The sequence below is a fragment of the Anastrepha ludens genome, chromosome 3, assembly GCF_028408465.1.
Source record: "Anastrepha ludens isolate Willacy chromosome 3, idAnaLude1.1, whole genome shotgun sequence".
NCBI lineage: Eukaryota > Metazoa > Arthropoda > Insecta > Diptera > Tephritidae > Anastrepha > Anastrepha ludens.
The window spans coordinates 17,158,784-17,230,872 of record NC_071499.1 but is presented as its reverse complement, the minus strand read 5'-3'; the positions used below and the strand labels follow the sequence as shown (position 1 = coordinate 17,230,872).

General features: G+C 38.1%; 3 protein-coding genes and 1 non-coding gene across 4 annotated transcripts; all 4 read right to left on the bottom strand.

Moving 5' to 3' along the window:
- Positions 1–6,727: 6,727 nt before the first annotated feature.
- Positions 6,728–7,885, bottom strand: LOC128856283 (kallikrein-4-like). Its single transcript, XM_054091581.1, has 3 exons — positions 7,518–7,885; positions 7,200–7,455; positions 6,728–7,116 (listed from the first exon to the last, which is right to left on the bottom strand). The coding sequence occupies exons 1-3, from the start codon at positions 7,838–7,840 to the stop codon at positions 6,766–6,768; spliced, it is 930 nt and encodes a 309-aa protein (XP_053947556.1). The 5' UTR covers positions 7,841–7,885; the 3' UTR covers positions 6,728–6,765.
- An 8,834-nt stretch (positions 7,886–16,719) lies between these two features.
- LOC128856282 (achaete-scute complex protein T5) lies at positions 16,720–18,567 on the bottom strand. Its single transcript, XM_054091579.1, has one exon. The coding sequence runs from the start codon at positions 17,885–17,887 to the stop codon at positions 16,997–16,999; it is 891 nt and encodes a 296-aa protein (XP_053947554.1). The 5' UTR covers positions 17,888–18,567; the 3' UTR covers positions 16,720–16,996.
- Positions 18,568–20,349: 1,782 nt separating this feature from the next.
- On the bottom strand, positions 20,350–25,617 carry LOC128856281 (uncharacterized). Its single transcript, XM_054091578.1, has 3 exons — positions 25,449–25,617; positions 20,809–20,985; positions 20,350–20,734 (listed from the first exon to the last, which is right to left on the bottom strand). The coding sequence occupies exons 1-3, from the start codon at positions 25,507–25,509 to the stop codon at positions 20,520–20,522; spliced, it is 453 nt and encodes a 150-aa protein (XP_053947553.1). The 5' UTR covers positions 25,510–25,617; the 3' UTR covers positions 20,350–20,519.
- Positions 25,618–61,703: 36,086 nt separating this feature from the next.
- On the bottom strand, positions 61,704–61,775 carry Trnah-gug (transfer RNA histidin (anticodon GUG)). The gene has a single exon. It is a non-coding gene; the product is annotated as a tRNA-His (tRNA).
- Between the last annotated feature and the right edge of the window lie 10,314 nt (positions 61,776–72,089).

The following is a 72,089-nucleotide window of genomic DNA, read 5'->3' as shown; positions in this document are numbered from 1 at the left end:
AAAAGGCAGAATTAGCAGCGCAGTTGCTGAGACCGATGATGTCAATATCAGCGGCTTACGCCAACAATTGTACGCTCTTATAAAATATTGTGACTGAGCAATTAAGTTCTGCGGCTCGTACGATCCTCTCCAACATTAGGTTAAAGAAGTCACACAACAGCGAGTCACCCTGGAACCTCGTTTGGTATCAAACGACTCGGAGATGTCCTTCCCAATTCTGACGGCGCTGCTGGTGTTGAGCAATACCATTTTGTTTAGCTTTATTAGTTTTGCGGAGATACCAAATTCAGACATTGCGACAAAATTTGAAATTTGCAAAAAATTATAATAAGGAAACTATAATTCTGCCACATCTGGACCGACTAAGACAACCTCTATGGTTCATGTCGGCGCTCCCCCAGATCCTGTGGTGAGAGTTCGCATCGGATCCTAAATCCTTATCAAGCTTCCTTCGCTCGGTTTCCTTAACCAGCCTACCAAACTCATCCGGCGGTGCTTCCCTCTCGTGTGACATATAGCAGGTCCCAAGAAGTAGTATTTCATTCCGGCAGCCCTGAATAGTCACCCCTATCAGGTCATCTGCGATAGGAGATTGGTATTAGGAACATACACTTTTCTTAACAAGTATTACTGGTCTTACCCTGTTTGTAGAGTTCGGGAAGTATGTGTTGCAGTTTGGTGAGTCCAGTCCAGATACCACGTTTCCCGAACCGATCCAGTTACCCCTAAATTTTGAAGGAGGAGAACTGAGGCTTCCTTTCTTTTATGAAGTTTAATTTGAAGGATCTTCATCATCAGGCTTTGGTCCCTTCTCAGGTTTTGGATACCTGCTGCAACTCACTCACCTTCTCCTCCAAGATGTTAAGACAGGTTTCGAGGATGTCTTCAATGCCGAGATCCTTCTCCACCTCCCCAGTTTTCAGCATGTTTTCATTTTCATCCATTTGTTTGCGTTTCTTGAGGCGAAGGAAATCGCTCCAATGCCCCACGCCATTCTCCCAAATCAATCGCACAAGATGTCCTCCGCCGTTTTATTTATCTGGAGGATATAGTTCTGGGTTCCATCTGTGTTCGCTGATTTAGTCACTTTTAACTCCTTCCGATCGTCGGTAGAAACATCTTTGTTCTGCATTTGTAGCAGACGCAGTGCTTGCTCCGGGCTCACCGTGCGCGGTACTCGTATTAACAACTTCGCCTTTGGTATCGACGATACACAGCTGCGATCCACTATTTCAAGTGCGGCACCTTCATAAAAATAATACACCTGTAAAGCTCTGTTACGAACGTCAACTCCTTTTTGTAGAAAATGTAAGAAAATGAGCAATAAAACCAAACCAAATAAAACCAAAAAATCGGCAAATTAAAACGTTCACAAAATTTTCGTGTGAAATCTATGATAAGAACTGAGAAATTGCAGGAAAGACTCACCAGTGCCCCAGACATATGAATGTATGTGTGAATGCAGTTTCAATTGTTCAGAGGCAGAGTTGTGGGTGTGAGTGACCATTAGATGACACTATTCTCCTAGCGACGTTACATTTCAAATGTCCTTTGGCGAGCTGAGTTATTGCAACAAGTCAAAAAGGCGCATAACTGCCGACAAACGGTACAAGGGCGTTACGGCAAAACGCCTCAAATTAGCAGCAACAATATGAGCTCATTCAAATCGCTAGAGACTCACTCCTCGTCGACATCATCTATGTCCCCAAATTGCATGGCAGGATATTAAATAGCATTCAGTACCATTGTGCGGTGGCAATAATGTTGCAACAAGTGCAATTCTTTGTTTTTTTTTTAGTTCATAATCTTTTGTTTGTCTTTCTGCTAATCGCTATTTCCCTGTATTATTTTTATTTCTTTTAATTGTTGTAATTCTTGGATTCTTTCATTGCTCTGGCGAAGTAATTTAGTGGATTTTTTCATGTCCTTTTGCTACAATGCGCGTATTTTCTTTTGCTGTACACGCGTGTATGTATGTGTGTAAGGCTGGTTGCAGCAACCTACGTATGTGTGTATGTATGTATCTATACATCCCTGCACTTGTTATCCTTTTCGCAGGTGTACTTCAACTCGACAGCAGGATTTGTGGCTATTTCGCGTTGCACAGTTTTTGTGCATTTAATTTTGTATTGGTCGCTCCGTTGAAGTGAGGGTACATATAAAACAACACGCACACAGGCATATATATATAAATATTCTACTTCTCTGTTCTTCATGTTGTTGTAGTTCCTTCGCGTGTCTCAGTGTGTTTCACGCACGGCAGGTGCATCCTTTTGTATTTTACATACCGACACTCATATCAGCTACGCCTTGGAGCTGTCGCTGTGCTCTTAATAAAAGTTGATCGTATGATTTGGGTGATTTTTTTTTTACTTCTGACGTATTTAGTTTGGCTATGCTGGTGGTGTAACAAGTCATCATAGTCCTGCCATGCATTCCCTATTAATGTTAAATGTTCCAGCGTGAATATTTATCTTGAATCAGAGTGATTGATTAACTTAGTTTCGGTGTAGGTGGACAATCTGTTTGGTGCGAAGTCCATAGAATTATGAAAAGTAAGTCAAAGTCGATCATCACTTATGCCTCTGTGATTTGGTGGCAACGAACTATGGTTAAGTCCCCACTTCGGGAACTATACAGGCTGCAAAGAAGTGTATGTTTATGCATTACGGATGTCATGAGTACAACCTCCGGAGATGCCCTACCGCACGTCCCACCCATGCAGACACTTACTTGAGCCTGAGCCGCCTCCCAGGCATGTCAGGAGGCACCTCCTCGATTACGCGGATGAGATCCAGGACAAAATAGACCGGCAATTACTGGATCGGACAGTGTACAGACAGGCAATTAACGACATTTATCGAGAGACTCTTACCACCTTCTTAAGCTCTCCACCCCCAAATGCCGTCATCGGAATCCAACCACTTTCCAGACGAAAAGCTCCAACTTCACTGAGAGTCCCGCGTAACCTTGGCACAATTACGTTCTGGATACTGTAGCAGGTTAAGCTCCTGCATATCCAGAATTGACCCCGACATACTAAACATATGTCCGGCATGTGAAGTCTCCCCGCACGACACTAACTACCTTTTCACATGCCCCATCAAACTCACTCACCTAACACCCCTATCTCTCTGGATGCAACCTGTCGAAACAGCAAGTTTCCTGGGCCTACCGTAAGATGAGCTAGCCGAAGACGACCGGTGATTTACACTACACAGACAGGGCAAAGTTACTGCTACAACAACAAATAGGGCGCCTTAGGATGACCTTATACCTATAATACCATTTGGAAGGAAATTTGATGTCATATGGAGTGCATTCAAAACGGATTGATGGATACTTTCTTTACCGATGAGTCCAAGAATGAAATAAGTTCTGCTGCCGGATGGTACTCAAACGATAGTAATAAGTATCATTACGCTATGGGAGGTATGGCATTGTTTTGCAAACTGAAATTTTTGCCACTCCGAAAGTATCAGAATGGATAATTGAGAGGAGATGGTGCGGGAAACAGATTGGGGTCTTTAGCGACAGTCAGGCTGCACTAAAGGCTCTGGAGAACGCAAAGCAAACCACAAAGATTGTTAAAGAATGTAAGACGAAACTTAACTATTTTGCAAGACAGAATAACCTTTTGCTTCTCTGGGTTCCAGGACACTGCGACGTTCAAGGTAACGAAGTTGTCAACGATTTGGCCAACTGTGTGACCAGAGTCACTAATCGGAATGAGATCTGCAGGAATCATGAAGTGGATCAGCGATTATGTATGCAATTTACATAAAGAACGATGGTCCGGTCTAAAACGCTGCAGAACTGCAAAGTATTTTGTGGCAAGCCCGAACAGAGAATTGACGAGTTTTTTCCTGAAACTTCGAAAAGAAGACCTCCGGTTGATGATAAGTATTATTACAGGACACAATCCAATCGCCATATGACCACGATTGGAATCATTGAGGACCTAATTTGCCTGTCGTGCTTAGAGGAGCCGGATAGCACTGAGCATTTTTTCTGTGAGTGTCCTACATTTGCTAGAGCAAGGCCGCAAGTTTTTGATTCCAATGCCATGAGAACGGGTAAAATTCTTTCTCTCAAACTGGAGAATGTTTTCAGATTTGCCAAAGAATCTGGAATATTCTCACAGTTCTAACTACCTTTATTTCGCTATTCTATCCTACATTTTTCTTCTGTAACTTCTTTCCTTTCCTCCTTTCCTTTCCTCCTTGACTAGCTACCCGTTGAGTCCACAGGACTTTCTGAGTCATCCGTTTATTGTACTGGGGCCCAAGGGTTTTCGAAGTAGCGGGTGAAGAAATAGAGCTCCACCTTTTCTGCGCTTTCCTAAGAAATAAGTTGTACAATTCCTTTTTAAGAACTCTCAGCGGTACGCCGATGGCCGCATAGGAGATCTCTGAGACCATTTCAGTACCCTTTCGGGTAAGTTCATCAGCTATTTCATTTCCTCTCTATATTCCTCTTTCCTGGAACCCTGATCAGAGTAATATTACCTGCACATCCGAGAGATTTGAATTTCTCCATACAGGAGTTGACCAATTTGGGTCTGCACCACGGCATCGTCAGAGCCTTGATCGCAACTGGACTATCGGAAAAACTGTTAACATCTCCCTCACGCCCACTTTCCCTAAGCATTTTGAATGCCTGCAGGGTCGCAAAGACTTCTGCCTAAAGCACACTAACAGCATACGGCAGTTTTAAGGAAATAGATAAATTGGCTGATTTAGAGAAAACTCCTGCTCCGACTTCCGATGTCATCTTGGAGCCCTCAGTGGAGGCAGAGGTATGAGTGCCGATACAGATTTTTCCCTCGTTCTAATACTTCCTATTTCGAAAGATTGCCCTGACACGACCTTCAAACTCCAGTTTGCGTATAAAGAGATCGAAGTTCGAAGTTCAGAAGTCAGTTTTAGATTTCCTCTAGATGCCTACCTGCTTTAACCTGATTGCACTGTGAGCGCCGATGGAAATAACGTAAAAGTCGATGAAAAGTAAGTGCAAAACGACATTCAAGGCAGCTCGTGGGAAAGTTACACTTGCTCCGGTGATGCTAATACATGCAGTCTTGCCTAGTTTAGTGATATTATAGCCCTGCCGAAGATCTTCCCACCAAACCAGTCATTCGTAAGTTACACTTGGTAGAACCACTACGTTGTACATTCACAGCACGACCTGCGGCTTGAGTCCTCATATTTTACCGATCATAGTTTTTCGCGAGTGGAAAGCTATGTTGGTCTTTCTTACCTAATTTTCAATGTTTAGATTCTAATGAAGTTTGGAGTCAAGTATCACTCCAAGATACCTGACTTCCGATGAATATGCTTACTTAATTAGGGAAGTCTGAAGTGTGAAGGTTTATATTTTCTGGTAAATAGCACCAGCTCCGTTTTGTTGTCCGAGTTGACTCCGAGTTGTATCGGGGGACGCAAGTGGCAGCCACGCGACTAAGTACATCCTATTACCCTTCCAAAATCTGGTTCGGAAAACGGTCATGATACCACTGGAACCAAGTCATCGGCGTAAACTATTACCTTAACCCCACCCTTATTAAATATTTTTAGAACTTCGTCAGTAGCAACTAGCAAAAAAAGGGGTGAAAGGACACCATTCTCCGGCGTAAACAACTCACATATTTTTATCTCCTTGCTCCGAACTATTACTTTGGCAGTATTGGTACTAAAGGATGCATCAAATACCTAAATTACAAAGCCAAGTGCAAAGCACTGGAGGCTGTGCAACGAACAGCGGCACTCAGAGTTCCCTCAGCCTATCGCACTGTCTCCGGTGCTGCAATTTTCGTGATCAGCGGTCAGATATCCATCGACCTCATGGTCCCGGAACGAATGGATGCCTGGGACTCCAAAAAGAAACACGTCATCACTAGCTTCGCAGAACGCAGACGCCAAACCATGATGCGGTGGTAAAGCCGATGGGACACTGAACCGAGTGGCAGATGGACGGCGAAACTTATTCCATCAATTGACAAGTGGGTCCAAAGGAACTTCGGAGAAGTGAACTACTTTTTAACTCAGTTCGGGCCACGGATACTTCCGGAGTTACCTTTCCCGTATGGGCAAGGTAACCGATTCAAAGTGCATGTACTGCGAAGCACCAAGCGATGACGCTGAACGTACGTTTTTTAGTTGTGACAGATGGCTCGCAGAAAGAAATGCTCTGAGGGGGCAGATCGGCGACATCGCACCGAGCAACATAATCAGCAAAATGCTCGAACGCGGGGTCAACTAGGATGCGGTAAAGAAATACATCGATAGCGTACTACGAAAAAAAAGATTGACCTCGACACAGTGCAACAAAGCGAAGCCGCACAGATAGAGACACAAGAAGACAATCCTATAGCATGAAATCTGGCTACAAATATGGTGGACCCAGACGTGGGTGAATATAATTCGTCCTTTATGGATGCCGTTCTGGGCCCTCCCGAAGTAATATAGAATGCAGTTCCGGGAAGGGTGTCTCCCCGGAAGGAGAAGATGCATCGTTTTAGTGGTCACACCACACGACGCAGTAGACTACGGTCGCTGTAAGTGCGAAGGCATTTTGAACCCTACCTCACCCACCAAAAAAAAAAAATACTAATATATGGTGGCTAAAATAACGTCCGGTGAGTAGAGAAGGGTTTTTCGGAGAAAGTCCCCTACTTAAGCTTACGCCTCTCGTTTCTCATCTATTAGGAAATAAAGAAATCTACACATAAAAACTATCACGAAATATTATTTAAATATAGAATCTTTACATTGACAACACGCACACAAAAAAAATCATGTGCGTTATTAGAAACAAACTGATTTCATGTTTATGCGCGCGATTTTCATCTATCCACCGGGCAAACTTGTAAACGTTCGTATAGAAACCAGGAAAGCCGGGCGTGCCACAGCCGATGCCACACGCTACAACGCCATATAATTTCTCGTCACATATCAAGGGTCCACCAGAGTCACCCATACATGAATCACGTTCCGGATCCCCTATAAAACCGGCACATAACATGTAGGGCAAGTCAACTTGTTCATACGTCGCACAAAGAATTGGTGACCACACTTGCAAATCCACGTACATCGTTTCGGCAGGCATCGGGCCATGCTACAAATATATACACACACATATGCAACGAATAATAGTAATAGCACTTGACATATACGAGTATTATGAAAAAACAGACTCACAAGAAACAATCTTCCCCATCCAAGAACAGTGCACGCCATCCCCGTTCTAGGCATTTTACGGGCAATTGGCAGAATGCCTGTGGTTATATTATCGATAGTAATATTTTTCTGCAAAATAATAAGCGCCAGATCGGTTGCTTTAGACACGGCATAACGTTTCACTTTCATTACTTGAGTGTCAGGAGTTTTAACAAAACGATTTGGTGTAGCAGCTGTGACCAAAACCGATCGCGTAATACTCATTCCATACATTTTTCTGTCGAAGACAAGACTGTCCTGTAGAATTCTTGGACTTAACATATGCCAGTGCGTACTTACTTGATGACACAATGTTTAGCGGTTACAATGACATCCGGTTTGACAATTGCGCCTGCACAAAAGTGAGAATCACCGAAGAATTTTGTGTTTTGTTTAGCACCAATCGAGACCACGTATTTCAACAGCTTGTTCTCGTCGGGCCGATAACCGCCACTGATGAGAAATGTGTAGCCTTCATTCTTTTCACTATGGTCTTCATTTTCGTGTAGTGTTGGATAGGTTTTCTTCAAATGATTATTACATAGGATGAGCTGTGTAGCAGACAACACAGTGAGAATGGAGATGACATAAAATTTGTTAGCTAAATATTCCACAAATATCATAATTTACATTTTTGACTGATAGAAAATGCGTCGGAAAATGAGAAAATCAAAACAAAATGAAACAAACAATTTTGAAATGTCTATAAAACCAAACTAATTCGAAATTTCCAAATCACACAAAATGTTCTTAACTTCTGAAAGGTACTTAAGGTGAAGAAAATTCTGTAAACTTATAATTTAGAAACACTTGAGCACTTCCTTTGCAATTGCCCAGCCTTAGCTAAAATCAGGGCAGATTTTCTAGGAAAATGGTTTTTCAATTCTATAACAGAACTACCCGGTGTGGGGATGGGACTAATACTGCGCGTCATAAGAGCCACAAAATGGTTCCACGTAGAAATGTAAATAAGGCTCCCGTGTAGCACCGTGATATCACAACGGAACTGTGAGCTCGAAGTCAGTTGGTCGTATAGACCTACGACCACCATAGCCTCTCCTAATCTATCATGCTCTCGCACTTATTAAACCAATACTTGTTTTAAGTGGAATATTGTCCTCTGAAGCATCAAATTTACAAAGTTTCGAAATGGAGGCCAAGCTCATACCAAAACTTACTACACGTATTGTTGTCGACAGAGCACTGCGAACTTAAGATCAATTGAGCTCCAACGTAGCCGTCGATCCATGCAGGATGAATTTCATGCGAACTTCCAAAAATGGTTGTATTGCCAGGAACAATCGAATCGATAAAGCAAGATCCTGATATATTACGAGAAAGAGGAATTAATGGGACCAGCATACATTCAATAGGATAAGATAGGATAGGATAAAATAAATGGCTGCCCAATCGAGGAGTCCACATGGACAAAACTTCAAAAATGTGTCTATTGTGATACCATACAGGAGGAGGGGAAGGAAAAGGAGAAGGGACAGAACTAGACAGGAGGAAGAGGATTTGGGTTAGAGGATGACGACAAATGGCGGCGACTAACGTTCGTATATACTGCTTCAAGCTGCTGATGAATTTCACCAGGTGTATGGTATTTACACCCGCAATATCCGAAGGTGTAGTGATAAAGTGAGAGCCCAGATGTCTAAGCCATTGCCCGACTAGAGCAGGGTAGCTAATAAAAAGGTACTGAGATGACTCCACCTCGTTCTCTACACAGCTTCTCCAGAAAGGACTTGAGACAATCCCAAGTCTCATCACACGAGCATCTAACGGACAATGTCAGATAAAGAGTTCTACCAAATTCGCGAACTGCGGTTTTGTTAGCGTTAGAAATTCCCTCGAGTGCCACCGATATACCAATGGTCAGAAGGATCTCGCGACTTTGCATGTTTGCGCACTAGACCAGCACTCGCTGAGTTGACGTAAGGCTCATCTTTCCAGTAGCAGACCACAGGTTCTCAAGGGAACCCCTATTCTCTAATTTCGCGATGAAACCGTCTCGAGGGTCGTTTGGCTAGTGAGCGCATCAGCCTAGCAGTTCCTCCTATGCCGCTGTGACTGGAAAACCAATTAGCCTAATATCAAAGTACTCGGATTCAATCGAGAGAGAGAAGTCTGGCATTCCACGACTAATTTGGAACTCACAAACGATGAGCCCAAAACCTCATTGCCGCTTGGCTGCCGGAGTAGATATTTATATCTTTTACTGTAATTACAGAAGTAAGCAACCAGTCCACTGCTTCCTTAATAGAGGCTTCTTCTGCTTGGAAAACATTACAGTGGTACGGAAGCCTAAATTTGAGCTTGATGGGGAACTCCTCGCAGAATATTTCCCTATCAACTCTTTCATCCAACTTCGAGCCATCCACTCCTCCTTTGAGGAAATCTCAATGAAAAAAGTTCCGCTCGGACCTAGCGTATATATAAGTATACTCTTGGCCCGAACACCTCAGCATACTTTCAATACTGAAGATTCCTGGTTACAAAAATATTTCCGGATGGCGCAGTTGCTTTCCATTTCAATTCAACCGGGCTATTCGGGGCATGTGCTTTGATTTCGATGTAACTCAAATATGTTGCTCTCTGGTCAAAATAATGAGACACGTATTTTTTTGTTCGCCCGAAAAAAATTTTTTCCAAGATTTATCGGCAATTTTGTTTTTCGGCTCAAAATCAATTTTTTTTAAGAATAGGTATGAGAAATTTTTTTTTTAATTGCTCATAACTTAGTCAAAAATGAACCGATTTTAATGATTCTGGGTTCAAAATGATCGCCATTACTTACACGAGCGACTTCATGTAGAAACAATTGCAAAAAAGTAGTTGAAATTTTTTTATTTTGCAAAAAACAAAAAGTGCGAAACAGGTTTTTTACTCAAAAATTCATTACTCAAAAATAACTCATTTTAGCTACTGGGCATTCAGTTCAAATGAAGTTTGAGGTGTCCTCTTGATTTGGAAAAAGTTAAAAAAAAATACACTTTTTGAAATATTGAATTTCGAAAAAATTTCGTTTTTTTTTTTCTTCACATCTTCTCACTCTTGTCAAACATAAAAAAGTACTGGTTGTAATTCTTATGGTTAAACTGCTCATGATATCTATCGTACAGATCAAAAATATTTGCACTACTTAAACTCTAAGTCCTAAACCAAGTCCAATGTGAAAGAAGGAGATAGTTGATAAGACTCTTAACCATTCAAAATATCAAAATCAATCACTTTGCGATATGCAAAACCCCTTATAAGCGATTCGGCTGGAACAGTTATCCAAATCCAATCCCTACTATGCTCTGGAGGTATACTAATGACGTCTATATTTTCTCACGGCATAGATATGTGGCAAGGAAATGACACCTCCAAAAAAGTATAATTAAATAATTCCGGTAATTAAAAAACTTTAATTCAGTCATATTTTCAAATGCTGTTACCACCTGTGTAAAAAATATTTAGCTCAATTAAATATGCAACCCATACAAACACACAAATCCTACTTTTACGCACACTGACGGGCACAGCTGTGCAATGCGGTCAATACTGTCGTCAATTCGCAGTGATTTCAAGCATCTCCGCATGCGAAATTTGGATTAACTGGACGGATGCTTTGAAATCGATATGCAAATCAGTGCCGCAACGCTAACAAAAACAACAATCATACAGCTGAGCGACTATCTCTTGCTGCGTTCAGCGAATTCTCCCGCATTTTGTCATCTTTGCCACTGACAGCGCCTACAACAAGAAAAAGGCAAAAAAGAAAAAAAAACAACAACAAAAACGGCATGCAACAGCAGGCGATTGTGGACAAGCAATAACCAATAGCAACAATTGCACATATTATTGTCAGCAGTGGCAGCGATGATCAGCGCTGGTAGCAGGTACACCAATGACAACAATACTAACAACATATGGGTGTGCGAGGCTAACCGATCGCAGCCAAATCGCAAAACTGTTGTAAAATCGCTGAGAGCCGCCGATTTGCACAGCTTTCGCTGACATTATTGTCTTACCACTGGCGGTGCGGCAATTGTTGTTGTTTTTTAATTTTTATTTTATTTGTGTTATTGTGCCGTTGCCGATTTGGCAGCAAATTTAACTGATTTGCTGCTTCTGATTCCACAGATTTTTTCGTTTTTTTTTTTACTGTTGTTAATGCGGCTGCTATGTACTTCTGTCATTGGTTTTGTCGTCGTCATCGAACTGATCTGCGTGTCGATTATGTCGCGCATTCGAACATGAGCATCCGCTCAGCCAGCGCCAACTTCGCAGCTTCTGCACTAACTGGGATTCGTTTAATTTCCAACAACTGGCCAATGTGGCTTCCTGTGGCACAACAGCAGCAGTATTTACCGTATTTTTTTTTTTTAATTTTTTTTTTTTATTTTTTTTTTATTTTTTTTTATTTTTTTTTTTCTTACTTATTGGCTTCTTTCTCGCTGGTGATGCCTCCGCGCTGATAGCAAAAGCAGTGTTTGTAATTTGTGTTTGTTGTTGTTGCTGTTGATGTTATTATTGTTTTGTATGCAAATAATGCGGTTAACGGAAAAGGTTGACATCTCGAAGGTAGATAAGTAAATTAAGTTGCTCCCCATTACAAGCGAATCACATAAAATACACTTGCTAAATGGTGTTCCCTTCCGATGCTCGTGTGTGCGTATGTACGTGCGTGTGTTTGTGTATGTATGCATGTATGCGAATCCACAATTCCTGTAGGTTAGCAAAACTTTCTTTAATTTGGGCACATAAAATATTTTAACAACTTATATGACAAATCGCCTGACCATAAAGACCCGGCATGAACCCTCGTTAAAGATTTTATTGACTAAAATAAAAAATAAATTAAAAAATTGAATAAATACGTAAGAAATGTAAATAGTCGAAATTAACAATAGCTGCACCATTTTTCATATCTGGCTTGAAATATTGACCTGAAGTCGCTATTTATTCCATTAAAATGAGTTTTGATAGTAGAAAGTGAAAATAACTTGAAAAAGCCTTAAGGCGCCTAGACAGGCTCAAATAGGTTGATCATTTTCGTCCAATATTTTTATACGTGCATGTGTTAGTGAAATTTTGAGTACGTGTGTTAGAGCGCCGTAAACTCACAATGCAGCAGAGGTTGTCAAATATTCACTCCTCGTTTACATTTGCACTTCGAGGTCGATAATGCTGAGTATGCAATGGGAGGATCCCATGCCAAGTAATCCAAGTATTTTGGAAATGTCTTTAAATTTTTCTGAAAATCAATTTATTTGTAGGTTTGAGTAAAAAAAGAAGTAAACTGAAAAAAATTAAGGAATTTCGATAATAATGAGAGATTTATTCAATGTTGAAAATTTTGTTTTGGGGGTTTTAAATCAAATATTTTCGGTTTTTTTTTACATTTTTTTCTTTTTTTAGTTTTTTAGCGTAAAACCCAATTTTTAAAAAACCATTTTCTGAGCTCAGCTATTAATGAAAAACATAAGAAAAAAATCTAAGTGAAGATTTTTTTCCACAAATGACAACAGAAAATCTTTTTTCCAAAAATTTGGAATAAAAGACTAATCACTTTTTTCAAAAAACGTAGTTTTTTAAATTTCGTAATATCCTAAGCAAAAAAAATAATAAAATGTTAAAATGTATCGAAGATATTTGACTTCAAAAGTCTCGAAAACAAAATTTTCCATATTGAATAAATCTCAAAATTATTAACTTTTTATACTCATTTCAACATTTTTTCAGCATACTTCAAGCCAACAAATAAACTAATTTTTCAAAAACAATTTTATATTTCTTCTGCCAAATTTTTAGGAAATATTTTTATTTGATATTTGTGGAAAATATATACCCTTCTCAGGCTTTGCCCTTATTATTTATTCAGATGTTATTATTTTTACAGATTCACTGTACGTATTCTATACGTATTAATGGAATCTTTAAAACTTGCCGCGATTACTGAAAAACATCAGAAAAAATGACAAGAGAAACAAAAACTAAATTTTTTTTCCAAAACACGTATTTTTGAAAAACTGAAAATAATGAAAATGTTAAAACAATTTTGATTTATTTCTGCTGTTCAAGTTGAATTTTATGTTTTGGTTCATTAAAATACTTTACCATAATAATGTGCGAAATGGTGAAAACTTTAGTCGCCCAAGAAAAAATTGTAAACGGAAACATGTATTGATATTTTTTTTTTGCTCCATTCTACAAGAATCACGAAAACTTTATATTTTTCAGCAATTTCGTTTTTGCTCTGCAATGTCATTTCCTACATAGTTTTAGCCCGATGCCCTTGGCTGCACCCTACAAATTAAAGGACATAGTTTTTATTTACTGAGAAGGTGAGAAATGCAACGCAAGTAAATTGCTGAAGAGCGGCAAGCTAATCACCTATTCTGTCAGAAATCAAAATAGATTAACGAAACCAACGCAAGACAAGTCTGTTCGGGGCCCTATGCTCCCCGGAGGAGTGAACTAGGAAAAAAAAAATGCTGAAAAATTTACCACTTTTAAATAAATGCGTGTATCTCGATAGCGACTCGCTAATAAAACTCACCTAAACTTGGTACACGCATTGCTCCCCTGCAAACTGAGTTAGATGCGATATAATTATTAGTGATTTTGCATAAAAATCACGCCTACTTTTTATGTATTAAGTTTACATTTCCGTCCATTCCTATGATATTATAAGCTACAACTCCGTTGTCTATGAGTTTTTTTGATCCCAAATTAAATTTTACACGGATATATAAAATGCGGACCGAGTATAATCATCCTAACTTAGTTTTTTCTACCTTTTTTCGAACACGAATTTGTCCTCTTGAAGATGCGTACACCTCAGAACCGAGTGCAGACATAACAGCAGCATTGTTCGATAGAAAAATGAATGCAGAGATCCGTGAGGACTCCAGAATATTAACAAGTTCATTCACCAGAAAACGAAGAAGAAAAGAGTGACGAAATCATGTGGAGAGGCTGCACTCTGACAGAATAACGAAGTTAGTGATGAAAGCTAAGCCAAACGCCATTAGACCGGCAAGGACGACTGCTCAGAAGATACAACGAATGCTAGACATCGAGCTTGCAAGTTGATTTCATTTAACACATAAATATACAAAAAGTTATTGCCATTTGCAAAATACATACATATATAAATCTTCCTATGGGGCGATTAATTTTGTGCCATCTTATAATTTCTGAATATTCTCCGAATTGTGCCTTAAATATAATTTAAAAAAATATATATCCACTTCAACGCAACCTAATCGCAAGCTTTGAGTCTCCCTAAAAGGAATTTCAGACGTCCGCTTTCAAATCGTCTATATACATTTGTATATCACTTATTTTTGTTCCCATGCCATTTGTAAAACCAAATTGCGTAGGGCCCATGGCTTCACATTTTTTATAAACTCTTTTGTGTATAATTAAAAAAAAGTTGAGGGAGTAATTCATGAGACTTATGAGCCTATAATATATTTCTCGCACTTCTTTGCGTTGGATTATTTTGGCAATGTAATGAGACTGTCCGGTATCGTAGATGTGGTTAAAAATGTGCAGAAGTATCTGTAAACCTTCTCGTATCTGTAAACATGTTGGCGCATAAACTTGTAAGATGTTGATATTCGATGGTTTTGCTTCTAACATTGATCGATCGGAATTGGAGACAAGCCCACTACGCTGCGTGCTATCGACTTTTTCATAATAATAGCGACACCCCTCCTGTAATTTCTGTCTTGATTACAAGAATAGTATATTTTCATATCATCTGATATGAATTCATCACTATCCGGCAACCATGCTTCGCTAGCACCTAATATGTCTATCTTCAATCTGTCTATTTCTATTATTCCATTTTTAAGCTTACCAGCTTCGTATAAACTGCGAACGTTCCAAGTTCCAATATTGAGTGTTTCTTGAGTTTTATCTCCGGAGATTCTTAGCACAATCGTTTGCCAGAGACTGAGGGCCATATTGAAATTCTGCTTCCATTTAATTTGTAAATCACTATTGTATGATTTTCGTGGGAGTTTACTTTAGGGGTTCCCGCTGCCTTCTAAAGGGTTTAGTGTTTTGCTTTCTTCAATGCCGCTTATTGTAAGACAGACACTGAATGGATTTCTTTTTTCTTCTTTCAACTCGATGACAAACACGGCAATCGCGTTGATATTTGTTTGTTTTGGTCCGCGGGTGGTATTTCATTTCCCACCTACCCTATATATCTGTCCGCCACCCGGGGACACGTCCGATGGCAGACTGGTAACTCCATGGGGAATTGTACTAAATTCCAATACAACATAAACAGTTTCAAAAATCAGCAGAAAGAAAATTTTAATTTGTATGGGAGGTACCACACACCCTTTTCCTTTATAAATGATTTTTCATTATTAATGGGCTTTTACTAAAAAATTCAGCCGCACAAAGTTTTAATACCTTCACACAAGCGGTTTCAGAGCTAAACAGTGAGGAAGTCTTAGTTTCTATGGGAGCTACAACGCCTTATTTTCCAATACCTCCCACTTAAAGCTATTAGTAAGGTATTGATAATCTGTGTGGTTGCACCAAATTTCAGTAGTGTAGCATAAGCGGTTCAAGAATAAACAGGGGGAAAAAATTGTTTCTATGGGAGATGTCACACCCCCTTTTTCAATTCCTGCCATATTTCGCTATCTTAAGGGTATTACTAAAAAAGTTCGGCATACGAAATATAAGTACCCTAGCATAAGCGGTGTTAAAAGAATGAGATACAAAGAATATTAATATCGAAATAATAGTTTGCATGGGAGGTGCCACACCCTCTTTTCCAATACTTATCACTTTTATTTGTTGGTAGGGTATTTACAATAAGTGTTGCTATACCAAATTTCAGTGCTGTAGCATGAGCGGCTCCAGAGATAAACAGGAAGAAAATTTTCATTTGTATGGGAGGTGCCACACCCCCTTTTCCAATGCCTACTAGTTTTCGCTATTAATAGGCTATTACTAAAAAAGTTAGACGTAGCAAATATAAGTACCGCAGCATAAGCGGCTCCAGAGATAAACAGGAAGAAACTTTAAGTTTGTATAGGAGGCTTTGTATGGAATACTTTCAGAGCCGGGGTATTTGTATCCATTCGGACGGCATGACCCAGTCAGCGTCACCACTGGATCTTTATTATGTCTATGTCATTGTAAAGCTCATACAGCTCATTGTTCCTTCGCCTATGAGACTCGCCATCAACAACATGCAAAAGTCCAAAAATCTTCCACAAAATCTTTCTCTCAAACACTCCAAGAGACCCCTCATTGGATATTGTCATCATCCTAGCTTACATTAGAGAAGCAATTTAGTTTTAAATCTGTATAGGAAGTTATTACATTCCCATGGACAGATCGAACTTCTCCATACGAGCTCAGCCTTTAAAACTCAAAATTAGTTCTTTTCTACCCTCAGACGAAAAATAAGAAAAATTAAAGCAGTTGGCTTCTTTTAAAAAGTTCTTTCATTCTTAGGTGTATTTAGTGTCTTCCAGAGGTTTGCAACTTAAAACTATTACCTTAAATTATTGTCTTCCATTATTAGATTAAATCTTAAAATACTATTAACAAAAATTTAAAACTAAAAACGCGCAAAATATGCGAAAAATAATAATAAATAAATAATTTACATACAAATAATACAATACTAACAAATTCCAAGTGAGGTAATAATACGCAGTTTCAGTCATTGGTTATTTAAGTCAACGATCAGCTGACTAGCTTCTCAAGTCTCCATCGCTCCCTATTGCCGCCCAGCTTTACGCATCAGTCTACCACAAGGAGATATAGTCCAGCAGGTCCTCCTCATCGTCCGAGGTGCACGCCGTTGCCACCTCATTGTACTGTTGCTCATATTTCATTTGCAGAGGCAGCGAAAATTGTTGCGTCTCTGCCAAAATCGTTGTCGGCTGATTGTAAAACGACGACGCATCCGAGTCGCTGCCGACGCTAGAGCTAACTGAACCAGCTGGGGATATTAACGCTGGATATGGATTGAACGCATTTTGCTGCAATTGTGGCTGTTGATATTTCAGGTTGATGAATTGCTGTTGTTGCAAACTATCAGCGTAGTTGAATGCTTGATAGTGTTGTTGCATTTTATTAGCCAGCAACGACATCTGCATGTCTGCTTTGGGTGGCGTTGGTGGTGGCGAATCGGACGCGCTTGTTGCCATATTCGACCATGCCTTGGTTGGCGCTTGCGCATTCGCACGCTTTACATCATCGACTTCGTCAATGACGCGCTTCAATCGGCGTATATATTCCACAGCCATGCGCAGTGTGTCCACTTTGGAAAGTTTTTTAAGTGCACCCGGTCCAATACCACGGCGGCCGTTACTCAAATCTGCGACGATGGCAGGCGGTAAGTGTTTGCGTAGATGTGTGAAACCGTTGTTCACTTGCTTGACGCGATTACGTTCGCGTGCATTGCGTCGCACTACAGCCGGGTTGTTGGAGTCGAGTGTGGTGCCACTGGCGCCGCCATAATATTTCGCCCCGGGCGTTTTGCCAACGGCTGGCAAGACGAGTGGTGTCGGCGCCGGTGCGATGGCACGCGGCGGTTGATGCTGCTGATGAGTGATACGCGTTGTACTGAGCTGCCGTTGATAGAGTTGATGCTGATGATGATTACTATTGCTGGTTATGCTGCCGAGTGCCATGCTGCTGTGTGAGTTTTTTTCTTTTTTCTAAGAAATGCGTCTTTATGCGCTTTTTAAGTGTTTGCACTTTGATTTGACGCCTTTGTCCTGTTGATTCTGTAGCGCTCTACGGCTGAATGATGCCCTTCCCGCCGTTGCTGCGCTATTTGTACCTTTTCCTCGTTCACCTTAGTGCACATAAATGCACAGGAATTCTTTACTTCTTCTCGAAACGAGTATCACACACCACCTCAGCAAATTGCAGATAAAGAGTGAGATACTCATTGACTGTGGCTATGCTTACCTGCAATTCTGGTGGTTGCAGCCACAACAGCATCCAGTTTGGTGTTCAGCTCTCGACCACGATCCTTCGCTTGTGAGGGTTGATACCTGAGCTAGAGTGTTTAGTGCTGATTTTGGTGTAAGGTGTCTCTCTAAACTATGCGCTCTTGATCTCTTTTGCTGCTTTACGCTCTTAACTTGTATCTGTTTCTCTTAACTTATTTGTGAATGTTGGCCATTATACTTCCCCTACTTCGATTCTCCTTTTAAGTGGGTACAGTTTGCTAGCTATTTCTCATGTAAGCATATCTCCCTCTCTATATGGTGATTGATTCTCTAAACTGGGCTCTGATTATGCTGATATTCGCATTAACTAACTCAGGTAACGCATTTTCTTATTTGAGTTCGAGTTGAGCTATTTTTTGCCAATTGAGCGCATTCCCATGCCATTGAGCAACGTGTGCCAGTCTGGAGGCCGGTTTCTAATAAGAAAATAATCAAAAATTGAGTATTTTATATTCCATAAATTCAACTGAGAAAGAAATTTTTTTTAATACCTAAATAAATTCCAGCATTTTTATCCAAAACATCCAAAAACACTTTGAATCCAAGCCAAAATAAAGTAAAACAAACAACTGTAATATACTACTGTGGGCGCAAAAAGTAAGGTGAATTTTGTTGTAAAATGAAAAATCTTTATTTATTCTTGTAAATCAATTTCATCCCCTTCAAAATAATCCCCTCTCGATGAAATACACTTACGCCAACGATTTTTCCAATCCCCGGAACATGCCAAATAGTCCATTTCCGGTATAGCCATCAGCACCTTCTTCGATTCAGCTTTTATCTCCTCAATCGACTCCAAACGCGTTCCCCGGAGAGGTCTCTTGAGTTTTAGGAATAGCCAGAAGTCGCACGGAGCCAAATCAGGCGAATACGGTGGTTGCCCAACGCTATGCGTGGAACTTTTTTCGAAATGGTCACGAAGAACGAGTGCAGTGTGAGACGGTGCATTATCGTGATGCAAAAACCAAGAGTTGTTGGCCCATAATTCTGGTCTTTTTAGACGAATTACTTCACGTAAACGACGCATAACGCCCAAATAAATTCCTTATTAACAGTTCGGCCTGGTGGAAGGAAGTCATAGTGCACCACACCACGAAAATCGAAAAAAACTGTCATCATGACCTTTATTTTTGAACGTCTTTGACGTGCTCTTTTCGGTCTGGCCTCGCCTTTAGCACGATATATGAGTTAGAAGATCTCGTTACTGCAGAAATCAGAGATAATCCAAATTTTTTTAAAAGCACACACTGGTTTTAGGAGAGATAGGGACAAGCTCCCCACGCGGCATCACAATGGGCTATGAGTGTGTCCCACAAGACAACCGCTTCAACCTAACCTAACCTAAGTGCAGAACTACATTCAAGGCTGCACTGAGGCAAGTTCTATATGCAACATGCAGCCCTTTGCACCCTCCCTAGTTTAGTGATATTATGACCCTTCCGAAGAACTACCCACCAAACCAGGCATCCGTACGTTACAACTGGCAGAACCACTACGTTGTACATCCACAGCACGACCTGCGGCTTGGGTGCTCATTTTTTACCGAGCATAGTTTTTCAGGAGTGGAAAACTATGCTGGTCTTCCTTACCTAATTTTCAAAGTTTAGATTCCAGTGAAGTTTGGAGTTGAGTATCACTCCAAGACACCTAATTTCCGATGAAAGAGGGAGACGTTTTTATTTAATATGTGTGGAGGTTTATACTTTCCGGTAAATAGCATCAGCTTTGTTTTATCAGTGTTAGTTCTGAGTGGTTATTTAATCAGGGAAGTTTAAAGTATGAAGGTTTTTTCTTCTTGTGATTGGCGCGATAACCGCTTACGCGATTTTACCCACATTTAACGAAGTACGCCAATCGTTTCTTTCTCAAGCTAACCGGCGCCAGTTGGACTAAGTGATGCGAAGTCCTTTTCCACCTTGTGGAGATTTATACTTACATATGTATTCCCATGGGAATTTAATGTTAATTTTCAAAGTATTCTACACGTGTAAATATCGAATAAAAAACAAGAAAAAATATAGGAGTCTCTCGAAAGTGAAATCAAGAAAAATATATACATATATAAATATATATTTATATACATATTTTTTTTGATTATCGTAATGTACGAGATAGATAGATAAGCCAAACTGCTCTACGATTTATTGTTGACGTCTTTTATTGACGCTTATCACCTCTTTTAATCGCCTTCTAATAAAATTACTGCTAAAACTCATTAATTGATTAGTTTTGTTTACTGTTTTCATTTACACTCAAATATTTCGCAATCAAGAAACACATTTTAAATTTCATCAATTTCAGCTACCTAAGGCCACACTCGCTTCCCGAATACTGTCACCATAACTGTGAACGCGACGGCCAATAAACTACCACTAGCGCGATCAGCTGGATTGCAGCCGTCCGTGTTGCACTGTTTGCACGAACGTTGATAGTTTTGAGAGAAATATGGGCGTACATTGTAAGAGCAGCTCTGGTAGTTATTAAAAATGCAACCCTTGCGCATTATTTCGCCGCTGCCCGCTAGGTTCAAAAATAGAAGAACAAAAGGAAGTACTTAGTAGTGACTTGAGTTTTCGCCTTAAGGAAAAGCTTACTTGTCTTCAGCAAATCACTCATACACAAAAAACCAATACTAGTGGTATTTGGTACCCCTGTATAGTACAAATCGAGATAGTTTCTGGTACTGTTGGCTGAGTCGTAGGTGCACTGCACTTTACTTGGTTTTTTACAAGTTTTGGAATCAATACAGGAGAAACACTTCAAGGAATTGACTGTGAAATGAATGAAAGAGAAAATCAATTAAATTCAAATAAAGGCAGTATAAATAAAATAAATAATAAAGCAAAATTTTATTTATAGCAACACAAAAATAAACTTTGTTACCCAACATAAATTTCATATGTAAGTGAAATATCTATATGTAGTTTGTAGAATAAGTTCGTAGCATTTTTACTGAGGACTTTTATTTAAACAAAAAGCAAGAATTATATTATTAAGTTAATCAATTATAAAATGTTTTCCAATAAGAGGTGTTATTTATATATTCAAAGAAAAATGCTGTTTTTAATACAAATGATCGGATGTTTATTTCATTATGAAGAGAAACCTTCCGCCGTTAATAGTGGAAAATAACATCAGGCAAATGACCATGAAATTTTCCATAACCGAATTGCAAAGAGGCTGCCCCGTGTCCTCGATAGCCTCACCTCTTTGAATATGATACCCTCAACCCCTTGAATCGACTCTGCGCTGTTGGCGTAGACCTTCTCTTTCACGTGGCCCCAAAGAAAAAAGTCACAGGGTGTTAAGTCACAAGATCTCGGTGGCCAATTGTGATCACCTCGTCGAGGGATAAGACGGCCCAGAAACTTTTCCCGTAAAAGATCAATGGTTTCGTTGCTTGTGTGGCACGTAGCGCCGTCTTGCTGAAAATAAACATTGCCCAGAATAATACCATCCAATTCCGGCCATAAAAAATCGTTAATCATCTCTCGATAGCGATAGATAACACATGTTATTGGAAATCCCTTTAATATTCGCCGTTGCTGTTTACAATCTCTTCCCACCTCTCCACCAATTTGTTGATGCCATTCCGCCAAAAATCACATTGTCTGGTATCAAAAAAGTTGTTGAGCCAGTTTTTTAGGAACTCTTTGTTAGTGAAGGTAACGCACGTCATCCGGTTTGATAGGGAGCGAAAGAGATGTTAATTGGTCAGTGCAAGGTCCCATTCGAGCTCTTGAAGTGCGGTTTTGACGACTTGAGCAACATGGCGCCTCGCGTTGTCGTGAAGAAGTATCGGTTGATCATGTCGATCAGGTTTTTTCAGTCGAATATCCTCATTCATGCGGTGTAGCTTGGCACTGTAGAGCTCCTTGCTGACCATACTATTCTTTTCGAGCATTTCTCAGTGCACCATGCCCTTCCAGTCCCACCAAACACATATCATGGTCTTCTTTGGAAGAAGATCTGGCTTGACTCTCGGCTTTGGTGTATCCGCTAGAGCCACCCACTCCTTTCTTGGCTTCATATTGATATATAGGCACCATATCTCATCCCCCATAGCGATGCGGTACAAAAAGAGAACCAATGTGAAAGCGACTTTCTTTGTTTTTTCGTTGAACTCGTGAGGCACACAGGTACCCAGGCTCAAAATTTTTTGGTAAATCGCATTGAATGAAGGTGACTGAAAATCGTTTTGTGATCGTGTTCATTTCTTCCGCTAGTTCACAACTGATTTGGCGACCGTTCTCCTTCTAAAGAGATTTGAGATGTTCTTCTTCGAATTCAGAAGACCTTCCGCTGCGAAACGTGTCATCGACGTCAAAGTCACCATTCGCAATTTTTGCACTTTCCCAACCATATGACAGCTTCTCCATACACTTCACAAATATCCCGTGCTGTTTCGGCAGCTTTTTGACCTCGACGAAAAGCAAAGAAGAGCAGATATCGAAAATGTTGATTTTTGCCTCCTGAGTATTCCAATTCTAAGCCTCAAAACTAATAAAAATTAAATAACTCAAAAATATAATACAATTAACATAGTTTTGTAGAGCAGAAGTATTTACTCTTTGCCGAATAGCAAACAAATCGTCGTAAAATAAAAGAAAATATAAAAACTCTATGAACTTATTCCCCAACCCAAAATTTTAAATATATGCTGACGCAATTGCGATAACCAAAGTTAGTCGACGATTGATTTGATTGCTTTATTCGAGACAGTAAGTTTGACGATTTGTTGGCAAAAGGAGTTTCAGATAGGCGGGTTGCTAGGCCGCCTGCCCTGGCTTAGTGACAGGATGTCTATCTGCACCTCCAAGCTTGTGTGGGCTTGTTTTGGTCCGCGGGTGGTATTTTATTTCCTACTTATCCCGAAAATCCACGAATATTCCCCAATCGGTCACGCGTCCGATGGAAAACAGGCAACTCCGCACCGACGCCCTATGCTCCAAAAGGAGTTTTATCTTAACTAAAAAAAAATTATAATACAAAAGAGGTGGCGCAAAATTAATCACCCTTTCGGAAGGATATGTGATATCACCCCTTTGGCCTCCTATTTATGGGGGTATGTAAAGTATAATACTTTCTGGATAAACCAACTACGATTGAGGCATTGAAAGCCAACATTACTAAAGTTCTTCACGCGATACCGACCGAAGTCCTCCAGCGAGTCGTTCAAAATTGATGTTTACGGATGTCCAAATTACGGTCCAGTCGCGGTCAACTTTTGAAAGGGATTATTTTCGAAAAGAAATGTCATGAATGAATGTACACAAAAGTAAAAAAGATTGCCCACTCAATTTGAGTCTTTATTTATTAAAATCTGATACCTCTAAATGGATCACTCTTTATAAGGCTAACTTGAGTCTTTTTTTATGTATGGGTAAATTTAGAAGAAAAAATTAGAAAGATGGCATTGAAAACTTTATTTTATGTAGTCCAAATGATCCAATTATGTTTTTTAACTTATTACTACTTTAGGTGAACATCCATTCTGTCTCTCCCATTAGGGATTTCGTGCCTATTGGTCGAAATATTGGAGCAGCCAATTTTCACAAGCTTCTCTTGAGGCAAATTTTTCACTAGCAAAGTCTTCGAAATACACAGAAACTTGTCCTGAGGCAAATTTTCCACTAGCGAAATCCTGCTAAATAGACAGAAACTTGCCTTGAGGCAAATTTCTCTCTAGCAAATTCCTTCGAAATACACAGAAACTAGTCTTCAGGCAAATTTTTCACCAGCAAAATCCTTCGACATAGACAGAAGCCTGTCCTGAGGCAAATTTTTCATCAGCAAAATCCTTCGACATAGACAGAAACTTGTCCTGAGGCAAATTTTTCACCAGCAAAATCCTTCCAAATAACTAGACAGCAACTTGGCTTGAGCCAAATTTTTCAGCACAAAATCCTTCGCAATACACAGAAACTTATCTTGAGTCAAATTTTTCACCAGCAAAGTCCTTCGAAATACACAGAAACTTGTCTTGAGGCAAATTTTCCACTAGCGAAATCCTGCTAAATAGACAGAAACAGGTCGTAATCACTTAGCGCCAGATCCTGACTATGAGGTGGTTGCATAAGAAGCTCCCAACCAAGCTGAGAGAGACTATAGTCTGGCATTTCTGGCTTTATGTCCAGTCGAAGACACTCAGGCCTTATTCATTTGGCTTCAATCGGAAAAATGCTTACATAACAGTCAACCGAGCAGATTTCCATTATTTTAGCAACATTTTTGGTAGGTGGCCTTCCTGATAGTGATGTATCCATTACATCGAAACTAGCGAAATCAGCACTCATTCAGCCGCTTGGCTTGAGTTTTGAAATTAATGGAAGAAATGGTATAAAATAAGAAGCACTTTTCATTGGTCGATGTTCATCTAACGGCGCACGCTCAAACATTACTGAGTCAAATAATCACAAAAAACTGTCCCAGAATTTTTTCGTTTAGTATCTTAGCTCGCGTAGTCCGAGCGCATTTATGCAACTCGAGATGCAGATTACTAAAGAATTCTGTAGAAAAAATAATATAATTCTTCTTTTTTTGCTGCGCTTTTGTAATTGCGTATTTAGTATTTGTTATTCCATACGAGAAACCTTAATTTTTTTTTTTAGAGTCGGAAAAGTCAGAATACCGAGCACAAAACGGCCGATTTTGAGTCAGAATTTGATTTTTTAAATTTATTTTAAAATTTAGATTTTTTTTATTTAACTTAAATTTTTTTATATTTTTATTTAACTTACAATTAAATTTTTTTATTTCACTTAAAATTTGTTCTTGCTGCCCATTGCACAGGTAATTTTCTCTATTATAACGCACATAAATTTTTATTTTTAATTGATTTTAGGCCACCATTGCAACTGCGAGCGAACTTTGTTTTTGCGGCTTCCAAGATCTTCACGCCTTTAGTCCTTTAGTCACTGAAAATTAACTATTTTTAATACTAAAACTAATCAGTCACTTAAATCAACTGCACACAAATACATATATTATCCGATTTCTTCTGAAGCATACATTCGATGCAATACTTTTCTTTTAATTAATCACAAAAAATCCAATTTTTCTTCGGTATCCACACCACACTAGTTTTGCCCCTTAACTTCAACGAATAATTTAAAAAACAAAAAGTAACTAATTAACATAATTAGTTTTATTAGAAATAATAAAAACCAAAAAAAAAATAAAAAAAAAAAAAATCGATATGGTTAAAAAAAAATTCTTAACAAAATCTCCTTACCAACCGTAAGGCAGCATAAGCCGACTACTGCCAGGGTGATGAGAATTTTGTTGGAATTCATGTTTGAAAAAGTCCTCCACCGATGAGTGTTAAACAAAAGTAGCTGATCACAGTTACCGTAGCGAACTGACACTAAAGTAATACAAATTATTAAATGTTCACCAACCCAAACAAGCCATATAATAACTCAGCGATAACACTTTGAGCTGTCTAATCGAACACCTGTTAAGAATAAGTTTACGATGTGCGGCCATAAAATAAAAAGACTGCTTCCGCAGTAGAGCCATTCCCCCTCAAGTGATACAAATATTTTGGGCGTAGCCGTCAATTCGTCTAAAAATTGTTTTTTTTATAAGCCTGAATATAGTAACACCGATAACAATGTCAGCCTTGAAATCCAACGTAGAATCTCTCTTGCCAACAAGTGCTACTTTGGACTAAGTAGGCAACTGAGCAGTAAAGTCCTCTCTCGACGAACAAAACTAACACTCTACAAGACTCTCATCATGCCCGTCCTAACGTATGGCGCAGAAGCTTGGACGATGACAACATCCGATGAAGCGACGCTTGGAGTGTTCGAGAGAAAGATTCTGCGTAAGGTTTTTGGACCTTTGCACGTTGGCAACGGCGAATATCGCAGGCGATGGAACGATGAGCTGTATGAGCTTTACGACGACATAGACATAGCGCAGCGAATAAAGATCCATCGGCTTCGTTGGCTGGGTCATGTCGTCCGAATGGATTCAAACGCTCCGGCTTTGAAAGTATTCGATGCGGTACCAGCTGATGGTAGCAGAGGAAGAGGAAGGCCTCCTGTGCGTTGGAAAGATCAGGTGGAGAAGGACTTGGCTTCACTTGGTGTGTCCAATTGGCGCCGGTTAGCACGAGAGAGAAACGACTGGCGCGCTTTGTTAAGCTCGGCCAAAATCGCGTAAGCGGTTATCGCGCCAATTAAGAAGAAGAAGAATATAGTAAAAGTACACGGAAAGAGATTTGAAAAAAAAATGAAAATAGATATAATTTTCAAATACATTCGATGTTGAGAATTTGGGTATAGAGTTATTTGAATTGAAATAATTTGGTTATTTTTAAAACATTTATATATGTATATATATTTTTGGTTACTTTTTTAAAATAAAATATGCATAATAAAAAAAAAATTTAAAAAAAAAAACAATTTTCTCGAAAAATTTGGGAAAAAAATTTGAGGTAAACTATTTTTTATTCTGTGGAAAAATTTATATATAAGGGAAAAATTTTTTTTTGTTGAAATTTTTAAGTGCAAAATCCTTTTTTGTAATTCTTGATATTTTAATGGTTCAAAATTTTTTCACTTCAAATATATATTTTGTAAAAATTTTTTTTATTAAATTGTTGTAATATTTTTTCGTTTACTTTTTTTAAATAAAGTATGTATAATTAAAAACAAAATATTTTAGGAAAAAAATACTTTTCGCTCAAAAATTTTTTTCATTTTTTTTTTTAAATTCCAAAATTTTGTTTTCTTTTTGGTTTTAATTTTTTTATAAATAAAATATGTATTAATAAAATATTTTATAAAAAAAAATTTATTGTAAAAATTTCCAACAGAAAAAGCTTATTTTAGGAAAAGATTTTATATTAAGAAAAAGCTTTATTTCTTTTTCGAATTTTTTGTAATTTTTGATATTTTAAATGTTGCAAATTTTTATATCTTTTTAAAAAAAACATTTAAAAAAAAATATTTATATTTGTTTGCTTACTTTTTTTAATTATAATATGTGTAATTAAAAACATTTTGTAATGAAAAAGTATTATTATATTAATAATAATATTTCAGGAAAAAAAATTATTTTAGGAAAAACAATTTTTTTTTGAATTTTGGGTGGAAAGTATTTTTTGAAATTTTTGCTTTTTTAAATGTTGAAAATTTCGTCACTTCAAATATATCTTTTTTAAAAAGCATTTTGAAAAAAAAATAAAGAAAAATTTTCTCCAAAATTAAAAAAAAAAATGTTCCCAAAAATTTTCGAAAAAAATTTTATTTTAGGAAAAAAATATTTTTTTTGAATTTTGTTAGGGAAAAAACTTTATTTTAGAAAGACATTAATATTTTTTTCGAAATTTATTAAGAAAAAATGTTACGATACGAAAAAAACAAAAAAAAACACCAAAATCTTGGAACAACCATTGGAACAAAAAAAACAATTTTTTTCAAAAACTTTGGTTTTAAATATATTTTATATTTTTACGAAATTTCTTAGGAAAAAAATTTACGATAAGAAAAAAATAAAAAAAAAACATCAAAATCTTGGAATAAGCTATTTGTTTACTGCAGCTCTCTAATTCTTCTCTACTGGCGCGATAACCGCTTGCGCGATTTCGACAGAGCTCCCTAGTTCACAAGTGCCAAACATGTCTGACTTATGATGCCATTTGTAAAAATAAAAAATATTCCGATAGAGTGATTAATTTTGCGCCACCTTGTAGTATTCGGCTCTCCACCTTAATTGCCGAATCGTGCACAGTGCGATTAATCTCTGTTTCCAAAGTTAAAATTTTCATTAAAAAGATTAAGATTTGCGTTTGTTGGCGCTATGAAAAGAAGCTGACGAGAGACTTCAAGCAATGGAAGATTCGCATGGAACGTGGGCTGCATATTGAGGGGGACAATAAATATATATTCATGGAAAACACAATAAAATGTTTTGCAGTGTAAGTTTCACTACTGAATAGCCACACCTCGTATGTGCGGTGATTTGGTTGTTTAATATCACAAATGTTTTACGACTCCAGTTATCGCTAAAAACGTGAAATTTTATTACCAATATTTTGCATGTAGAAAATTACTTATCTCCATTCAAGTTAAAAGAGTTAAGAAAATTCCACTAAACACCAATGTAAGATTTCTCCCGGTTGCGGTGGGTGAGTTACAGTTTCCCTAGAAAATGCAGTATTCCACTGCCAGTCTGACTGCATGAGCACTCAGTAACCTTTCAGTAAACTGTGAAAAGAACCCTGAAGATCGCTTGGCGCACAAAGAAATCGACAAACACCTGTAGAGCCTGCACGATTGTAGCGGGTGAAAATAGTCAATGTTGTTAGATCCGCATATTTATGAAACTCTGAGTCGCAAGAACTTCTTCTGCCTTTTGAGATATCCAAAGCAGAGCTATTCCAAGCCAACTCATCGCTGTGGACGTGTATGTATGCAGATCAGGCAAACTTTCAGTTTCGAGGGGTTCTAAAATGGCTTAAAAGTAATCGATGAAAATACGTGCAAGGCTCTGCTTTGACTTTATCAATTTTCTTCTTCAATATTGCATATATATTTTTCTATATATATATTTTTTTCAGTAGACTTTCTTTTCCATGCAGTGGGCCAATATTTTTTACATTTGATCATCGAGTAGACTAAATATGTACGCAGGGGTTTCCATTAGGGGCATAATAAAATATTTGCAGAGTCTAATCTGGGTGTAGGTGTAGGTGGAGGTTAAGATAAAAATATAATTGAGGGAGAGCCAATGTTTGTGAAAGGCGTGCCTCCTGAACTGAGACAGCTGGTGCAAACTCTTCTGAACTTTGGTAAGTGCGTTGTTTTACTGTCTAAAGACTATTTAGTAGAATTCCAATTCATTCACTCAATGAGTCTATTTGGTTTAGCGATAACTGTGACGAAAATTAGAGTTGTGATCTCAGACTGAGAATTTCGATAATAATTTTTAATAATTCCTGTAAGTTGCTCATTTATTCACGTGTTTTAGCATTTCGGCATCATCACTTACTTACTTCCTTACTTAGATGGCAGAACAACCGTATGTCGGTTTCGTCCGAATCTAAGGCCCTTCGTTCCAGTTGAAGAAACAGGAACCGATGATGATGATGATCTAGCGTGGTTCACTGCTTGCTGGCGCCAGTTGGTGAAACCGAGTTCTGCAGGTAATGAATCACTTCATCTCTCCAACTTGATCTCTTCTTCCGGGTCGTCCACCAGTTCCACCGTTATCTCTCGAAGGACTGCCGTGCCGGAGTACTTTCGTTCACCCTCCAGATATGCCCAATCCAGCGCAACTGCTGTATTTTAATACGCTTCACTATGCCCATATCTCGGTATAGTTCATACAGCTCACTGTTCTGTCGGATACGGAAATCATTCTCTCCTACACGAAGAGGACCAAAGATATTTCGATGAATTTTTCCCTCGAACGCTGCCTGTGATGTCTCATCAGTTGTCGTTATCGTCCAAGCTTCTGCGCCGTATACAAGTACGGGGATGATAAGGCTTTTGTACAGCGTTGTTTACGTTTTTCAAGCGATGGCATTACTTCTCAATTGCCTACCGAGCCCAAAGTAGCACCTGTTGGCAAGAGTTATCCTTCGTTTAATATCTAGACTGTCGTAGTTCTGGCTGCTAACACTGGTGTCTAGATAGCAAAAGTTCGTCACCACTTCAAATTCGCGGTTGCCAACAGTGACGTGTTGTCCAAGATGCGAGGACTCTTTGTGTTTTGACAGCAGGTACTTTGTTATACTCTCGTTCACTGTCCCACTTTTTCCGCTTCCCTCCCCAGACTTTTGTGGTAGATAGTGCCAAAGTGGTTCAACTCAGCAGCACGAATAACTGTTCCAGTATCGTGAAGATCTGGTCAATAATAGACGTACCAGGCCTTAAGCCTGTCTTAATAAGACCCGCACGGTTAAGGTCCATTCAGTTCTTTGACGATAGGCTACAGTCTCTCACATAATAAGCTCGAAAAGGCCTTGTATGCGAATACTTCTTGATTGGCGCGATAAGACAAACCCCACTGTAATTTCTCACAGTCTGTAGGATCACCCTTCTTGACGATTGGGCAAAGCACGGTTTTGCTTCAGTTATTCAGCATAATTTCATTATTGACTTTATCAATTATATTTATAGTCGAATGTCTGTACAAAGTAATAAATAAGTTCATAAAATCTTTCTCGGAACCAGGGGAATCATTGGTAGCTACTTGATAAAGAATATTGCAAAAATATATTTGGTTGTTTGTATATATTCGAGTGACTAAGCTGGTTAACGTTTGCCCGATTGCCTCGCTAAGGGAATCGTTACTTGACTAGTAGATAAAGAACATTATCTGCTTAAGACCATGCACACGTACGTACATACATACATACACACATGCATACATACGTACGTACATACACACATACATAAGAGTATATCTACTATATTTGGTCCAAGATTAGCTCATTGTTGATAACGTTCGATGGTCGGGAATGGAATTTTTCTGTCTTGGTTTATAAAACATAAAGGCCCTTTCAGTTTTTCAGGTACAAATATTACCCATTTTTGTGAAATAATAGGACTATGAATAAGTTCGTGCGGTTTTTTTTCGAAATTTGAAACTTTATTGACGTAAAATGGTTACAAATTTAATATTCAAAATATTGTCCATCGCTTACTACTACTTTTTCCCATCTTTCTGGCAATTCACGGATTCCCTTTGTGAAAAATTCGGTCGGTTTTGCCGCAATCCACGAATCGATCCATTTTTTGACTTCATCGTAATTACGGAAGTGCTGGTCAGCCAGGCCATGTTGCATCGATCGGAAGAGATAGTAATCGGATGGCGCAAGGTCTGGACTATACGGCGGGTGGGGTAGGACATCCCATTTGAGCGTTTCTAAGTATGTTTTGACCACTTGTGCAACATGTGGCCGAGCATTGTCATGTTGCAAAATAACTTTGTCGTGTCTATCGGCGTATTGCGGCCGTTTTTCTCGCAGTGCTCGGCTCAAACGCATCAATTGTCGTCGGTAGACATCCCCCGTAATCGTTTCATTCGGTTTCAGTAGCTCATAATACACAACACCCAGCTGGTCCCACCAGATACACAGCATAACCTTCAGGCCATGAATATTCTGCGCCGACGTCGATGTTGAAGCATGGCCAGGGTATCCATACGTTGCCCGACGTTTTGGATTGTCGTAATGGACCCACTTTTCATCGCCAGTCACAATTCGATGCAAAAAACCCTTTCTTTTGTGCCGTTGAAGCAGTTGTTCGCATGCCATAAAACGGCGTTCAACGTCTCTTGGCTTCAATTCATACGGCACCCAATGGCCTACCTTTCGGATCATTCCCATGGCTTTTAAACGTTTGGAAATGGTTGATTGATCAACTCCCAAAGTTTTTGCAACCTCTTCTTGCGTTTGAGCCGGATCTTGATCGAGCAATTCCTCCAATTCGGTATCCATGAACTTTGACGGCGCACCCTCGCGTTCTTCGTCTTCCAAGCCAAAATCACCACTTTTAAAGCGTGCAAACCACTTCTGGCACGTTCGCTCAGATAGAGCATACTCACCATAAACTTCCACCAAGATACGATGACTTTCGGCTGCTTTTTTCTTCATATTAAAATAATGAAGAAGAATTCCCCGCAAAAACACATTATTTGGCACGAAATTCGACATTTTCAAGTGTGGTAAAAATATTGTTGTTTACGCTTCAAATAAAAAACTTATACTGACGTTTGTGCCTTACGACAGTAGCTCTCCAATGAATGTTTGGAAATGTGGATCGATGGAATAATAATCAAGTTACGCCATCTGTTGTAAAACCGTAACGAACTTATTCATAGTCCTATTAGATGAAGATCTACCGAAATATGTTCTATTAAATGCGTTGGAAAACAAAAATTCACCCAGGTAAATGGCGTTACTTTTGATTACTCCAAAATATAGAAAAAGTGATTAAATTCATTACAAAACCTCACATGTCAGACCAATGCGTAAACCCAATAGACACCACTAATCCATAGGTATGGGTTTTAGATTAACCGTAGTTGGTATAAAAAAAACTTCATTCATTTTTTGCGTAAGCCAATGCACTGAAAGATTTCTGAAATTAAAATGATTCGAAAGCCGTGAAAGTCCTCAATGAAGTCACATTCTACCACCCAATGGCATTACAATTTGATTTTCGAGGAAAACATTGCACCAACAATCAAATAAATCCCTTAGCATGCACGATTGAAGAAGCTTTAGAAAACAACAAAGTTTGTTCAAGAAAATTTTTTGATGTAGCTCGGGTATTCGTTAAAGTGTGGCATGAAGGTCTGATCTGCAAGCTAAGAACGATGCTGCCATATCAATACAACGAGTTGCTCATAACATATATTGCTGCCTGTAGCCCATTCACTACGCCATCGTCCTAGAATACGTCATAACCCAATTCACCTTGTACAAAAAGAGGTATCGTATGGACTTTCACCAGACATATTGAGGTCCTGGACTTCGCCAATACCATATGTCTTCTCTCTGACGAACTCAACTGACAAGGACGCCATTAGAAAGAATGCATACAGAATGGGCGAGTTCGCAAATCTCCAGGCGCGAATACTCAGCTCATGTGTGAAGTTTATATTGTTGTACGGAAGTATAACATGGCTGGTCCATAACACCATCACACAGAGGCTACAATCTTTCGTCAACAAATTCCTCCGCATCATCTGTAGAATATTCAGCAACGACGCACTGTGGAGATCAACGAATTAGGAGCCCCTCCTATGGCAAATCAAACGCGAAAAGTGGGTATGGATAGGTCACACGCCAAAAAAACCAACAGATAGTATCACGCGGACGTCACTGGATTGGAACCCGTAAGGTGCGGACGTCGCGGACCGCCAAAGATCACTTAGCGATGGTCGATGCTGCGCGAACCAGCAGATGCCGACATCACATGAGACGACACGAAAACAAGAGCCCAGAACCGTATACGATGGAAGAGTCTTGTCAAGGCCCTCTGCTCTCGAGTGGAGTGAACAAGGATATAAAAAGAAAATACACAAGAAGCCATCAAAGGACCAACTAAACTAATTATACCGAAAAATATTACTTGCTAGCCTCGCTAGGTGTACGTAATGTTAGTTTGAAAAATTTTAAAATATTCTCTGGAACGTAAGATTATCAAAAAAACAGCTTATTATGACATTTTTAGCCTAACAAAGAAAGTCTAATGCCTCAAGTTTAAAAAATGCTTATTTTTCTTTTTTTTTGTGATTCGCTTCAACTTTTAAAATCGTTATTTGTCGCACAAAGTCCGGTCATCATATGATCAATATTGCATGGAAAATAAAAATAAATCGGAACTAATTTTATTGCTTTATATGAGTTTAATTTACAAAATTAGTATTTTTTCGAACTTCAGGCTCGAGTCGGAACGTCTAAACCTTATCCTATTGGCTTGATATTTTAGTGGTTTTTGGAAAGCCCCATACCTCTGGACGATGTCCTGAACAATATCAGCAGTTCCAGAAATTGCGGCCACTCTAATGTACATATAAGTATTGTGTCATATGGTTTCATCATCAATTCCTTTACCTCCCATTCGAGCCCAGCGCCTCAATAAAGCATTTCCTCCTGGTCGTGATTTTGGCTAGCATTTTTAGTGTGATTCACGATTTTCCGCATTCATCGACTTCTTTTTGTAGCGATCTTCTCCATGTAGTCTTGAGACGACCCCTCTTGCGGCTTCCTTGGTGGTTCCAACTAAGAGCTTGTCGACAGACTTCCGTTGCGTCTTTTCGCAGTGTATGGTCTATCCACCTCAACCATTTTGCAAGGAGGAAACAAATCAACGAGAGGCCCTCTATGTTAAAGGGCAACCAATAAAAGTAAAATCAACTTTCAAGTACCTAAGATCGATCCTGAGCGAATATGAAAGCATAGACCAAGAATTAACACACAGAGTTAAAGCAGCGTGGTTAAAGCCTGATGCATCCTGACGTCTTATGTGATATGAAAATGCAATTAACGATGAAGGGAAAGGTGTCCAAAACCTGTGTGAGACCAGTAATGCTGTACGGGTCGGAATGTTGGGCAACGCAAGCTAAGCACAACCAGAAGATGCAAGTGGCGGAAATGAAAATGCTTCGATGGGCGACAGGAATAACGCGCGTGGGCAAAGAGAAAAACCTTTAGTTATGAGGAGTTATGAAAATTGCACTGATCTCGGAGGAAATGCGAGAAAGAAGGTTAAGATGGTTAGATTAGATTTGTGGGGGTTTGGACAGATCCAAACACTTAGTCAGCAAGACCATTGCACTACACCCACATAGATTACAGAGGAAGGAATACAGGATAGATATTGTATGGATGGTAAGACTGGAAAATTGGTTTGTGGTTATTCTTCCGCGAATTTTTTTAATTCATTGATGAATCGTAATAGGTCCGGAAGAGGAAGAGTACAAACTTTATCCATACTCAGAACATCGCACTCCAATAGCCTAAGCCTGATACTCGAAATCGCTGGACAGCTACAGAGAAAATGCTCTGCAGTGTCCCCATTCTCACGGCAGGATAGGCATATTGGGTCGTTAATGATTCCCATGGTATGCTTACCACAGGCGTCGTGCCCCACGATTGTACACACCAGTACTCTCAGGACCTTCCTACTAGGTTTTAGGAGAAAGGTCACTAGTTTCCTATTTGGAGGCTAAGATGGTACGGCACGTACGCGTAGAGACGAATACCACAGCGTCAAACTTGCCATGAACATAACTGAGCCAACGAGAACTAAAGGGAGACCACGAACCACCTGCCCAATTATGTTACAAAAGGACATAGCAGCACTTTGATGATGTGATGACGCAGGGCAGAGAAAACTGAGGCATGAGGACAAGGAGGACCGACCCCAAATAGGGGCAAGGCAAAGAGATAGAGAGAGAGAGAGAGTACACGGGTATGGACCGAATTTAGCCGATGTTACTTGCTACTCATTATTACTTTTTCATCACAAGTCATTCGCTTAAAAAGGTGATCCATTACGTTCCGTTTCAGCAGAGTTTCATAGCTAAACATTTGATCCATTCGATTTTTCATCATCAATTCATTTGGCACCTACACAACGAGCTTCTTTTTCATTCAACTTATTTCAAATGGTTCGAAAATGTTTGAAGATAGTTTCTTGGTCACTTTATAAAATCATAAACACTTCTTTGCTAGTCTTTTATTATTTTTTATAACTTAACTTGAATTTTTAGTGTTTTTCTGAGCAGATAAAGCTTTCTTTTTGCATTGAAATTCTCAGCGCCGAAACAACAAGAACATTTCGCTGCTATTTTTCTAGTCACCGCATATGTCCATAAAATTCACACATATTTTAGCTTTTTGGCAGTAAAAATTAGGAATGTTATGGAAATACTCGAAATAAAAAGTGGCCTATAACCTACGCTGAAACTTTCTCTACCTAATTGTGAAAGTCCCATCTCAATCAGTTCCTCCGTTCCGGAGATTCATGCTTACAAGCAGCTAAAGAGTTGCGCGCTTGCTTGATTTGGCTCAAAATATGCCTAACGCAGCAACCAGAACTCTTCATGTAACGATGCTTTATGCCTTTTTGTAGAATTCTATCATTTTACATTTCATAATCTGGTTTTCCTGCCTTCAGCCTGGTTTTATTTTCAGCCTTCAAAACAAGCCAATCCTCTATTTACCCTTTCATTAAGAGCTGCCTTCAAGCTGCCTAAAAAAGATACTCCTATGTGATTGCTCATATGTCTCGGCATGTTTCCGAATGGTCACTTCTAATTAGAATCAATTTGAAGTCATACATTTAAGCAAAATATGAATCATACAAGACTTTAACCTATTATTACCCACCGCAGTCGCAGTCAAGGCTCCTAGAGCTATAATTAACTGAGGTGTTAGTGAGGTGATCCTGAACAGAATCATATTTACATACACATATGTATGTAACATACATGTGTAATACACACACACTTATGTATGTAACATAAACACAGCCAAATGCTTGCTCCCAGTAACCGCTAACTGGTTCAAGCCAACTGCTAAGCGATTAGAATGCCACTTTTGTGATGAGTGCCTGAATCGCGACGGCTTTCATAGCTTCCTTGCCGCGTATGCTAATTAGAGTATAACAAATTACAACACTTACTGCACTTATATTTGATTTGTGGTTATGAATAATGTTATCTAGAAGAAGGAGTTGAATAATTCGTAGCAGAAAGTGTTGATATCGCAGCGCTTACACAAATTTGTATGTAATTGCTTTGGCGAGCAGCAAATGTAAGAGTACTGATTTTTTATACGGCACCCAGTCATTACGAGTTTATTTGTATTACTCGCTTTCATGTACTGTGAAGTCCGACATAAATTCGAATGAAAATGAAAAGTTGTTTCTATAGAACTCCTCTCGCCTTATTGGCATAAGCAAAGGAAATTTTCTACCTCTTATTTTTAAAATATGAATAATAAATCTGCAAGTCTATCGTGTCTGTATAATGAAAATATTTTCAAAAACAAAACAGTTAATGTCACAAAATATACAGACACCATTTCTAAAAACTTCGTATGTTTATGTACATTAATTTCTGGAATGGGTGAACCGAATTTGACTGGATATTCAGTGACGGGTAGAATAATTTTCTGAGCAGGCTTTAGGAACCAATTCAGCTAATATTCAAAATGTATATTTATTAGCTGGGTAACTTCCAAAAAAAAAGGTACATTCAAGATGTTATTTTCTTTTTATGGGTGAGATAGGGTGCAAAATACCTTCGAACTTACAGCGACCGTCGTTTACTGCGTTGAATGGTGTGGGAATACCAGTTTAAGAATCGGAATGCTTGCTGATAGTTTTGCTATCCACAGCTGGGACGCATTTATCTATGAAAGTATGAAATTTAGTACGTACTGCTAAATAATATGTGGACAAACATATCCAAGTGCATAAGTATTTATATATTTAGTGCTTTACATAGCTTACACATATACAGACATAGGTTGGTTGCTCTGTTTCTAAGCTGCTTATCAAGTTTTGCGATCTTTTGTGTGATATGAACCAATGAAGCCCTTTTTAATGATTGTAAAAAACATATCTCTTGCAACTATTTTCTGTAGAGTTAGAGTTAGTGTGACAATATAAAGATTCTTTACAATCTGGGCTACATGGCGAGTGCTTTGCCTATGGCCTTGAGACGATCCGGAAACGAATGGCAAGTTGCCAGAATGTGACTTACAGTTATTTTGGTCTGCTTTGGTGTGAGATCATTCGCCTTTTGGATCTTGTGGATCTTCACTTTGAGATCATTTTTCAGTATGCGGCGGATGCTACGGTCAGATATTTTCATTTCTTTCGCCATTTGATTGGCACTTCGTCGGGGACTTCGCTCAAGTCGCTTCTTCACTTTTTGAACCATATCACGTGACGTTGCAGTCTTTTGATGACCACCTGCATGTCGTTTCGCGATGCTACCAGTGCGATAATGGTGCGATAAACAATAACTTTACTTACTTTAAGGTGCTCGAGCTCACGATTAAATGCTGATTGTGATTTTCCAGCCAAATATAATGCAATCACACTTTTATGTTTGAAACCCAATACTGATTTTCTTTTTGTGCGTTTACTCTCGGCAAAATGCTTGCGCGCCTTTGTAAACAATACTCTGGACTGTCATTTAGCCAAGTTGTTTGAAGTTGGTTACACTTCGAGTACTGTACCCTGTATTCGGCCCTACGACGTTGCATCCGGACCACAGATACGCTTGCGGCATACCCATGATTCTTGCATTAGTATATATTATGTGTGGGCTTGTTTGCAGTTTTGCATGCCTACAGCACAGGAGAGCCGTGGACACTTTGCTACGCTGCAGGTTTCTTTGCGTGAATATAACTGAAGTCTCAGAAGTCTGAGTATATTTACGCTTTGTCCTTCGCTCGGCCTTATGCTGTATTCGAAAATAAATTCGCCGCAGATGTAGGTGAGGACGGCACCCGTACTTCGACTTCAGTACCTTAAGTGACCCAAGATTGATACCTAGCACTAGGTGGGAACCTGCTCCCAAAGAGTCGTATCAAGATATTTCTTCTGAGCCCGGGTGCGTGTCAGGAGTTCTTCCGGACAACAACAATGTCTCGGAATCCAGACGTTCGCTCGTACCAACCTTTCTTTTGCTACTCTCAACAAGAATGAACTGGCTGTTTTGGCTGGCTGGAATTTTTGCTGTTACTTATTCCAGCCATTCTCGAGAAAAATCATTGAAACACATTGCACTTTTACAGTGCTGTTCATCACGCGTTTACCCTCGAAAATCGATCCGTCTTTCGACTCACCGATGGCTTTCCAAAGATAGGCGCAAAGTAGTCTTGTTATGCTTTTGACAATAGACTGTCTTTTGTTTGGTATATATCACTACCGTCATTGCTTTGGTAGCCGCTCTCGCGAATGTTGCGACGTTGACGGAAGAGTGTCATTCCACATTTGAGGTCCCTTAATCTTTTCTTTTGCAGGTAAATGTTGATCTGCCTTCGATTGGGTTGAGGATGCAATTGTTTTCGCTTTTATCTAGCGACTTTCCTCTTCTTCGCTGTTCCCCTCTTTCCCTTTCCCCTCTTTCCGGTCATTGGTACAGACTTTGTTTCGGCTACAGAAGATTGCGACATTACAATGGAATCATCTCTTGTGTCGCGCTTTCTCGTTGCCATTACAGGTGTCGAAGTTGACGGAGCTTGAGTACTTGCCTTAGCTAATGCTTCGGCATTCGTCGCCTTCTGACTTCTCGCCTTCTGCGTTCTCCTGATTCGCACCAGGCTTAACCATTATCAGGGACTTACTCGGTACCAGAGATCCGTCAGAGCCTATTGAGAGATTTTTCGCCCTCTCCACATTCTCCCTAGCTTGTATAGTTGCTCTCCATTGACCTAGACAATGTGCCATTTTTCACCGCTAGTAGTTAAGAGAGGTGTAGTTAGAGCTAATAGGACTATGAATAAGTTCGTGCGGTTTTTTTTCGAAATTTGAAACTTTATTGACGTAAAATGGTTACAAATTTAATATTCAAAATATTGTCCATCGCTTACTACTACTTTTTCCCATCTTTCTGGCAATTCACGGATTCCCTTTGTGAAAAATTCGGTCGGTTTTGCCGCAATCCACGAATCGATCCATTTTTTGACTTCATCGTAATTACGGAAGTGCTGGTCAGCCAGGCCATGTTGCATCGATCGGAAGAGATAGTAATCGGATGGCGCAAGGTCTGGACTATACGGCGGGTGGGGTAGGACATCCCATTTGAGCGTTTCTAAGTATGTTTTGACCACTTGTGCAACATGTGGCCGAGCATTGTCATGTTGCAAAATAACTTTGTCGTGTCTATCGGCGTATTGCGGCCGTTTTTCTCGCAGTGCTCGGCTCAAACGCATCAATTGTCGTCGGTAGACATCCCCCGTAATCGTTTCATTCGGTTTCAGTAGCTCATAATACACAACACCCAGCTGGTCCCACCAGATACACAGCATAACCTTCAGGCCATGAATATTCTGCGCCGACGTCGATGTTGAAGCATGGCCAGGGTATCCATACGTTGCCCGACGTTTTGGATTGTCGTAATGGACCCACTTTTCATCGCCAGTCACAATTCGATGCAAAAAACCCTTTCTTTTGTGCCGTTGAAGCAGTTGTTCGCATGCCATAAAACGGCGTTCAACGTCTCTTGGCTTCAATTCATACGGCACCCAATGGCCTACCTTTCGGATCATTCCCATGGCTTTTAAACGTTTGGAAATGGTTGATTGATCAACTCCCAAAGTTTTTGCAACCTCTTCTTGCGTTTGAGCCGGATCTTGATCGAGCAATTCCTCCAATTCGGTATCCATGAACTTTGGCGGCGCACCCTCGCGTTCTTCGTCTTCCAAGCCAAAATCACCACTTTTAAAGCGTGCAAACCACTTCTGGCACGTTCGCTCAGATAGAGCATGCTCACCATAAACTTCCACCAAGATACGATGACTTTCGGCTGCTTTTTTCTTCATATTAAAATAATGAAGAAGAATTCCCCGCAAAAACACATTATTTGGCACGAAATTCGACATTTTCAAGTGTGGTAAAAATATTGTTGTTTACGCTTCAAATAAAAAACGTATACTGACGTTTGTGCCTTACGACAGTAGCTCTCCAATGAATGTTTGGAAATGTGGATCGATGGAATAATAATCAAGTTACGCCATCTGTTGTAAAACCGAAACGAACTTATTCATAGTCCTATTATATTTAATTTTGGCATCACCATCGGTCAAATTATGGTCCTGGAGGACCTAAAGGTTTAATTGTCCCTCGAAATATAAAACAAGGTATAAAATAGGGATATCAAAAAGGTTGAAAAAGCTTTGATTTAGAAATATTTTTTAGATTTATCTAAAAAGTTTAAATTAAAAAACAAAAATAACTGAAATATTAAAAAATTGGTACCAAATAGTGACTTCGTTCTCGGTTAGCGTTCCCGAGGTTAGCTTGTATTAGTATTACAAAATGGGTACCAAATAGTGATGTCTCTTTTGGGATCCCGAAATATTTCTGGTTCCGGAAATCCCGAGAAAAGCTTGTATTTATATTAGAAAATGGGTAACAAATAGTGATGCCTTCTCGAGATCCCGAAATACCGAAATATTTCGGTTTCCGGAAATCCCGAGGTAAACTTGTAATAATATCGGGATATAGGACTCCCAAGTTTAATTAAAACAAAATTCCGAAATCCTGGCATCGAAATCCAGTACCAAGCCTAGTAATAAACGATGTTTTTGAGAATCCAAATAGTGAAAAATAAAAAAATCAAGTAAGAGTTTATATCATAACTAGCGTACCCTCGCCCGCTTCGCTAGGCGATAAATTCAATGATTTGCTGAAAGAGAATAAAATTAATACGAAACAAAGCAAATTCTTTGATACAATTTCATTCGAACTTTATTGTAACACTTTTTGGTAGACAACGTTTTTGGGTTTTTCATCTTTCGCGTGAATGAATAATGACGATGGTTTGCCCACTCGTGAGCAAGCAACATACAATTGTCCATGAGAAAAAATTGGGTATTCTAAATTAATACCGCACATTTGTAGAGACTGTCCTTGCGCCTTATAATTGTCATAGCGAAGGCAAGGCGAATAGGGAACTGCAAACGTTTGAAATTGAATGGTAAATCCGCCGGAATCAGTGGAATTCAGGGTATCAAAATGTCTTCTCCTTTGTACTTCCCTTTTAAAATTGTTGCTTCGATAACGTTTCCCATTAGCTTCTTCACAGCGAGTCTGGTACCGTTGCAAAGTCGGGGCACATTACTATTGCGCAGCATAATAATCGGTGCTCCAATTTTTAATCGTAAATTATGAGGTGGTAAGCCTGGCAAATCGAGTGAGTTTAAGAATTCAGTTGGATAATTTACGACCTCATCTTGATCAGTAATAGTGTCCATTGACTTATACGCAACTATGTCACCAGGTATTTGATCTAAAATAGCTGAATTTATATCATTGGCGTCCTTATTTTTCCCAGCTAAAATTGCTCTTTCGCTGAGTCAATCATGGTTTTTGTAATGTTGAACTATGTTTGGAAATACACTCTGTATCAATGCCTCTTTAGACTGTGCAAAAGTGCAGAAATTGTTAGGCAATGTTATCATTCCGGTTGTTTTTGAAAAAAGGTTTATTTTTTTTGGTTAAAAAGTGTTTTTTGAAGTTTAAAAACACTTCGATCTAACAACTTTCTTCTCAGTTAATTGCTGAAAATTAAATATTTTGAAAAAACTATTTTTTTTTAATTTAACGTTTTTGAGAAAATTTTGTTCTTGAAAAAATTTCATACTTTTGTAAAAGTTTAAATTGATTTGTTAAAAAAGATTTTTTTCCGCTTTGAAAAACACCTCCTCGAAAAAATGTATTCTCTATTAATAGTGGAATATGAAATGCTTTGAAAACACCATTTTTTTTTAATTTTGTTTGGTTTTCAGAAAATTTTGTTTTGAAAAAATTCCATACCCTTGAAAAAGTTTTATTTTATTTTATTTGTTTAAAATTTTTGAAATTTTTTTTTTTGTAATTTTAGAAAAACACCTCTTCGAAGAAATTTCTTTTATCTTTTTGAGGAAAATTTGGTTTTGAAAAAATTTCATGCTTTCGAAATTTTTTTATTTTACTTTATTTCTTCAACATTTTTGAAAACAATTTTTTTTATAATTTTCGAAAAACACCCCTTTGAAAAAATGTTTTCTATGTGTCATAGTGGTATTCCATTAACTTTTAGGATTATAGTCAAATACTTACAAATATCTACGCTTTCACAAATAGCAACAATAAACAAATTTCCTCAAAACCAAAAAATTTACTTTGTTTCTAAAAAAATTCTAAACGTAATAAATTTAGAATTTTGTGTTCACGAAAAAACAGTATTGTTTTTATTGTATTAACTGAAAACCAAAATGTTGCAAAAAATCAAAACAAAACTAAATTATTTTTTTGTGTTCATTTGGTCCATATGTTCCATAAAAAGTTGATATGGTAAATAATATGCAGGGTCTGATACACGCAAATTTCCATTGACCATTATAGTGACAAAATTATCGATCACCAATTCCAACAGGATTTCAAAATCAGAGTTGGAATGAGTTGTTGTGTGGTGTACTTCTGAAAAAATGAGAAATAAACAAAATAAATCTAAAAATTCGAGTTCTAACTTTATCTTGTGTATGTTCTTATTACCTTTGAATTTTTCCAATGAAGCACCATTCATTTTAAATTTTCCAAGAATTTTTTTTATCATTTCGCGTTTCTTTCCTTTTTCATTCGATTCCAACATGTGTTCATAGCCGAAAACATCGTTTGCAAACGCATTCATTTCCATATAGAATTGGTCAAAGAAAGCATTGCTCAATTGAATTGAAACATTATTTTCATAAATACGTAGGACCTTAACTAATGCACCTTGGTACATACCTAACGCAGATATTCATCGCGACCTTGACATCGATACTATTGATGAAACAATACAAAGCGCTAGCAGAAGACACATAAATAGACTATTAACGCATACAAATCCTATGATGAGAAGACTACCAATTAAAGAAAAATCTACCCAAAGTCGGCTTAACCGTTAAACACCAACAGATCTTGCAAAATCCTTGTAATCAATTGTCAACTAATCGTATATGTCATTGTTTGTTAACCACTTGTTTTTAAATACTATGTAATCTAAGAATCGAGCAAGTTTTGTTTTGTGCAATATTTTGATTTTTTCTTTTTTTTATATGAAGAAAATATTTAAAAGAAATTTTTTTTTGCTAAAAACCTTCCCCTAGTGGATCCCTATAATATGAAAAAAGAACGAATAAAATTGGCCTCGTATCGGCGCAAAAAAATGCGTACAAACGAACATCATTTCATTTTTATATATATAGATTAATAAACGAAATGTGCTGAAAGACACATTTATCCAGATATTTTTCACAATGATTAAAGGATTTTCTGCCCGTGCAGTACCTAATTTTAATAATTAGATTTGAATTAAATTAATTATGAAATTCTAACCAATTAAGAAAAATCATTTGCCGTATCTTTTCTTGAAAAGTGCCCGTTTTACACTCAATTCTCGGCTCACTTTGTAAGTACGAAAAAACAGGCAAGCAACCCACCAGTAAATGTATCTACCTACGACTCTATACAGCCAAAAGGCACAGACTACTTGCCATTATCAATTCCGCGTCAGACAGTCTAGCCAAGTGCCTTGTATCTTCAGAAAAAAAGTTAAATAATTTTCAATACCTAAAATAGCAAATATTAGAAAATAAAACGCCTACACCGCAAGCAGTCCCAAAGTCAAACTCTGTACATGTAAACCCTACCAATTGTTGAAATTTCACACTTTCCACTGGCAATGTTACGCATTTTAGTCTTTAGACTTCACTTTGCTTTCATCTTTGTCGCTCAAAGGACACACGACATGCGGTGCGCCAAGGCACGTCCCAAAAATGTCCTTTACTGTTGCCAAGCTGTTTTATTACCTGGTTTATGAGTCTTGATTCCGCCCGCCTTTGGAAATATCTGGTTCGTGACAAATAATTTCGCTATGGTCGTAGACAGCAGGTCTAAAGTGGACACTTGCTTACGATCCGAAACAATGGGCCGATGGCGTGCTGAGTGTCATTTAACGCTTCATTATGCATTTAACTGGACTTTTGTGCGAACTAATACAAAGGTGATTGTGAACTATTTGTTTCCTATGTAGTTTGATATTTTTGTCCGGGATCTTGTTTAGTGAAAATTTATTGCAAAGACAAAACTAGGCGGCAGGTATGATTTGATGCAGTTTTCCATATCCGGTTGCATGGTTTAATAAAAGGAGTATAAATAAAATGCTCAACTTCGGCCTAGCGTTGTCGGTTACACCAAATCGAAAAGGAAATAAATTTTATGATGTTGCCGAATTGAGAATATATGGGGCATTCTGTTAAGGAAGTAGTGGGTATTAATCAATAAAAAAATATATATTTATATTCATTCAAATTTTTTGTATCACCCCTAAGGTAGGCCTCTTCCCAAATAGTATAAATTATATGGCCTACGAATACTTCACTTTTCAAAAAATACAGTTTCCAGAAACGGCTTGAGTTCTGGTTGCGTATTCGCTATCTTCCCTCAAAAAGTTGCGGTTTTTCCAACGGAATTACACAATTTTTTATATTTTAAGACTTCAACAAAAATTAATTTGGAAAATATTAAGAATTACGTGAGCTGAAAATACTTTCAAAAATTGAGTCTTTTATAAATAAAATTAGTTTTTAAAAATATGTTTTCGAAAAATCAGCTCAGCTGTAAGAAGAGTTTGGGCTATAGCCAAGAGTAGATCGGCGGTGCTCGAGGTAACTTTGAAGGCTAACAAAGCCACAGCTCTCGAATTTGGTAGGTATCCTTACCGGACATTGTCCGTTGAGACATGCGGTGAGACATAGGATTGCTTCAAGTCCTTTCTGCAGAAGCTGTCAGGACTGAGAACGAGGTGGAGTCATCTCAGCACCTTCTCCTAAGCTGTTCTGCTCTCGTCGGACAAACATTTAGACATCTGGGTTCTCACTTTTTTGAAGCACTTGCGGATAAATGCGGGTTTATTGGGTTGTTCGGAAAGTAATTTCGTATTTTCCCGACAGAGCATTTCATTGAATTTTTTCACAGCTAACTTCACACTAAAGTCGCATTGTCATTATATTTTTTGACAGCTGATATAGCAAGGCGTGTGGCGTGAATAAGTTCAATTGATTTTACTTAGTAGTTTTTGGTCGGTGCCCTTTTAAATATGGAGCGCAATAAGCAGCATTTTCGTCATATTTTATTTTTTTACTATAGAAAAGGGAAAATGTTGTTCAAGCCAGAAAGAAATTAACCGAGAGTGTATGGAGAAGATGAGTTGATAATATGCCAGTGCCAGAACTGGTTTGCAAAATTTCGATCCGACGCTTTTGATGTCGAAGATGCACCACGTTCTGGAAGGCCGGTTGAAGCTGGCAAAGACGCGATAAAGGCATTAGTTGCTGCAAACCGGCGAATAACAACACCTGAGATCGGTGAGAGGCCTGGGTTCAACCTCGAAGTTCGATATATGGGTTCCCCATGTCCTCATGGAGAGAAATTTGTGTCGTCGCGTTGACGTCTGTGCTTCACTTCTCAAACGTCACAAAAATTATCCATTTTTGAAGCACATCATTACTGGGGACGCGAAATGGGTTGTATACAACAATGTCAAACGCAAGAGATCATGGAGCAGCAAAGATAAACCTCAAAGCATTTCAAAAGCCGATATCCATCAAAGAAAGATGATGCTATCTGCTTGGTGAGATTATAAAGGAGTCACTTGTTTTGAGCCTTTACCGGATAACACAACAATTAATTCGGAAGTCTACTGTCATCAGCTGAACAAATTGACCGATGCACTTCAACAGAAAAGGCGGAATCCCCGCTCTAGTCTAAAGAGGATTTAGGCATCGGTCATTCAACTTACTATTAGTCTCCAGAGCTCCAGCTTAGGGCAAATCACAGGTGTAAGCTCGTAGCATCGGTACAGCGAACGGCAGCTCTGAGAGTAGTGCCTACCAACCACTGAGTATCAGGACCAGCTATTCAAGTGATAAGCGGTTCAATGCCGATAGATTCACTAGCCTTTGAGAGAAAAAAGTTGTGAGTATTACAGCAGGAGTGGATGGAAGATTATATATACGTTTTTCTTTAACTCCTTGTAGAGCATAGGGCGTCAACTATTCCAGATCGCCAGCGAGTACGGTTTTAAGCAGTAACCCTCAGTTCGCTCCGTGATAAGCCAATAGTTGTTATTTGGGGCTCGGTTGATCTTCACCAGGCTGTACGAGGTCTTCCAAAAGAATTTCCTGCATGTTGGAAGGGGTTCCATCTTAACGCTTGTTTAGCCACGCTGTTGTTGCCTTCTCGAAGTGTGTGACCCATCCATTGCCATTTCCTTCGCCGCCCTTCACAGGCAATCTCGATCTGATTGGTAATCCTAAGCAACTCGGAGTTGCTTATTTTTACGGGGCCAGAAGATTTGTAGAAGCGTCGAAGGCAGCGGTTGATGAAAATTAGATTGTCGCTGTAACCTTCCAAGTAGTGCATCCATATATTAACAAAGATTTAAAACATGTATTGAATATTTTCAGTTAGCGGATGTAAGAAACAGAGAGGAAACCAGCAGCGCTCGAAATAAGAGACGAAACGATAGGGCTAGGAAGATGTTGCTATATGACACAGTAGAAATGTCTTTTGAATTGAATTTTTATACAGCCCACCTTTTTTCAAGGTATGCGTTGGGAACAAGAACGTCGAAGGCTGTGGAATGCGGTAGGCCACATAACCGCTGAAAATCTAAGCGATAAGATGCTAAATAGCGAGGAAAGGTAGGAAATTATCAGTGGTTTTGCAGAAAAGTTCTCCGCACGAAAAAGCGAGACCCGGACGCAGGCTTCCAAGCATAGACCTCTTAATGTGAAAGATGGAACGCCACTTTGAAGTAATGCGAAAGCTTTTCCAAAGAGGGCGACAGTTCCAAGCAAGGGGAAGTTTTTTATTTTCCGCAGTGGTCTTTAGTCTTAGCAAAAGTCGCCAACTATTAAATTTTCGATGAAGTTCCACTCTTCGTTGAGCGAAATTTTATTGCTATTTTCATTGTTGAAAAAAAATTGGACAATATTTAAACTGCTTGTTCACGCACTCAGTATAAATTGACTGCCTTGTGAGTAAATGTGCGTTCTCTGTGCGCGAATACAAAAAAATCGCTTTTTAACATAGCTAAATTATTATTGTTTTTCAAGCCCACACATTCGAGCAATATCGAAGCGAATGGTTCTTTGCCTTCCAATTCTGAGTTTGATGTCCGAGTTGGGCAGCTAGCGGATTAAGATCACTGGGTGCTCTTTTCTTCAACAGTCTGGGGCAGTGCTCTAGCCTAAACCCCATCAATATTCTCCGTTACATCAACAGCTCTGGCTGGCAGTAGATATCTGCCCGTTGGATGTCCCAAATTGGTATCGAAACGGCGCTTTAGTGCTTCTTGGGGAGTACCAGATTGGTCCTTCAACCATTTCATTTATCTGCCTAATAAGACACCGCCTTTGTGAGGCATTCTCCTAATTTAGGTAATGTTGAGCTGCTTAGAGCTACGGCGAGCTGCTGTGAACAGACTCGTTCCATGGTCACTCTATCGGCAAGTTGAGTTGTCTCCTCGGTTGAGTGGTTAATTTCTCGAGCTTTCTTGACAAATTTATGTACGAGTATACCACGCGCGGTTGGTACAAAATTTTGCTCTGTTTGAGCAACAAATCCACTTTGAAGAGAGTTTACAAAATTTTGTAGCATTTTTTCGGCGTCGCTTTGGTTGTGAGAAATCCCACAAACTGCAGTATACTTTAATTTAGACAGCGAACTTTCGCCCAATGAAGTTCGCGACATTATGTTCATACTTTGATACAAACCATTTATTCACTCGAAGATATGTAACTGAGTTTCTGTTTTTTTCTTTTGGGTACGAAAGAGCTGTAAGTTTCAAAATAAGGTGCGGAGAAATTGGCAGCCGAACGCGCCATTTATATATTTACATACTCCATAAATATGACTGGTATTGCGCTCATAAATTTGTTCAACAATATTTCTTCACTGATATGCTTATTTATCTTGTAACCTCCATAAAAATGCAAAAATCAGAGAGTAGACCATCTCTACTCTATTACAGCCCGCAGCAACACAGAAGAATAATGAGCATTTTGACATTTATTGACACCAAGGCGCCCATATATTTGTAATAACATAACTCGCTGCAATACATAAATAAAAAAATCACACAAAGCTGTAGGTACCCTATAGTCAGGCCGATTAGTCGCTGCACTACCTTAAGACCAGTTTGCTTGACAGCTAAAGTAATGGAATGACAGAAACTGGGGTATTTAAAATGATGATACCCTGCGAATTGTCAATTTTTCCTTGTCATCGGCATTGTAGCCTCTGTATAAGGCTAGTTAGTGCACTACTCCGCATTGTACCAGTTAATGAATTTGTTCAAGAAAGCAGTTGATAGATTCCAGTAAAATTGATATTCGCTTAGTACTCATATCATGTATGCTTAACGTTTGAAGCATTCGTGCTAATAGTAATCGAATAATATTTTGTTATGCATTCAATTCTAATTAGTTCTTCTGCAACTAGTACCATTGTAGTCACTTTTGAACTAGTTTAATTTCTTCTTCGATCAAATAACAGTGCATGAACTTGATCAGTAGTTTTTGGTTCTTGTGAGGTATGCTAACTAATAGTAATCGAGTAATAATATTTTGTTCTGCATACACCTCTAACTGGTCCTTTTGCAACTAGTTTCTTCTTCCATAGTAATAATTTTTTCTGCATACACCTCTCTATACCTTTCGCAACTAGTATTATTCTAACCAATCTAGAACTAGCTAAATTTCTTTTTCCATAGTAATAATTTTTTCTGCATACACCTCTAACTGTACCTTTCGCAACTAGTACCATTCTAACCACTCCCGAACTAGTGGAATTTCATCTTCCATAAAAATGTTTTGTTCAACATACACCTCTAGCTGAGCCTTTTGCAACTAGTACCATTCTAGTTACTCTTGAACCTTCTTACATCAAACACCAGTACATGAACTCGAATGTTTCATCCATCTTTTTTGGTTCTTCACGTTTGAAATATTCTTACTAATAGTAATCGAGTAACATTTTGTTGTACATAGACCTCTAATTGGTCCTTTTGCAACTAGTATCATTCTAGCCTCTCTTGAACTAGTTTAATTGTTTCTTCCATAAAAATGTTTTGTTCTGCATACACCTCTAGTTGGTATTTTTACCACTAGTACCATTCTAGCTACTCTTGAGCTAGTTTCATTTCTTCTTCTTTCAATTGAACTGGAATTTTTGATAAGTAGCTTTTGGCTCTCTAGGTTCGAAGCATTCTTACTAATAGTAATCGAATCATTTTTTTCTGCATATACCTCTGTTCCTTTTGCACCTAGTACCATTTTAGCCACTCCCGAACTAGTTTAATTTCTTCTTACATCAAACACCAGTACATGAACTCGAATGTTTCATGGATCTTTTTTGGTTCTTCACGTTTGAAATATTCTTACTAATAGTAATCGAGTAACATTTTGTTTTACATAGACCTCTGGTCCTGTTGCAACTAGTATCATTTTAGCCACTCTCGAACTAGTATAATTTCTTCTTCTAGAATAATCTTTTGTTCTGCATGCACCTTTAGTTGGTCCTTTTACAACTAGTACCATTCTAGCTACTCTTGAACTAGTTTATTTCTTCTTCTTTCAAATGAACTGGAATGTTTGATGAGTAGTTTCTACCTCTTCACGTATGAAGTATTCTGACTAATTGAATAGTAATCGAATAATATTTTCCTCTGCACATAACTCGAACTGGACCCTTTGCAACTAGTTCCATTCTAACCACTGTGGAACTAGTTTAATTTCAACTTCCATCAAATTTATCTTATTTATTATTTTTTTTTTTATATTTCTCTCATAATAATATAGCTTAACTACAACAAAAACCATATAAGTTAATGTTTTAAACTTGCTGCAAAATTTTGAAAATTTTAACTAATTTCCATCAAAACAGAAGTTTTAGAAAATTTCTGAGTATGCAGTTTTGTAGCCCAATGATTTTGATTCAAATAAAGTTCAAGTTTGAATTGGCACAAAAATCGCGTTGATTTTTGACAATTTTTTTTTTTGCTGGTTATTTTGTTATTTTCTTCACATAAAAAAATTTCGAAATGGGAGGAAATATATTACATAACACGAATTTCGAGCCATTTCACATTTGCACTTTATTATAATTACCAAAATTTAATGAGCTAAACACATGATCTTCTGGTCTTCCATCAGGGTTTCCCCAGAACTTTGTGTTAAAAATGTATTGTATTTTTTAAATTTTGTACAACGTTCGAAATTGTGAATTAAGCAATTTTTGTTGAAGTATAAACTAAAAAAAATATTAAAAAAAAAAATTTAAAAAAAATTAAATTAAAATTATTTAGGGCTTACACACACTAAGAAGTGCTAACTACAATTGACAGTCAAGTAATCAAATAAAAAATCCAAAAAATTGCATGCTTTCACTTTCGTATATTTTCGTAAGCGGTAAGTGGCAAGTTGCAAGTAGCAAGTGGAAATACTCATAATTAATGATATTCATGCGGCAGCAAAACAATTACCAAATGGCAGTGCAAAAGTGGCGACAACAACAACAATTGCCAAATATCACATAAACTAAGGAAAGAAAAATTAATAAACAGATGAAAGGCATGCAGCAGCGCATGAAGAAGAAGCCGAAGCGCGCTGCTACGCTGACCTATCATAAGAAATATGTTTTAGCCAACATGTCAACATAATTAATATTAAATTTTTGTGTCAGATAATGATAACGACTGTTGACTTGTAAGCCAGTCACTTGCCATGCTGCACTGCAAATCTGTCGGCGACTGGGGTTGCCTGCCATTTGGCTGTTGGTTGCTGGTTGTTGGTTGTCTGGCTGTCGCTAAACCATACAGCCGCCACACTAACAACACCAACGCCGCCAACGACAGCATCATTGCAGCGTATTAAGTTACCGCAGCGAACATCTTCATCAGCCAGCATAATATAGAAGAAGAAAAAAAGCAACAACAACAGAAACAGCAGCCAAACCAACCGGTTGATTGCCAACTTTACGCTTTTTCGCCAATTCAAAATGTGTTACTGCTACATTTAGTTGCTTTTATATAAAAGCAGAAATAATGATACGACAACAAAAGCAACGCGAACAACAACAACAACAGTCAAATCATTTAATCGCTTCTGTTAATGGTATTAAGTGCTCTAGCATGAAAAAATGCCACACTGCGGGCATGCGGAGTAGGAGATGATGCAGAAGTAGCAGCAACAGCAGCGGGAGCAACAGCAAAGTAGCAACGACGACAGCCAGTAGTAATAAGTGAAACGTTTAATATATGCCGCCATCTGAGTTTTTAATTTAAATTGAAACGCATAAAGTTAAATAATTTACAATTTATAAAAGTGCAGCAAGTGTAAGTGTGTGTGTGTGTGTCTGCGTGTGTACGTGTGTATGCGTATCTATGTGTTTGTCTGCATGTGTAAATTTCTAGGTTGTGGCTAAAGTGTGAGGTAGTGTGAGACAAGAAATGGTTGTATGAGTGAATGCTACATGTAACGGGTGCTTTTTTAGACGCATATAACATGCGATAGGGAAAGCCAGTGAATACAAAATAAAAATGTTAAATAAATAACGAAACTAGCAGCCCAAAAAATCACATTTTTTAGCTGTCTTGTTCAGTGCATCCTATTAAATCGTTTATAAATGTGAACATTCGCGGGTGAGTGAATGGCTGAGTATGTTTGTAATCCTTTCACGCCGAAACGCCTCGACGCAATCACATAAAATTTAGCACATAAATATTTTATGACCTGGACTAGTACATAGAATATTTTTTACAGAGTAGGTGGCAACTCTTAAAATTATATTAAATTATTAAGTTAAAACATATTGATTGCAACGAAAGATGTTTAAGAAATATTAATTTCGAAAACATTTTTGGAGAGGGTTGCCACCTGTTTAAAAAATTAAATGCAAATTAATTCACCAGTTAAGGGAAATCGGAGTATCATATGTAAGTTTGTGCCAGATGCTTTTTTCAATTTATTTTTATCTATCAGTATTAGACTCGCAAAACTTTCCAAAATCTTCTACATTCCAAAAACAAGTCACTGTTTGGTGCAGATTCTTCTTGTCCTTCTTCTTGATTGGCGCGATAACCGCCTAAGCGATATTGACCAAGTTTAATAACACGCCCCAGTCGTTTCTTCTCCGTGCTAACCGGCTCTAGTTGGACACACCAAGTGAAACCAAGTCCTTCTCCACCTGATCTTTCCAACGCAGCGGAGGACTTCCTCTTCCTCTGCTACCACCATCTGGTAAAGCATCGAATACTTTCAGAGCCGAAGCGTTTGTATCCATTCGGAGGACATGACCCAACCAACGTAGCCGCCAGAAGCTTCATACGTTTTGAAAAAAGATGCAACCTCATACATCAATGGTGAGCGCTCCAAGCAAATAATTCGCACCTCTTTGATTACCCACCTCAACAACCATTGTCAGAGTAATTAAGCAAGATATTCAGCAAGATACCTCAAAAACTTGTCCATCATCAGCAACCATTTTTTCATTGAGAAAGCCAGGCTGATGTGATCAGAGTTAGGTTTGGTTAGGTAAAGTAGCTATCTTACGACGCGCCCACGCCAAATAGAGGCCTCTTGTGATACCGCCGGAACTATCCCGCAAGAGCCACTATACTTCTGACTGAGAAAACCATCCTTCTTCTGATCACCTTCTAATCGGGAGACACAAGAACTGACTAGGGGTGTCCACCCTGAATTTTGTTGAAGCACTGAAGAAGAAGTTCTAAAATGTATCAAATATCTACTTCGAGCACCGGGCGATGATGCCGAACACGCATTTTTTAGTTGTGACAAATGGCTCATCGAAAGAGATGCTCTGACGGAGTAGATTGGCGGCATTGCGCTAACCAATGTGATCAACAAGATGCTTGAATGCGAGGATGACTGGTTTAAAGACACGTTGAAGATGTATTACGGAGAAAAAAGATCAACTTCGACGCAGTACAGCAAAGCGAAGCCTCACAGGCAGAGACATAAGAAGACGCGCCCACAGCATGAAGCTGGATGCAAGCATGGTGTACCCAGACATTGGTGAATAGAACTGGTCCATTTCATGATGGATTGTTTTAGTGGACACATCACTCGTCGCAGTAGACGACGTCCGCTGTAAGTGCGATGGCATTTTAAACCCTTCCTTACCCATTATAAAAAACAAAAAACCTGTGACCGTCCCACACATTAATTAGAAGTAGACAAAGATTTTTGGAGTCAGAATTTTTTGGCGAAGCGAGGTCTGATATAACAACAGTTGCTGAGGAAATAGAGCTTTGGATACTTGTGGTATAACAAAAGGGTCCAATTTGCGCTGAAGAATTATCACCAATCTAACTGAACCTCTTCAAAAGCCACCTGGGCTGGAAAAGGTGGTACAAAATTCAAACGGCAGATGAAGATCTTCATAAGACGCAGTTAACCAGAATTGGTTTATAAGACTGAACTCCAAAATATTTGGAAAGTGGTAAGACCGAAATATTGGCAATTTCTTAATGTTTTCATATTTAATTCTAAAAATAAATAAAAATTCAGGGAGCCTAAAAAACACCTGTTAAATATGTAATAAACTCACAAAATGAAAGGGCAAAAAATATTAAATTTAAATATTTTCAATTTACATGCGAGATTAAACTATTTATTTATTCTGGACCAATCAAAACAAATTTCTATTAATTACAAGAATATCTCCTAATTCTGTAACCAATTAATAAGGCCATAAATTTAGTTTGGAAAAATTACTTTTATTCAATTCAAAGTAAAAAATGTGTGAAAGTACTACAAAATTAAGAATAAAGTTAATTTTGCTCGATAGAACCATATTTTGCCTTAACTATGCCTTGGGTTCGTCCAGAAACGAATCAAAGCTGCCCGAATTTGACTTGGAGGTATTTTGGCCCACTCGCAGACAATGGCTTTTTCAGCGCCTCCAGACTGGTGAATCTTTTAGTTTGGACCTTGATATCCAAAATATCCAAAAGAGCATAATCCATCGGATTCACGTCTGGTGAATTTGAGAGCCATTGTGTGGAGGTTATGAAGTTTCAAAACTTGTTTTTTAACCATTCTTGAGGCAGCTGGCTTCCTTAGGCGGAGCGGTTTTTCATTGTACTTCGCTTAATACGATTTAGATAACTTTTTTCGGGTATTTTTCAGTTCTTCGGCACTGGAATAAGTGTTCACATGCCAGTTCAATTCGAGAATTTTGAAAGTTTTAAGAATTTTCGCCATTTAACCAAAGCGCGTTTCATCTTCGACGTTCATATTACAAAAACTAATGCATAAAATCTCCCCTACATGATATCCATAAACAACGCACGCTGTTTAATCATGTTAAATCATAACCCGATGCGATGTGTGTATCGTGAGATGTGGCTCACTAAATTTAGCGGAAAGCGAGGTCGTTTCTTTCTTGCTAACCGGCGCCAGTTATACGAAGTCCTTCTCCACCTGATCTTTCTAACACAGAGGAGGCGTTCCTCTTCATCTTCCTCTGCTACCATCAGCTGGTACCGCATCGAGAACTTTCAGAGCCGGAGCGTTTGTATTCATTCGGATGACATGACCCAGCCAACGAAGCCGCTGGACTTTTATTCGCTGCACTGTGTCTATGTTGTCATAAAGTTCATACAGCTCATCGTTCCATCGTCTGCGATACTGGCTGCCGTTAACGTGCAAAGGTCCAAAAACCTTCCGCAAAATTTTTCTTTCAACACCTCAAGGGGCGCCTCATCGAATGTTGTGATCGTCCAAGCCTCGATATTATGAAGTAGTTTCATCACAATAGGAATTAGAAGCGGAACTTGAATCCAAACCAGTGGTTTTCCAACAACAGGTGTTATTGGCGAATGGATTGCGCTATCGGGAGGGGATTAACGATTTTGTATGGCCGGAATTGGATGGTATTGATCTGGACAACGTTTATTTTCAACAAGAAGGCGCTACGTGCCACAGAAGCAACGAAACCATTGATCTTTTGCGGGTGTTATCTTTCAAAGAGGTGATCACAATTGGCCACCAACATCTTGTGATTTAACACCTTGTGACTTTTTTGTTTGAAAGAGAAGGTCTACGCCAACAGCCCAGGGTCGATTCAAGACCTCAAAGATAGAATTCTTGAGGCTATCGAGGACATAGGGCGGCCACTTTGCAATTCGGTTATGGAAAATTTCATGAAAAGGGTATTGTCCTGTAAGCGTGGTCGTGGTGGTCATTTGCCTGATGTTATTTTCCACGATTAATGGCATACCTTCCTCTTTATAATGAAATAAACATCCGTTCTTTTACATATTCAAAAACAGCATATTTCTTTGAATATCAAAATAACACGTCTTATTGGAAAACCCTTTATTGTTGTTGAGCTTTATAAAATTTATTGAGTTTCCTGGAATTTGTTGACTTTTCAAAGATTTGTTGAATTTTCTAAATTTGTTGAAGTTTAAAAAATTTCATGAATTTTCTTAAATTTGTTGAATTTTCTAAAATTTGTTAAATTTTCTAAGATTTTTTGGATTTTCTAAGATCTTTTGAATTTTCTAAAGTTTTCTGAATTTTCTAAAATTTGTTGAATTTTCTAAAATTTGTTAAATTTTCTAAAATTTGTTGCATTTTCTAAATTCTGTTAAATTTTCTAAGATTTGTTGAATTTTCTAAGATTTTTTGGATTTTCTAGATCTTTTGAATTTTCTAAAGTTTTTTGAATTTTCTAAAATTTGTTGAATCTTCTAAAATCTGTTAAATTTTCTAAAATTTGTTGAATTATCTAAAATTTGTTGATTTCTAAGATGTTTTGAATTTTCTCGGATTTTTTTAAATTTTCTAAAATTTGCTAATTTTTCTAAAATTTGTTGAATTTTCTAAAATTTGTTGAATGTTTTAGGATTTTTTGAATTTTCTAAAATTTTTTGAATTTTTTAAAATTTTTTGAATTTTTTAAAATTTTTTGAATTTTTTAAAATTTGTTGAATTTTCTAACTGCTACTAAAACCACACCTCAGTCACAGCCAAATTTTACATAAACGGTAATCTTATCACTGCTCCGAGTCGGTGTTAACAGTAGGAGGCCACTGAGCATTAGCAACTCAACACCTGATTTTGTGTATGTAGAAGTTTGACTATCCATATCATATACGAAGACTAAGTCACATAAACTACTTTAACATCTATGATACCAGTAGTATGCATTTGCCAACACTAGCATAGAAAGAGAGAGATCGAGCGCGGAGTAGATGAGTATCGAATAATGCCTACCTGCAGTTCAACAGCGCATCTTCTTTTGAATGCGTTTGTGTTGTATTTGTAAATTAGTATCCTAAAAACTTAAAAGGCAAACAAAACAATTGCGAATTTGACAAATGTTGACCTTCAACGAAATCTATGGGCGATAAAAACTAATTACAGCAGGCGCTGAATGTTAGCATATCTTTACATTGCATGCGAATGTTAGCGAACAGTTGCCGAGCACCAAAGCAAAGACAATGAGAAACTTCGGCAAATAAATTCGCTTGATTTCGCGCCAGCGCGCATGCACTAAAATCCAAAGTGCGACATTACAATTAATCAACATGCAATAAATTTTCCATTCATTGTTGTGTACAATATTTCACTGTCTTCCGGCCGCCAAATGATCGCATAACTCGCATGTGACATGAGAAATGCATCAAAACAATTTCCAAAAAAATGTTTTAACAATTTCACACTAAGTGCAACTAAAATTTTTGTGAAGGCAAAAAATTATCCGCTTTGCAACGAAACATCAATCACATTAGAGCTGTCAGAAATTGTGGCAAACGTAAAGAAAGAAACGCACACTTTTATGACAGCATATCATAAAAAGATTAAAAAAATATATTAAAAAAAAGATGCCACATTATTATGAGCTACATTGACCGGCAGCGTTCGGTTGAAGCTGAGGTGCCATTTCTCGTCTGCGTTCTTGTTGATGCAGCCACAGTGTTACCTTCTTCGTAACCAGCTCATGTTGCGCTCACTCCAGTTGTTGGTGGGTTTTTGTGCGTTGATAAGGCTCACAACGGATTTATGGCACTTAGCTGCCATAACTTATCACCAGAAATTTCATAAATATCACTGGCACGTCAATGCCGACGAAACTGAAGAAATGAGTATCAATGGCTGATTCGATGCATTATTTATGTATTTTTAATGTTTTTGGTAAGGCAAAAAAAAAACTACAAAAAAAAAGGACCAAAAAGAAAAGTGAAAATTTTAGCGAAATGTCTTTGTTATCGCTTATTTCACATTTTCTTGAGCAAAAAAAAACTCATTTGTGGTTATTTCTGTCCACAGATCTTCTTGTCTGACACTAAAGCGAAAACACGCATTTCTGGAACAAAATTTTTACAAAATATCCAAGAAATATAAAATATCGAGAAAAAAACTGACATTAAAGTTTTCAATTTACTATCGAGCACTAAGTAAAATTACAGTCAACATTTTTTTTTACTAAAATCTTCCTCTTCTACTGTTATTAGATACGCGTGTCGCCATGAATATTTTTCACTCACTTCTGCATCTCTCTCTCGAGTTTAGGTTATGATAATCTGTGATTTTTATTGATTACGAACATGGATCAGAGTACCACTTAGGGATTGTATAACGAGTAAGCTTCAGCTTTTTGTGTGATGTACTGTTTCGTGTAATCTGTAAATTGCTGAAATTCTGAGATCTCAATGAGAAAAGAAAGCATAGGCAAGTTAGCTAAGTCGTGGTATGTGGAATGTTAAGAAGTAATCTTTTATTGATTGTCTAGTAAAGTTCATATAAAATTGAGTTTGAATTTTATGCAAAATTAAAAAATTCGTTACATTTTTAACAAAATTTCACACTTTTTAAACATAAATAAGAAAAAATCTGGGTTGCAGTTTTATAGCGGTTTTGTGCAAGTATAGTGAAACAAATTTAATAATATTGAGACTTACTCAATGTTGAAAGTTTGAGTATAGATATTTTTAAATGAAATATAATCAGTTATTTTTTTAAATTCCTAGAATTTTTTTTAATTTTTAAGGAATAAATATACCTATTCAAAAAATTTTTTTCAGAATTTTTTTTTTTAATTATAACTCATTGCCTAATAAAACGCATATAAATTACAATTACAATCTTATGCAAAATTAGAAAAATTCGTTGAATTTTTAGGAAAATTTCAAGCTTTTTACAAAGAATTAAAAAAAATCTGGTTATGCAGTTTTTATAGTGACAAAAATTTAATAATTTTGAGATTCACCCAATGTTGAAAATTTTGGTATAGATCTTTTTAAGTAGCAAGAAACAACATTCAGTTTTTTTAACATTCTTACAAAACGTCTTTTAATTTTCGAAGGAAAAAATATACTTTTTAGCATTTTTTTCATAAATTTTTTTTTTTATGAAATTATAGTTTATTGTCGTCTAAGAAACCCATCCAACTTTCAACCTTTACACAAAATTATAAAAAAAAATTTGTATAGCTTTTTTCAATAGGTGCGCATCAACTTTTTTCCGATAGAGAGGGCGAACGACGCAATATTTTTTATTTTTCGCTTGTCATTTGTAAACTTCATTAGTATACATTTCATCATGGAACGCTACACACTTGAGCAACGATTGCAAATCGTGCAAATTTTTAATGAAAATAATCGTTCTGTTGCTGCTACTTTAAGAGCATTTTACGGTCCATTTAACAAGCCATCCCGTTCGACAATCGACCGTCTAGTGAAAAAATTTATATCTACGTTTTCGCTACATAATGTTCCGGTGCCAGTGCGAGCAAGAAGTGCACGAAGTGTTGAAAATATTGCTGCCGCCAAGGCTTCAGTTCAAGAAGACGCAAATGTGTCGCTCTCACGACGTTCTCAACAATTGGGCCTTTCTGTGTCGTCATTGTGGCGAATTTTGCGAAAAGATCTTGGCCTACATCCGTACAAGACCGTTTGACCATTTGAAGCGACGTCGATTCGTAAATTGGGCTGAAGATCAACTCGAAAATGATCCAGATTTTTTCCAAAAAATCATCTTCAGTGATGAAGCTCACTTTTGGCTCAATGGCTTTGTCAACAAGCAAAATATGCGTTACTGGGCAGAAAGCAATCCACACGTGATTCATGAGGCACCGTTGCATCCCGAAAAAATCACTGTTTGGTGCGGTTTACATGCCGGCGGCGTAATTGGCCCATATTTTTTCGTTGACGAGACTGTGAATGGAAATCGATACCGCGACATGATAAACGATTATTTTTGGCCGCAATTGAATGGTATGGACTTAGACGACATGTGGTTTCAACAGGACGGGGCCACAAGCCACACATCACACGCTACAATTGATTTGTTGAAGAGTAAGTTCGATGAGCGCATTCTTTCCAGAAATGGACCGGGCGAATGGCCGCCGCGCTCGTGTGATTTGACGTCTCTAGACTATTTTCTTTGGGGTTATGTGAGGTCATTGGTCTACAGTAACAAGCCGGCGACGATTTGTGAGCTCAGAGCCAATATTGAAGGCGAAATTGCTGGAATTTCGGCCGATTTATGCTAAAGAGTGGTCGAAAATTGGGTTCAACGATTGGACTTCGTAAAACATGCACGCGGTGGTCATGCAAAAGAAATCGAATTTCATACTTAAATGTATATATTCAAACTCGATAACAAAAAAAAAAATTAGTTAAAAAAGTCAAACCGTTTGTGTTTTATTCAAAAAAAAAGTTGAAGCGCTCTTATTAAAATTTCAAACTTTTCAAACAGGATTAACACAAAGATCTGGGTACGTAAGGATTGAGGTTCAGCCATCGAAAGCCATCAGAAGGTAAAAGATACTAAAATACTAATAGATTACAAATACACTTACAATACTATAACTTATTATATATGTATATCAGAAAAATACATTGCGGATAACTATATCTATATTAATACGCTGTCCTTTTTGATTCCAAATCAAATATCATCGGAGCAACCGTGGAAACCCCACATATATTTTTCCATTTTGCGTCGCCGTCCGATGAATGCAGATAGAAAATTAATTTGTGGCAAGGAAATAGATGTTATTGATAGCAATATGGGGAGTTATTGACTTCAATCAAAGAACTAAGTATTTTTCATATAAATTAAAAAAATGCAAATGAAAACATAAATATATGCCATGCACTCTCTTATAACACACAATAGCTAACTTAAAGAGCAAATTAAAATTCCGCCAATTTTTTAAGAATTGTTTTTGATCAAATAATAAGCAAAAAATAGCTATGCGCTAAAAAAATATTTTTATTTATTATAAAGGGTGGTTAAATTTCAAGCGCTGATGTTGAATGTGAACCACACCTAAACGTCAACGACACCGTTGGACTTCTTTCTTTGGGGTTATTTGAAAGAAAAGGTGTACGTCGATAATCCAGCAATAATTCATGAGCTAAAGGATAAGATAATTCAGCACATGAACGGCATAGAACCTCAATTATGCCTCAACGTCATCGAAAATCTAGACCATCGGGTGGAGGGGTGCCGCAGAGACCGATATTTTATTCCATACGTAATTGAGCCATACCAGTATTATCATAATAAAGAGAAATGACAATAATTTCCTAAAAAAATTGTATTTTATTCAAAATCAACACCGGCCCTTTAAACTTAACCACCATTTATATCCAGCTGACAACTTATGTGATAGTCGTACGTTCTGTTATTTATTATAATGCCATGGTAATTATTTAAATTTAATATGAAAAAAGGTCATCATCATCATTATAAAAAATATATCGTCTAGGAATTATTCACTACTGAAAACTAGGTGTCACTTTTGAAAGATCATAATATGCTCGTATGTGATTTTACTGCTAGTAATCCCTACAGTAACCTTAAATATGCAATATTTTTTTATTGCAGAACCGGACCATACAATCGAGGTATCGCCGGTAACGTACCGAACAAAATTATGTGTATTTTCAGACCCAGCATACGATTTTACATAGGAGGTGGATGGTCTGGTTCTTGGGGGTTTTTGTTTGTGCGCTGTAAACTTAATTATTAAAAAAAATATGCTTTTAATATAAATTATTTTGCAACGACATTGAGTACTACTTTTTAGTTAAGAGTAGATGGAAATTTTTTTTTTATAGAATTAAAGAAAAATATAATTATTTTCCTCTCTAAAAAAAAATTTAAAAAATAAGCTTTCTTTTCCTGTGCCAATAATGCTTAAGGCATCATTGCCGTGACCAGGATTCGAACCTGGGTTACTACGGCCACAACGTAGGGTCCTAACCACTAGACGATCACGGCTACTGAAAGCTTAACAACCACCCAAATTTTTCCATAGCAAAAGTAGAGCAATTCAAACCCAAAATGCGTTAATGGGTTTATGTACTTTTACAATGCAAATATGTGCATTTGTGTGTGTATGTATATTTGAACGGGTAATGAAACTACATTTAAGCCATTAGTAGGTAAAAGCAACAGCAAACAACTTGAAGCGGAAAACAATAGACGATTGAACCGCAAGTGTGATAAAAAGAAAATAATAGACAACAGGTCAAGGCAAAGTCAAAATATGTGCGTGCATTTGTATAAGTATAAATGTATTGGTAAAAGCAAATCATTGTAAGTAAAAGTGGTATTTTTTTTTTGTTTTATTTTAAAGTGCAGTGGACGCCCAGCATAATTAACTTTGGGAATAACAAATTTTCGGTTTAACGAATCATCAAACTGCAGCCACTGATGTTTCTTAAACTTCGCGTTGTTAACAAAAGTTAAAGGTTTCGTTATGCTAACCGTAGTTTAGCTGCTGGAAATATATAGATTTATATTTTGTTTTAACATCAGAGTCATGACTTTAAAAGCATTTTTTAGTGCGGTCGGCAAATCGAAAATAAATTGGAAACTAAATTGAAGATTTAAGATGATTCCACTAAGGTGCGAAATTTGGAGTTCCGAAGTCCAAACTGATGATTATCAAAAAAAAAAAAATTAAAAAAAAAAATGTATAAAAAATCGAGGAATACGTAGAATAAAAGGAAAAAAAAAATTCACCGTAATTGTCTAGTGGTTAAGACCCTACGTTGTAGCCACAGTAATCCAGGCTCGTATTCTGGTCACGGCAATGATGCGTGTAACGACTTTGTGTAGCTTTTTTATTACAAGAATTAGAGCTTTTTGAATTTTTTTCTTAAAAACCAGAAAAAGGTGAACTTCCCAGAATGAACCAGGTGATCTTCAAATAGTATATGACTCAACGTCGAAACCACATCTCTGTTACTGGTGCTGTTTTAAAGGCAATGGCAAACAAAGTTTCATTCTAAAAATTTATTATGGGAACTAGGCTAAGACAAGCGAGCAAAATGCAAATAAATTTGTTGAGCATTTGGAAGAAAAAACCTTTACTCCTAATGAAGGCACTGATGAAGTAAAGCCTGAATATTTTATTCCAATCACTTCAGGAGAAGTTGATGGGTAGGCAGGCGAGCATTCTACCACCACCAGGAAGTAAGCAAAATGAAGCTAAAAAAGTTCTCTGGATTTGATTTAATTACGGTGAAGTTCTTCGTAATCCGCCAAAAAATGGCATTGCCTATTTGACCAGCTTATTAAACAAATGTCTCAGCTTGAGATATGTGTTTACATAAGATGCAATGGAAGTTCGCCGAAGTTACCATGATCCCTAAGCCTGGTAAGTCACCGAACGAAGTGTTCTCACTACTGGCAAAAATCTCTGCTACCTGTAATGTAGCAGTTTTCTGATAAAATACTACTAAAAAGTCTACGATCAGTCACTGAAAATAAGCTAGTGATTCCTATTCACCAGTTTGGTTTCAGAAAACACCAACCAAAGCTCGATCAAATACCCAGAGTCATAAGCACCATAGAAATCGCTATGGGAAAGACAAAAGTGTGCTCCGTTTTCCTTGATGTATTGTAAAGTATAGCATGAAGGGCCCCTCCACAAGCTCAAGTCCATGCTGCCAGTACAATAATGCGAGATACTCTCATCACGTCTGAACCTACGTTGGACACCTTCTTTAAAACCTTCGGTTGGGCACCTAGGTCTGGCCTTTTTATAGTCTTGTTCGAGGGTAATTTTTAAAAGGTGACATTCATAAATCGATAGAAAATTAAGGTAGCTTCCTACCTGCAAGCTCAAGTCGTTAGCTATAACAGAAATATGTTAAATTCACGTCCAAAGTAGAAAAATTCTAGGCAGATCCGGGTGCCCAAAGGAGGGTTAATGATAGGTACTTCTGTGTAACAAACGAAAATGCAAATACGAGTATGTTTCTAAAAAATATTCATACATGCAGGCGTTTTACAGGGAAGCATTTTAGGTATTCTGTTATACCTTCTGTACACCCATGATCTTCTTCTTCTCCTTCTTCTTCTTGATTGACGCGATAACCACTTACGCGATTTTGGTCGAGTTTAACAAAGTGCACCAGTCGTTTCTTTCTCTTGCTGAAGTGAAGCCAAGTTCTTCTCCACCTGATCTTTACAACGCAGAATAGGCCTTCATCTTTCTCTGCTACCATCGGCTGGTACCGCATCGAATACTTTCAGAGCCGGAACGTTTGTATCTATTCGGACGTAGCCGCTGGATCCTTATTCGCTGCGCTATGTCTATGTCGTCGTAAAGCTTATCGTTCCATCGCCCGCGATACTCGCCGTCGCCAACGTGAAAAGTTCCAAAAATCTTGCGAAGAATCTCTCTCTCAAACACTCCAAGCGTCGCTTCATCGGATGTTGTCATCGTCCACGTTTCTGTGCCATACGTTAGGACGGGCATGATGAGAGTCTTGTAGAGTGTTAGTTTTGATCGTCGAGAGAGGACTTTACTATTCAATTGTTTACTTAGCCCAAAGTAGCACTTGTTGGCAAGAGATATTCTGCGTTGGATTTCTAGGCAGATATTGTTATCGGTATTAATGTTGGTTCCTAAACAAACTAAGTCTCTCCCAACCTCGAAATCATAACTGTCAACAGACACGCGGGTGCCGATGCGCGAGTGCGTCGACTGTTGGTTGATGACAGAGGATACCAGCCCTATTTGCTTTGCCTCTTTATCCAGTTTGGAGAATGTAGAACTAACAGCGCGGTTGCTAAGGCCGACGATTAAGTACTGGACCTCAGCAATTAAGTTCGGCGGCTTGCACGATCTTTCTAGCATCAGTTTAAAGAAGCCACACGACCACGAGTCACTCTGTCAGAAACCTGGCTTGGTATCAAATGGTTCAGATAGGTCTTTTCTAATTCCGACGGCACTACTTGTATTTCTCGACGTGATTTTGCACAACTGTATTATTTTTGCGGTGCTGCCGAATGCGGCCTTGGAATCGACAAAGGGAGGGTATGCGCCGATTTACCTTTCATGGGGAGTTTCCAAGACTTGGCGTATTGTGAATACCTAGTCGATTATAGATCTTCCAGATCTAAAGTCTCACTGATAAGGTCCAGTCAGTTGGTTGATGGTGGGCTGAATCTTTCACACAATACGCTCGCTAGAATCTTACACGCTATATTTGGAAGACTAACCGCGTGGAAATTGTTACAAATCAGCAAGTAACTGCAATATTTGCGGACGACACTGCCTTACTTTCAGTCGATAACCACATTGGAAACGCAACGAATAAGCTACAAGAAACTCTTAACCTTTTCGATGGATCGGCTAACAAACAGCGAATAAAGCTAAACAAAGCAAGTCAGCACATATTGTGTTTTCCCTAAAAACGTCTCTTACAAGACACTTTTCATCGATGAGTTGATAATCCTAGAAGTTGGTGAGGCCAAATATCTGGGCATAACACTTGATGCCACACTGCGCTAGCCGAATGCATCGAAATTGAGTAATATCGTCTGACATATTTTGTGCTAATTCATAGCTATCGAAAAGGGAATGTAGCAGTGCACAATTAATGAAAATTTTCTTAATATGCACCATCTGCCGATATGGAAAAGAAGGAACACAAACTAGTTCAGATTCCAAATGTGCAAGATCCGTCCTAGGTCAGTACTGGCAAATTTTATAGCGATTGCACTCATAGCGCGGCGAAAACTGCTGTACTATGGCACTGCCACTTTAATTAACTCTAAATTGCGCGTTATCAGAGAACGAAAAACCAAAAATGCAACAGAAAGAATGGATATGGGGGGAAAAATGCTGACACACGGGAATACCACCACGCTTAACAAGCGAAAAATTCATCAAAAAAAAAAAAAATATGCCTGCAGTACTCACAAACAGAGGTAAACCAAAGGGGTGAAGAGAAATTTGTCACGCACGCGTATCAGACACATACATGCGCACAAAATATACGTATACACACATACACATATGTGCAGTAATACTCTAAGTATATTCGCGTAAGGTCCGGTATCGGAAAGGCGCGTGCGCCGCCAAACGAGTTGATTCGCGTCGCGTAATTTGCAAGTCGTTACAGTGCAGGGAGACTCGCAACCTGCCGCCACCAGTAAATATACACAAATGTAATACATTTGGACAGGGTCTTACAAGCACGTGGTTATCTTTTAAATGAAAATTAAATAAAAATTAAATTGCATATTTTGAATGGGAACTCCCAGTCGTTTCTCGTGCGGCGCCAGTTGGACACACCAGGTGTAGCCAAGTCCTCATCCATCTGATCTTTCCAATGCAGGGGAGGTCTTCCTGTTCCTCTGCTACCACCAGCTGGTACTGCAATGATCATTCGGACGACATAACCCAGCCAACGTAGTCGCTGGATCTTTATTCGCTGTGCCATGTTTATGTCTGAGTAAATCTCATTGATCCATCACATACGATAGTCGCCGTCGCCAACGTGTAAAGGTTCAAAAATTCTCCATAGTTTCTTTCTCTCTCAAACACTCCAGGGGACGCCTCATGCGATGTTGTCATCGTCCAAGCTTCTGCGTCATACGTTAGGACGGGCATAATAAGAGCCTTCGTCGAGAGAGGACTTTAATACTCAATTACTTACATACTCTAAAGTAGAGAGTGGGCAAGAGAGACTACTTTTATAATCTCGAGAGAAAATGGAACTAATTTTTTTCAAATTATTATTAAAAAAATAAACTAAAACTTTTCAGACCCTGTTTATTAATGCAGGCATTTCATCTAAATATACTTATGCACAGAGGTCGTCCCCTTCTTAGTAAAGTGCTACACTTGATTTGGTAATTTTTTCTTACCCCTCTCATTCGGCCACTTTAATTTCGTCGTCGTTGTCGTCTGCGGCGTCTGTGGATCATTGCCGCATCAATGTCAACCGTTTTCATTTTCATTATTAATGATGAAACTTTCACATGCTGCTGCATACATACAGTGTGGTGTAAAAGTTAAGCACTTCCTTAGTAGATTTCTGCTTTTTTTTGCATGTCGAAAATTAATTATTATCAAAAACATATGGGCATTTCCACAGAAATGTCAACCGAAGCCAAAAAATTCAAAGTCTATAAAATTATGTTGTTTTAACATATTTTTATAGGGAATCTATCAAATGTAACTAATGTAAACAAATTTTACATTTGTACAAACCACATTTTGAAATATTCGAATGCAAAGTCGAACCAGTGCAAAAGTTCCATTTTAAACATTTCTGTTGCATGTTTTGTTTTGATTAATGATCTTGATAAGATATATTATGCCGTGACATTTACTTTTCTAAATCTCGGTTTATATGTAAAGAATGTAAGAAAAATGTAAAAGGAACGATGCGATTGCCAATTACGGTAAATTTTTTCTTTGATTTACCGTATAACTCGATGTCGCGTGCGACATTGAAAAAGAACATTTGTTATCAGTGAGTCGAAGGTATTTGTACAATTTGCATCAAATATTAGTAACAAATAGATATTTTTATTGCTAATTAAATAAACAAAACTTTGCTGGAAAATAATCAGCTCTTTGCTCTTTTAACTTATTTAAAACTTGTAGCGTGCGACATCGTAAGTGTAAAATGTACGGATTCAAAATAAATTTTCGTTCGAAAATATCTTTATTAGTACATATATGTAAATACAAAATATAAAATTTTTGAATGTAGAAGAGTAAAAACGGCGGCGAGAAAAATAAGGCGAACTGTAAGGTTAAAGGATGATGAAACAAAATTACAAAACTATAAATTAAGAAACAAGGAAAGAATGCGGAAAGCTAGACAAACGTGGAGAGCACTGGCTGAAGGCAAAGAAGATATAATTCAAGAAAAACGGAAATATAATCGCATACGACAACGAGAGAGGCGCCAAAAACTCTTAGAAAATGGAATGTCATATGCACGTCAAAGCCGAAACGCATCTTACGAATGTAGACAAACCTTGGCGAAAGCTGTTAAAAAAGTGGAGAAAGCGATGCCAAAAGACATGCACAGAAGGCTAAAAGTTCTTGAAGTCCTGGTAAAAAAATATAAGCAGTTTGAAGAAAAGAAAAACGTTAACCAATCCAACAGAACCGTACCAGAAAGCCTAATTAATGCCATCAATGCTTTTTATCAGAATGATAATATTAGTGTGCAAGCTTCAGGAAAGAAAGACGCCATTATAATTGAAGGCAAATTAGTAGATAAGCGCTTTATGTTAATGACTAGTAATGCCAGTTCTCACGGAAAGGGAGCCGTTGATGGAGTTGGAGCCGTCATTAAAAGAAAAGTGTGGCAAATAACAAAATCTAAAAACGTTGTTTTACCAGATGCACTATCGTTTTATCAATGTGCACAAAACAACACAAATGGAATTAAAATGTATTTTATGTCATCTGCTCAAATTGAAAATTTGTCTCTTCATTATAAGTTGGACGAAAAATGGAAGGAAGTGAAAAATATTCCAGGTATATCCTAGTTGCATTCGTTTTGTTGCGATGGCCAACAGTTAGAAGCAGCTAGGACTGCATATTCCATTAAAAGAACTTTATTTGACATTAGTAATACTATTCTCAGTTAAGTTAGTTTCCGTTCTTTGCTTTTACATAGTATATAAGATTAATATACTTATTTTGTTTTTCTTTATTGAAGATATTTTGTTAAGTTTATAATTTTGGTTGTTAAAATAAATATATTGAATATATTAAAAATCATTTATAATCATCTTTTGCATGTCTAATTACATAAAAAGTAAAAAAATAAGCATAAAAGGTATGATGGAACAAAATGTCGCATGCGACATGTCACGTGCGACAGTGATTAAAATTAAATAAAAAATAAACTACTTAATATTTTTGAATAAAATAAAAAGCATTATTAAGATACATCAATGCATAACATTTAAAAATAAGTCGCATTAATATATTTCTTCAGGTTTCGCTGAAAAAAGTGTTTGATTTTTTTGCTTTGAAAGCGACTTCTGTTTTTGTCGCATGCGAATGGCTTGGTTTTTTGTAATTATCTTGAAAACGAACAATTTCCCAAAATCAACCTTGGCACCAATCATAGTGCTAATCAAGTGCTATAGCTTTCGCCTTTTGTCAAAATAAAATAATGTATTGGTATATGTTTTTTTTTTCAGTGCGAATGCGTACGAATGTCGCATTCGACATTGGAGAAATGCCCATATGTAAAAAACTCAAAGTTCCATATATAAAAAAAATTTAATCAAAAAATCCTTGGAAGAAAGCATTTTAATCAGTAAAACTAAAGTACCCTTTTTATGGCGAATAAACATCTTCGGAATTGGTAATAAGTAGTGAACAGCATACAGGGGTAGGAAAAGGGAAGGAACCAGACAGATGCAACCAAACAGGAAGAAGGGGCTTCGGTTAGAGGATGACGACAAACGGCGGCGATTTACATTTGTATTACCGCTTCAAGCTGCTGAGGAATTTTACCAGATGTGTAATGTTTAAACCTGCAGGTGCAGTGAAAAAGTGAGATCGCAAACGTAAATATGTAAATAATTAAAATCCATAAAGCCGACTTCCTAAAAAATTTGCCTATTAAAAAGAAAAATCCACTAAAGAGGGTGCCACATATTTTCATCAACACTGTACGGTACTCCGCATATGCAGCACTGGCAACTGATAACAAGAAAAAATGTGTGCAAGTATATGCGCGCGTGTGTATGTGTGTGTGTGCATGTCTGTGCAAGTGCCTACCAATAAACAGACGACAGTGCAAATTCCACTCTATCACGAGAATCATCAGCATCAACGACGAATGGCGACAACAACAACAACAACAACAACAGCAACAATAACAGTGTTACAACTGTGACAACTGCAAAAGCGTAAAGTTGCGCACGCGCCGTCCACTTTATTGACTGTGTAACCGGCTCGCCGTCATGCTGATTAGCGATCAGCGATTACAACGCTTACAAGGCAGTCTGACCAGCACCGAAGCGATTCGAATGAGGCGAGTAGTCGGGCTATTTAAGTTGGTTGTAAATCAAAATCGCCTTTTAGACAGGCGTTGTAATTATAGCCAAGTTCGTAATGTAAGCGTCCTTAAGTCTGAAAAAACTGAAACACATTTACTTAATTTTTGATTATTTCATGTTTTCTATAAATAGCAGCCAACTTATCTCTCTTTGCTGCTTTGAGAATTAATACAAAATTTAGCTATCTTAAAAAATATTAATTTCAAAAATTAGTAATGTTTTGGTGCGTGCACTGTGAACTGTCTTAGGCCGAGCTTACACGCTAATTTGTCGTGTGAGTCTTTGTATTAAATATTTCACAAATTAAGTGCTCTGTAATTTTTAATTCTATGCAGGAACAGGCAGGCGGAAGTATTTGGGGAGTAGCTTTCCATGATAGAAATGCACTCGGGGGTTGCCCGATTACGAACCGGAATAAATACAAGAAAAATTATTTTTTTTTTTTATTTTGATGTTACGAAAATAAAACAAAATTTTCACAAAGGATTTTATTAAACGATTAAGGCAATTAGCAGAAAAGGCTAATTTTTAATGAGATTTCTTTCTACGTGATTTTTCGCAAAGTAATTACATGAACATCTCCCCGTTACTACCTTAGTAAGAGACCTTCAGAGACCTCCTACCCCGTCATCGGCATCCCCCTGACAGTTGTTAAAGGGAAACTGCACAAATTTTTTCTCAGGAAAGCGCAGAAAAGATGGAGGTCCATTTCTTCTAGTGCTATTTCGAAAAGTCTTTGGCCCAATACGATATACGAAGGACTGGGAAAGTCCTTTGGAATCTTCGCCATTCAATTTCCACACTCGTTGCTGTGTTTACCGGTCACTGGATGATCGGCACACTCGCGGAAAAGCTAGGGTTACCAATTAACCCCCATTGCAGAAGCAGTGGGGACCTTTCAGAGCAGGAGACTGTAGAGTATTTTCTCTGCAAATGTCCGGTCTTGGCAGCTAGATGACTAAGGTCACTGGAAGCTCCTTTCTTCAACAGCCTGGGGCAGTGCGCCAACCTAAATCCAATCAATCTCGTCCATTATATCAACAACTCTGGCTGGCTGTAGATATCTGCCTGTTGGAGGTCTCATAATGGTATCAAAACGGCGCTTTAGTGCTACTTGAGGAGTGTCAGACCGGCACTTCAACCATTTCACCTACCTACCTACCTTAGTAAGGCCCATTTGTACCTGTGTTTGATTTCCATCCCCTAACTAAGTTGTTTAAACCACATGGATCTTTTTAATAACGTAACCAGGTCCTCCAGTGAGACATTTTGCAAGTTTCTCAGGCTTCGAAGAAATAATCGTCCAGATATTTGGCACAGCTTATTTGAAGTGCAGGATAGTCACAAAGGAAGGTTGTACTAACTCAATGTTTTTTCATCTCCACAGCTCCTGCGGAAGCCATAGTGAGGCACACTCATTCTACTGGCTTGGCCAATAGTGCAGTAAGTTCATCGCTTCTTGAACAGCATACACCTCCGCTTGAAACACAGATGCATGCGTTCCAAGAGCAAAGTACAGTTTTGTCCTGCTGGATTCCACGTAGAACCCAGAGCCGGAACCGTGCAACCGCTTCTGAAGCCATCCGTGAAAATGCGAAAACAGTGTTTGCCGGGCTCATTTTCAGAGTTTGACCGCAACTCAGAGGCTCAGCACTACACTGTATCTCTTTTCAAGTACGACTCTTGATGGCATGGAGTCAAGGGCTACGAAGAGAATCGTTGGATCGAAGGCCATGCCTTCTCTGTTTTCACATGCCGTACAGGGGTCGCACCAGTTCCCATTATGTTTCAGTCTGCAGATGGCCTTCAAGGCCTCTCCTTGGATGAAGGCATCAATTGGTGGTAGGTCAATCAGAGTATCTAATGCCGGGCCTGAAGTAGTCGGAAAAGCCAACAGATGGTCAAAGTGCGTTGTAGTCTCGATAAGGTCCTCGTGACTCCCACAAGAGAGGGTTTACTCATCCAGACCACTGATACATTGGTGATAATAGGTTTTATCATAGCCGTGTAGATCCATAGGACCTTGCTAGGAGAAAGACCGCACGTTTTCCCAAAGACACCTTTGCACTGCCAGAAAGCCGTCAGTGCTTTCCAAAGAAGTTTCCTATCGGGGATTTCTCCAAGATATTTGATTTCTTTGGATAGCTGGATTGTGACTCCTTTTAGCTTAGGCAGAACGAGCCCATCACGCTTCCTCCTTCTGGTGAAGAGGACAGTCCCAGTTTTGGTAGGGTTTGCCGATAGCCCATT

Excerpts from the sequence above, each read along its gene's own strand:
- LOC128856283 (XM_054091581.1), bottom strand. The coding sequence starts at position 7,840 with ATGATATTTGTGGAATATTTAGCTAACAAATTTTATGTCATCTCCATT. Across the intron at positions 7,456-7,517 it reads GCTAAACATTGTGTCATCAA|AAAAATGTATGGAATGAGTA; the intron begins GTAAGTACGCAC and ends TGTCTTCGACAG. Across the intron at positions 7,117-7,199 it reads GATGGGGAAGATTGTTTCTT|CATGGCCCGATGCCTGCCGA; the intron begins GTGAGTCTGTTT and ends ATATATTTGTAG.
- LOC128856282 (XM_054091579.1), bottom strand. The coding sequence starts at position 17,887 with ATGGCACTCGGCAGCATAACCAGCAATAGTAATCATCATCAGCATCAA.
- LOC128856281 (XM_054091578.1), bottom strand. The coding sequence starts at position 25,509 with ATGAATTCCAACAAAATTCTCATCACCCTGGCAGTAGTCGGCTTATGC. Across the intron at positions 20,986-25,448 it reads CTTATGCTGCCTTACGGTTG|TCAATTCCTTGAAGTGTTTC; the intron begins GTAAGGAGATTT and ends TTCATTTCACAG. Across the intron at positions 20,735-20,808 it reads GAGTGATTTGCTGAAGACAA|CGGGCAGCGGCGAAATAATG; the intron begins GTAAGCTTTTCC and ends TTTTGAACCTAG.